Below are 72,089 nucleotides of genomic sequence, written 5' to 3'. Positions count from 1 at the left end.
ATTTTAATGGACAAGACATTTTTCATACTTCCACATTAAATTTATTTAAATTAAATCATCCAACTTTAGCAATGAAGCACTTGAAACTAATGTGTATGTAAATGCTCACTTGACACCCTATAATCAAACATTCTATTTCACGGAAAAAAACTTAGGGAACATGGGTGTAAGTTTATATAGACTGTTAATGGAAAAATCTTTGTTACAAAATCGGAAGTTAACCGAAGATTTCGAGTTTCATCATCTGAACAAATTGACAGACTTAATGGGGTGTAAATTAAAAAGTGTTGGTGGGCAAAAGTTAATTTAACATGTCACCCATGAAAAACTGATGGAACATTTGATAATATTTAGTGTATACATACGTAGTTTTGAGAAAACACTATGACGAACTTTGAATTTATTTAAGGACTTTACCACTTATCTATAATATAACTGTACTGCCAGAAGTATGAAGGACAAGTACCAGATATCAGGCTACAACCTGCTCTTACAGCTCAGACCGGACAACCAGGCTGGAGGTGTGGTTATCTACTTGGACTCTGCCCTGCAATATACCAGTGAGCTTATCCTACTTCGGACTGCAGAAGTATGGAGGACAAGTACCAGATATTAGGCTACAACCTGCTCATACAGCTCAGACCGGACAACCAGGCTGGAGGTGTGGTTATCTACTTGGACTCTGCCCTGCAATGTACCAGAGAGCTTATCCTACTTCGGACTGCAGAAGTATGGAGGACAAGTACCAGACATTAGGCTACAACCTGCTCATACAGCTCAGACCGTACAACCAGGCTGGAGGTGTGGTTATCTACTTGGACTCTGCCCTCCAATATACCAGTGAGCTTATCCTACTTCGGACTGCAGAAGTATGGAGGACAAGTACCAGACATTAGGCTACAACCTGCTCATACAGCTCAGACCGGAGAACCAGGCTGGAGGTGTGGTTATCTACTTGGACATCTTTAGCTTTAATTACAAAGGTAATATTCATAAAATAACTTTTTCGGCATTTATGGACAGTTCATAATTTACTTATAATGAATTTACATTGAAATTTGATAATATTTTAATGAGAAGTAATGGTGCATCAGTTATAATAGGTGACATGAATATTTGTTTGATGAAAAATAATGAGTCTACTAAGAAATATTTAAATTTAATATCGTCATGTGGGTTTGAAAGTTTAGTAGACACCTACTCAAGTATTCAATAATAGTGAATCTTGTACAGATCATGTTTTAGTAAGAAACTCGAAATCGATTATATTTAATTGTAGTGTAAATTGCATTAGATATCAGAGATCATTATGCTCTTGACCTTAAAATAATACAAATTAAAAAGGAAAACAAATAATCCAAAGTATTGTAAAGTGTTGGATAAGGAATTATTGATCAGGTAACTAAAATTAGCTGATTGGAGTCCAGTATATGATGAAGTGACTGGTAAATAGTACTGTTTTATAATTTTATTAAATTTACAATAAATGTTACAACAATTCGGGCTCACTGAAAAAAGTACCTAGTAAGAATAAGAGAAGGCAAGTTGGAGTTCAGACAATTTAGGTAGTTTATTAAATATGAAAAATAATCTATTTACAATTATTGCAAATAAATGCAAAACTTAGTTTCTAAAATGAATATAATAGATTAGTGAAAAATGGATCAAAACAAATTAATGGAGCAAAATTAAGTTATTATTTGTCATTAGTAGACAGATGTCATGGTGAATCAAAAAAACATATCGGAATGTTATTAATAAGATTATTAAAAGCAAAAAATAGCTCTAAGTAGTATTAAAATCGATGGTTATTTATTCCAGGTAACAGGCAATGAAACAATTATAGCTGATGGATTCAACAAGTACTTTACCACCGTAATTTCCTCATTAAGACAAGATGCTTTCGGTAATTATTTATTCCTAGAAGATATTTCTATATACGATGTTCACTTAAGGGAGTTCGAGTTCACTCAAAATGATATTATTAATGCTATCAAATCGATTAAGAATAAGGCTAGTTGCGGTACCGATGGTGTTAGCATTTATACCATTAAGGAAATACTGAAACGTTCACTCCTGTACTATACAGCATTTAAAAAGACGTTAGAGCAAGGAATATGTCCAACTGAGTTTAAAACTGCTTCTGTGGTCCCAGTCTATAAAGCAGGAGATGCATCAGAACGTGTCTCATATCGCTCTATTTCCAGGGCTGGATTTTACATATGGGCTGAATGGGCTATAGCCCAGGGTGACAGAATTCAGGGGGCGGCAAATTTTGGTAAAAAAGTAAAAAATGAAATTATTCCAAAAATTAAAAATATGTGAAAATATTACTTCTAATACATTTTTAAACGTAACAGTTTGTAAACTGGAATTGTTTTAAACAACCATTCGCTTAATATATTCCATTTATTTTCGTATTTTAATTATGTTTTAGTAATTTGCCAATTGATAAATGTCGTGATATCTTGTATTTTATGGCAAAACAATAACTGCAACTATAGCGTAACTTCAATATTGACAATTCAACCTATTTTATTTGAGTTTTTATTACAAGCTTAGCGTGGCCACCTCGGTACCAAGGTAAAACTACATGGTTGGTGTGGAGAGGGAGGGTGGCAAATTGTGGATAGCCCAGGGGCGCCAAATCTTCAAATCCACCTTTTACTATTTATGTGATTATTACGTTAGCAAAGATTTCTGAAACTGTTATTTAAGATGAACTTTTAAGTACTTTATGAGTACTAGATCACTATTTTCTGAAAATCAATTTGGGTTTTTGCCTCTAAAAGAAACAGACTTGTGTATAGAGAAGAATATAAATTGTATAACAGCCTCCATTGACAAGCAAAAAATACACATTAGCGGTATATTTGGAATTTCAGAGAGCTTTTTGGTGTCTTAGATTTGAATATTTGAATTTATAGGTAAATTTTTAAATACGTTATAGGGGGTCATGTCTAGAGTCTTTTAGTAGGGGTAGGAGACAAGTTGTGAAAGTTAATAATTGTTTAAGTGATATTTTAGAATTATATTTTGGGACTGCTCAGGGCGGGGTTTGGGGGCCAATTGTTTTTTTTATGTACATAAATTATTTGCTGAATATTGAATTAAACTCGTTTGCGTTTGCCTATGCTGACGACACCGCACTTGTGTGCTCTGCCTATAATAGGCAAACTTAGTCAGATCTAGAACTTTCAAGAAGTATCACACTGGTTAATTGAAAACAAATCTATATATATAAAAATGAATGTTTGTATGTTTGTCCTTTATGGAATCGTGAACTATTGGACCGATCATGATGAAAATTTGTACGTATATGTATTTTTCCACGGAGAAGGTTTATAAGCTATGCCCATCCCTTTCCCGATTCAGGATTCCGCCCCACTGGTTACAGAAATACCCATAAGAAATGCATTGCAGCAAACATATGTTAACGTCTTTTCAAATTTTTAATCAGCTGTTCTTTGTAAACATATATTACACTTATAGTTTTAAAGCATAGAGTAAGCTTAGAGAAACGACAAATTTTGTTTAAAACTGTTTTTGCAATCACTGTTAAACATAGACTTTACTATCCAGATAATACAATTCAAATTTGACGTAAAAATTCACCTTTAACTGCAATATTTATTTAATATAAACCATGCTCATGCTTGATCAGAAGAGTAATGCAGATATCATAATTACTATCTTACGTTGGCTACAAATATAAAGAATGTTATAAAATCAACCTTAGTTGTTTTTTTTGACAGAAGTATGGTTCTCAAAACTCCGTGTGTACATATTCTCTCGATCGAGACAACAAAGCAAGCTCAATCGTGGCATCGGAGATATAACTAATTTAATCTAAAATTTATTATAGTAAAAAAAAAAAATTTACTAAGTAATATAAGGACTTCGGTTCTTAAGATTTGCGTGCGAAGCCGTGGGTAACAGCTAGATAGAGGCAGGAATATGGTACATACCTTCATAATACGCCCAAGAGGCTCACGATGGAACGACTATCAATTATCTCAGCAATGTTTAGAATGTGATAGAAAAAGAATAAGTGAATATAGTGTACTGTTTTCAACGGGAAATTGCGTGCGAAGCCGCGGGCAACTTTTGCAAAAAATTATTGAAATGCGCAGCAAAGCGCGCCGGGCCCGCTAGTAATTTATAAATGTTAAAAAATCTAAATGTGTATTATTTGTTTACTATACCTACCTAAAGTATGTTATGAACTCCACACTATAGGGTTATCTTTATGTAAGAATAATAAATCGTAAACTAAAACCCTTTTAAAATTCTTTTATTTCAGACACGTGTTTCGGTATAAACCATCTTCAGTGTGAACATTAACCTCTAACTAAATAATAAACAAAACAAATAAATATACACCTGTAGACTATTTAAACAGATGTTAAATTTATATGACACAGTTGTAATTTTGATTAGTATTCTGTGTTTAATTTTTTTTCAAAATTTAAAATAAAACTAAAGAAATGAGAATCATAAAATATCTAGCTGTCAAAAATGGATATCAACCCCATATTGTAGACAAAATGATTCAGAAGAAAACAAGGAAAATCAATAAAACCAACACAATACGGCCTAATCCTAATAATAATGAAATTCAGAAATATATATGTGTACCTTTCAATAGTAAAATAAACAAAGCTGTTAGAAAAACCTTTCAAAATTACAAATTTTCCATCAGTTACCAAACAAGAAATAATACATTTAAACTAATTGAAAACAAAGTCAACCAAAAATATGACAAACAAGATTTATACAAACAATGTGGAGTATACAAAATTAACTGTAGTGAATGTGAAAGCTATTATATTGGACAAACTGGCAGAAATTTTAATAAAAGGTTTAAAGAACATATACAAGCTTTGAAAACAAATAACATGTCTACAATAAAATCAAATTTCGCTGAACATTTATTAGAAACTGGACATAACTACAAAAATATTGAAAAGAACATGGAAATTCTGTATATCGAAAGGAAAGGAGAAAAATTAAACACGAAAGAAGAATTACATATTTATCTAAATTATAACAAAGTTCCTCACAACATATCAAATAGCAATTTAAAAAATAAAACAAATCCTATCTACCTAAAGTATATTTACCATTTTTTTTTATTTGATCTTTGACAAGCATCAATGTTTGTACGGATGGTGATGTTCTAACACTGAAGTAGTTGAATTTGTTAAATATTTAGGTTTATATTTAGATCAACACCTTAAATGGGATCACCATAAGAAAGTAAAAAAAAACTACTACTACAAAGAAATTAAAGGTGAATTATGCACTTTCATATGAAGCAGTACGTTAAAAGTGAACAACTAATTGAAATATATACATCATGGTTTGAAATTATAATGAGATATGGAATAATCCATCACGAAGGAACATACCTCTCAACTACCAGGCGGATAATGGGTACTATAAAACGAAATGAAAGAGTGGGTTACATTTTCAACTAATTTAAATTAGGTTTATAAGTATTCAGCTATAATGCATATTTACAAATATATAAATCAATACCTGTTTAGGGAAATAATGAGAACAACTCGCTCTGCTTATCATATACAACTGGAAATTCCTTTTTACACCCAACAGCTGAACAGACATCAATTTAGTTATTCAGATAGAAAACGTTTCAATAACTTGATTTTAGCATATGGACATGAAATTATTTTCTAGAAAAAACACAAAGTCAAAATGAAAGAACTTGAACTTGTCATAAGCACATACGTTCGATTTGTCATATTATGAAATGAAATGAAATATGCCTTTATTTAAGAGGCGGAGTTAGGGCTATTTAGCTCTAACCTCAACCTCACATAATATACAGATATATATATATATATATATATATATATATATATATATATACATACATATTTACATTTAATGACTTAAAACTATAACAAATTCCATTTTAAATTTAAATTTAACCAAAATATATACTACTATGTAATAATTAAAAATCAAATTTATCAGCTGAATATGTAGAAAAATTTCAAACAAAGATAAATTAAAACTTAAATTAACAATTTACTTTTTAAATAATTTCTTGTTATTGCTACATTCATTCTCTCAAACACACAGCCTGACCACAAGCACGCCATGAGCACCGCCACCCGTCACCCGTACAGACCGCCCAGCAACAAGTCCCTGACCCCCGCCGCAAAACGAGCTCGACCTTCTATAATACGGATATCATCAGGAAAAGAGTTCCAGAGGCGACATGCCTGAACAGTGAACGACCTACTGAAGAAGTGCGATCGATGAACAGGAATTGAGAGTAACGTGGATCCCCTTCTCGTAGGTCGCTCACTTATATCGGAAATAAATTTGAAATTTTCGGACAGGTAAACAGGTGACTTGTTTCTGATAACTGAATGTGTAAACTGATACGTTACATTATAATAAATAGTAACAAGATAGGTTTTTGTGAAAAATATATTAGCTTTAGACTCTTTGTCTTTACAGGGTCGTTTTTACAATGGGTGCGGCGTAGGGCAGCTATGTGTGGTAAAATGAAAATAAAATTTTGATAGAAACAAATTTTAGATTTATTGAATAAAAACTAATACTAATGAAACATGATTTTGATGAAATGAAATTATGGCTATGCTTAAAATAACATCCTACAACACAAAATCCAATTAGCTTGAAAATAATTAATTAGAAAATACCCCTACTCCCTAGCAGTTAAAATTTAGAGTCTGATTAGTTAAAAATGTTGATCGAAAAGGTTTAAATACTCTTAAACATATTCACCAAATCCCATGATGGCGACACGGCGGTCCTCACAGATAATTGAAAAATTTAAATTTGGATCACATTGAAAAAAGACTGATTAATAATTGAAAAATTTTGAAAACTGTTTCACAACGTACTACATCATCAAGAGGTCGAGGAAGAAGACTCTCTCTTTCCCAAACTCCGCGTCAGTAGCGCAGAGAGGGAAAAGTGATACCCTTCAAAACGGAAATTTTTCCGTTTTTCTGGTCGAAAAATGATCCGCTTTTACTTCTGGCTAACAACCCACTCGAATTCGGTGCGCAGAGAACAAGTTTGCGTTCCCGCGGGGTCGCTACCCTCCAATGAGAGTAATCGTTACGTTAGCCAATCGTGGCACGCGTTTTGCCGTGTTTAGCTTTGTTCTTTGATGTTGATGAGGAACTATCGAGTTTTATTAAATATGGCCGCTTTACCATTCGAGATTTATGTTTGAGGTTACAAAACTGTCAGTGACGGGCTATGTCACCATGCACAACTAAGCTTCATAATGAATTGAAATTTGATTATTCTCAAATATGAGAATGATAACATTAACTAAGCAATTAAATTGTCGGTTTGGATTCCTATTCATTTAGATTTATTATTAATAGAAAAATATTATTTATTGTATTATATTATTCTCGAATTTATTATTAATTGTAAAAGTTGATTTAGGTTACAGGCTAGGCCTATACCCGTTACAGATACCCCCCAAATTTTGTTGTAAAATTGAAAATTTTCATTACAAAATTTTACTCATTAAAACTTTTACAGTGAATGATTTAAAATAACAAAGATATACATATTAAACAATCCGAACAACAAAACAAATAAATTGAAGAACAAAGAACAAACAACTGTCAATTAAATCTAATATTACAAATTTTTCTTCATGCTTCTTGACGAACAAATTTTTTACTTAAAGTTAAAATTTTGTGAAGTTCAAGTTTTGCTACTGTCTACAGGCTAAGTTATCACAGTTTACTCTCTTAGTTCATAGACTTACAGTCATGGTGAGTTATCACAGCTTCTATACCTATTGGCCCAGCGCTTTATCTGTCTGACTTCATTTAACATCACCTTTGGAAGTTGAATTTGATTAAAAGTTCTTGCCTTTCCATATTTACTTCATTTAACATCACCTTTGGAAGTTGAATTTGATTAAAAGTTCTTGCCTTTCCACATTTCTATTTCCTTCTGGGAGAACAGTTTTTATTTCATCACTTGTTTCCAAAGTGAATTGTATTATTGCAGTGAATTGATCCAAACGTTTTTGACTTTTCTCACATCCAATGCTTTTAAAATGTTCCATTTTAAACACTATTCTCATCTTCACTGACAAAAACTTCTTCAAACTTATGTGTCCTTAGACTTATTTTCAGACATAAAGAAAAGCACACCATGACTTCAAAGTGTCCATACTTGTGGTAGATTCATAAAAAACACACCATGACTTTAAAAGTGTCCAAGTCCAGTTGCTTTGGTGATTTAATTTGTTGTGATTTGCCTGTGATATTCGCGCACTCACTTTCACATCTTACACTAAACATTTCCTAATATTTAAAATTAAAGTTTTTCACAAATAGTACCTACATTATTTATTAAACATTCTTACAACTAAGTCAAAAACAATCAACATAACATAAATATGAACCATTATTTTTTCAAATAAATTATTACTACTATTGTTACTAGATAAAAATTCATTCTCAGCATTTTTCATCTTACAAATTCATTCATAATTAACTAACAATCTCTCCACACAGTTTATAAAATTAGTTTTCTCCTTTTTTTTTAGAAATTATACACAATAAATGGTAAAAATTTATTTAATTATTTATCCTTTGTAATAATCTTGCATAATTTAAATATTTTTGTTTTGTTTATTTTAATCGAGGTTATAATAATTATAACCTGTCTATTTTGTAGTTTATTTTTATTTACCCTCCTTGTTACCTATTTGTTGTACTATTTTACTTCAACGCACTATCTAATAGTTATCACCTTTCATTAATTAATTACCAATTTTTTAACTAATGAAATTCCTTTGCAACCCCCCAGTCATAATAATACAATTTTGTCCCTTTGTTTTGAGTTTTATTTTTTTTTATATTAGCTGAATTCTTTTCTTCTCACTCATTTATTTGTATTCATTTAATACAATATTCTCCTAACTTCCTCATACCATAAAATACCCATTTCGCACAGTAAAATCCCTTTTAAGTGTCATTGCACTTCATTATTATAAGTTGATTAAATGATTATTAAACCAAATATTTACTAGCCTAATATATTTCCTTTTTATTCATCCCCCTTCTGAATGAATTAATTTAGTACTGACTTTTGAATTTATTTTATTGGCTCAATTCTATTTTCATACATTATCCTGTAACTCCTATTTTCCATTCCACTTTTAAATTGTTCCCAACCTCTCAATTTCCACTCCTATTCTCTACTATTATTTATCCACTCCATTCACAATATATCCTTCACCTTTAGCCTTTGTTCAGTGTATTTTACACTACCCCTCTATCTATCATTATCATATTAACTATTAAACAGGCCTACTTGACCTACCTCTAACATTTTACTTTAAGAATAATTACTTTTATACCAGTATACCCCCCAGTTTGCTTTATTATTATTATCATCTCAGTATCCCCCATGTTACTTCATTATTATTATTATTTTATCCGTACAACAAAATAAACTAACTCATCAGAAAAACAATACATTATTTCAATAATGAATATTTTAATTAGTCTTTTTGTGCTTTTACTTTTCTCTTCTTCTTTCTTTTCTTTAGAATTTACTGTAGTTTCAATTTAAATAAACTGTGTTTCCTTACTTGAATGTCATTCTCCTATTCAAATCCAACCATATTTAATAATTTGTTATGAATCTTACACTTTTAACTATTTACAAACCCAGAAACAATAAACTGTGTGTGATTATGTACCTTGTACTGTAAGTTGACTTCAATCGTCTTAGATGAGTATGTTTTTTGTGTTAACCACCCAGAAACAATAAACTGTGTGTGATCGTGTACCTTGTACTGTAAGTTGACTTCAATCGTCTTAGATGAGTATGTTTTTTGTGTTAACCACCCAGAAACAATAAACTGTGTGTGATCGTGTACCTTGTACTGTTGTCTTGAAATCATATTTCAAGTATGTTTTTTGTGTTAACCACCCAGAAACCTAACTGTGTGTGATATGTGGTTTTTGACATTTATTTGTCCCATGGCCGTCAAATCGTACAAAATCCAGCCATGCCATTTTATTCTGTTTTCTAAGACTTTTTTTATCTTTCGAAGGGAAAAAGCTACAAAGGAATAATAAAAATCACGAAACCCATATTGTTTTAACCCTCCATCTTTGTTTGAACTAAACCAAATTTCGATAAAACTTTTTTAATTGTGTTACATTAAATGTTCCTATCACACCACCATCTTCGTTGACCACAACATATGCGTTTTCCAATTTTATTTGTGACACCCTATACGGGCCCTCATAAAGCAGAAAGAACTTCTTAATTTTCTTGTCAAGTTTGTCAGACAGATAATGTGTTTTTTACTAGAACTTCATCTCCTATACTAAATCTAATTGGTTTGACCTTATTATCAAATTTTCTTTTCCTTTTTTTCCCCTTTTGAAACTAGTCTATCTTTGACTAATCTTATTTTACCTGGATAGTCAGCTAACATTCTTTTCTCTTTGGGAAATTGAACCATATCCTGTAAAAAATTCCTATCTTTCCTACCAAACATTAGTTCAAACGGGATTTCTTCCGTGGTCTCATGCACGGAATGATTTAAACACTTTTCAATGAAATTTAGTACTAATGGCCATTTAGTATGTTTCTCATGGCAGTATATCCTGCATATTTTAGTAATTTCCTTATTAGCCCTTTCAACTGGATTTGAGGCTGGATGCCAAACAGAACTATGAATAGTTTTTAATGTTTAAGTCTCTAAGGGTATTATACCATAAATTACTAGTGAACTGCGTGCCATGATCGGACAAAACACTACCTATCTCACCTACCTCAGGTATGTATTCATTGATCAATTTATTTAGTAATACTCGGCTAGTAGCTCTTTTGACCGGATACAACTTCACAAATTTAGAAAACAAATCCAACACAACAAATATGTATTTTACACCTCCTCTTCCTACAGGCAATTCTCCTATCAAGTCAACTGAGATTATATCTTTCAATTTTTTAGGAATTATTGGTTGTAAAAATCCTATTGATTTAACAGTGGTGTGTTTGGCACATTGACACAATTGACAACATTTTAAACTGATTCTTTACTGAAAGTTCCATTTTAGGAAAAACACAATATTCCCTTAGTATTAAATAAATTTTTATGACCCCCCAAATGACCATATTTCAAATGTGTAAATTGAATTAATTCTGATTGAATTGCTTTTGGTATACAGACTTTAAAACTATCACCATCATTTAAATCTTTCTTAAAAAGTATTCCATTATGAATAACAAATTGATCTTTTATTTGTTGATCATTACCATCCAATTTAGTAAAAATAGGCCCAAATTTATCATCACTCCTTTGTTTTTCTTCTATATTTCTGAACATTGGTTTAATCTTCCTATCGCTAACTTCAATTTCAATTTTATTTTGCAAAACCATTACCGAATTCCTTTCAACTGGATTTTTATAATTTTCGTCCGTTACTCTTGAAAGAATGTCAGCGGGAATATTTTGCCTTCCGCTGATGTACTCAATAGTGAGATTGTATTCTTGTAATGCCAAACTCCACCTCAAAATTCTACCATGAGATAGCCTACAGGTCGTAAGGAAAGATAATGCCTTGTGGTCTGAACGAAAAATTACTTGAAAATGTCCAATAATATAAGATCGGAATTTTTTACAAGCAAAGACCACAGCCATAATTCTTTTTCTGTTATGCTATAATTTTTCTCTGTTGCTAAAAGAGTCCTACTTGCAAAACTTATCACTTCATGTTCCCCCTGATCATTTACTTGATAAAGAATGGCTGACACACTGATGTCTGATGCATCTGTACTTAAATAGAATGCCCTACTCCAATTTGGATGATGTAACATAACTGAGTCTAAAAATGTTTCTTTTATTTTCTCAAACAGATTTTGTTTTGTCTTATCCCAAAACCATTTACTTTTAGAACTCAAAATGTCACCAAACTGACCCGTCAAATCTGAATAGTTTTTCTGTAATTTTCTGTAATAATTACATAAACCTAAAAACGATTGCAGTTCTTTTAAGTTCTTTGGGGTTGGAAAATTCTTTATCTTTTCAACTTTAATCCTCATCCATCTTTATCCCATCTTTACTAAGAACAAAACCTAAAAACTTTACTTCCTGTTTCAAAAAATCTGATTTTTTAAGTTTAACAGTCACTCCACACTCATGCAGTCTTTTCAGTACTCTATCGATATGATCTAAATGTTCCAAAAAAGTTTTGGACGTAATTAGAATGTCATCAACGTAACAAGTTACGAAATTACTAAACTCATGGCCCAAAATTTTATTCATCGCTTTAGTAAAATGAGCCGTACTTACATTCAAACCAAATGGGTAATCGCTTAAATTGCAAATTTTTTCCGTTGAATGTGAAAGCTACAAATTTTCTAGATTCTTTGTCGAGTTTGATCTGGAAAAACCCTTGCGTTAAATCTAATGTTTGTAAAATATTTAACTCCCATAAATTTTTGGAAATATATCATCAGTTGTTTCTGTACTTTGTCTATCCGGAACAAGATACGAATTTAATTTCCTACTGTCTAAGCACAATCTTATACTCAAATCTTTCTTTACTACACAGACTAAGGGATTAGAAAAAGGACTATTTGTCTCTTCTATAATATCTAGTTGTTTCAGTCTTTCTAATTCTTCCTCTACAGATTTTCTTTTACTGAATGGAACCGGATAAGACTTGCCAATATATGGGACTTCACTTTTAACATTCAGTTTTGCTGTGTATCCTTTGACACACCCTGGTTGATCCGAAAAAACTTCTTTATTTCCAAAAAGTACTACTCTTAATAATTCTAGTTCCTCATCCTTAATACTCAAATTATCTGCCTCTAATTCACTTATTCTGTCTACTAACCTTTGTTCAATTGCTTCCGATTCAGATTCATGTTTGATCTTAGTAATTTTTTGTTCTAGGCCTACTTGATATGATTTGTGTTCAAAAAATGGATTTAAAATTCGATAAAGTATTGTCTATTTCATTTTCATCTTTATACAAGTTAATTCTCTTAACATGTATTATTCTTAACCCCCCCACAAATTCTTCACCATTTCTATACACAAATTTAGTCTCTAGATATTTCCCGTCATGTCTATAGCATAAAGTATTGGTATCAAAGTTTAGTACAGCCTTATGATTGCTGAAAAAGTCACAACCAAGTATCAACTCAATTTTTAGTCCTTGAACAATTAAAAATGTTATTGGGACAACTTGTTCACCAATATTTACCTCTAGTCTTATTTGAACATTTATTCTTTTGGACCTGACTCCTGTAACACCTACAATTGACAGATTACTAACAGGTAGCTCTGGAATATTGTACCCCACTTGATTTTTTATTTTCTTATAGAATTCATCTGACATTATACATGCTTGACTACCTGAATCTACTAAACACTTGTATTTTACCCCTCCAATACCAATATCAATTTCTGGTAAAGACTGAACCCTATCACGCATTACTCCATCATTGTAGTTGCTTTCATCTAAAAAATCATCCGCTATATTTTGATCCATAATGATTTGATTCTGGTTACTTTGCACAACCCCTTTCAACTCTTCATTAGTTTGATTGAAAAACTCATCAATGCTTTCTTTTAAAAGTTTCAACCCATCAATATTCAGATGAACCAAATCAGCAAATGTTTTTTCCCCCAAAGTTGATGTTTTGTTCAAAATATTTTTAAATTACACCCTAACTCATTGTGATCAACAAAGTGTGGTGTGACATGATTAATCTTGATTGTATCCCCATTGTCTAATGCCCGTATGAACCTGTTAAAATCTTTAACCTTTCCTCTGATACCAATGTCTTTGGCAACTTTCGGAATTGGAGGTAGAGTCAAAATGATTAATTTCTTATTACTATTTATTAGGTATTCAGCTAAATCTTTCATGTTAGTTTTCATTTGTTCAAGTGAATTATTTTTAGAATGTCATTTGTACCAATAAAAATCATTAGGTTTTCAGATAAACTTGATGAATGTATTTTTACCTGCTCATATAATTGTTTAATCGTTTTGACCCCCCACACAAAGTCCTATTGATGTTCTACCACCAGGGGTTTTAACTGTATCCATTTGCAAAATTTTGTTTGATAGTCTACAAAACTGACTATCGCCTATCAATTCAAAGTTGTTTATTTTTGGTCTTTCGTCAAAATTTAAGTTCCGAGTTATTTCCCCTGGAATTGTTGGTTGTCAATCTTGACCATTTACAATTTCCCTAGGCCCATCAAAGTTTTCTGAATTGTTCCTATAGTTGTGTCCCCCCCGGTAATTTGGTCCACCCCTGTAATTTCCCCTACCTCGAAATGTTCTGAAACCCTCGGGTCTGTTGTATCCCCTATTATTTTCCCGATTCCTTTCAAAATGATTCCCATTAGTGTGATTGGCCCTACCATTGTTGGTATGAGAAAATTGTGTGGTATTTACTGCCCTGTTCTCATGATTTGGCCTATACTGCTGTCCTTGGGTACTGTCATGAAAGTTTTGTGTTGGCCTTCCTGTGTATGTTTTTTTGTCTATTTCCATTTTCATGATTAGTGTTGTATGTATCCCTGAAACTTTCTTTTTTGAAAGGCTTTACATAACTGAGCTGATTTAATACTACTTCTAGTTCTTCCCTACCAGCAAGGGATTGTAGAATTGCCAGACTGGCACTTATGTGTGGCGGCAAATGTCGACAAATAAAGCCAACAAACGTAAGGTTATCCATCCGGTTGTCCAATTTCTTTGCTATGTCAAAATACCCAAGCACATAGTTTGTCAAATCGGTTTTACCTTCACAAAAATTCCCTTTACCCATCAATTTGTTTTCAAAATCTTTTTGTTTAGTAATGCCCCAGAATCTCTTTTTGAAATCATTTTTAAATTGTTCAAAACTCTCCCATTTGTCAATGTTTCTCCGAGCCCACTCAGATGCTTCCCCCTTCAAGTATTTTACAATATACAAAAGTTTTGTTTCCCAGTGTTCTTGATTACTATTAGTAAATTTTTCAGCCAATTTCAAAAAATTCATAGGGTGAGTCCTATCATTACCCTCATCAAACTCGATCAAATAGAGTTCCGCCATAATATTACAAGCCGGTTGTTGATTAAGACCGCTACCCTCCATTTTTATGCTTTTCACAGTGGTCTGAACTTTGTTCGACTCAACTAGTAGGTCTGATTCCTCTTTTAAATTTGATTTAGATTCTTCCCCGTTTAGGCCTACCTTAGTACTTTCACTCATCCCTACATAATCTTTTATGCTCAGTATCTCCGTTGCATGTGTATCGATTTTATTTACTATCTCATCAACCCGAGAACTAATCTGTGAAACCTCTTGATCGAATTTTTGATTGACTTTAGCAATTTTAGTTTCAACTTCTTCCCCCACAACCTTAATCTCTCCCTTCAATTCACTTTGAACGTTCTCAATTTTTTTTGTGTTTAATTTTTGTTTAATTTGTGTCATGCCCGTTTGAACGTCATCCATTTTGCTATAAATATCGGTTTTTAGGTCATCCATCTTGTTATAAATATCGGTTTTTACCTCATCCATCTTGTTATTTAACCCATCAAATTTGTCATTGAGTTGTGTCATCAAAAACAACAATTGCTGATATGCATCAGTTCTATCTAGGCCTACCATCGTTTCAACATTATTCGCATTAGCCAAAGAGAGCTGTCTGATCTAGGCCTATTAGCTAGTTCCGCGAGCGTCATCTCAGTACTACTGTCCGAATTGTCAATATTCTCTAAGTTCTGATCCATCATTTTTAAATTTTGATTTAGTCTATTTCAAATTAGAAAACCCCTACACAATTATTAAGCTACACCACTTTTAGCTGCCCCACGTTGCTGGGTGCCATTTGTAACTGATACGTTACATTATAATAAATAGTAACAAGATAGGTTTTGTGAAGATAGCTTTAGACTCTTTGTCTTTACAGGGTCGTTTTACAATGGGTGCGGCGTAGGGCAGCTATGTGTGGTAAAATGAAAATAAAATTTTGATAGAAACAAATTTTAGATTTATTGAATAAAAACTAATACTAATGAAACATGATTTTGATGAAATGAAATTATGGCTATGCTTAAAATAACATCCTACAACACAAAATCCAATTAGCTTGAAATAACTAATTAGAAAATACCCCTACTCCCTAGCAGTTAAAATTTAGAGTCTGATTAGTTAAAAATGTTGATCGAAAAGGTTTAAATACTCTTAAACATATTCACCAAATCCCATGATGGCGACACGGCGGTCCTCACAGATAATTGAAAAAATTTAAATTTGGATCACATTGAAAAAAGACTGATTAATAATTGAAAAAATTTTGAAAACTGTTTCACAACGTACTACAATCATCAAGAGGTCGAGGAAGAAGACTCTCTCTTTCCCAAACTCCGCGTCAGTAGCGCAGAGAGGGAAAAGTGATACCCTTCAAAAACGGAAATTTTCCGTTTTTCTGGTCGAAAAATGATCCGCTTTTACTTCTGGCTAACAACCCACTCGAATTCGGTGCGCAGAGAACGAGTTTGCGTTCCCGCGGGGTCGCTACCCTCCAATGAGAGTAATCGTTACGTTAGCCAATCGTGGCACGCGTTTTGCCGTGTTTAGCTTTGTTCTTTGATGTTGATGAGGAACTATCGAGTTTTATTAAATATGGCCGCTTTACCATTCGAGATTTATGTTTGAGGTTACAAAACTGTCAGTGACGGGCTATGTCACCATGCACAACTAAGCTTCATAATGAATTGAAATTTGATTATTCTCAAATATGAGAATGATAACATTAACTAAGCAATTAAATTGTCGGTTTGGATTCCTATTCATTTAGATTTATTATTAATAGAAAAATATTATTTATTGTATTATATTATTCTCGAATTTATTATTAATTGTAAAAGTTGATTTAGGTTACAGGCTAGGCCTATACCCGTTACAAATGTAGAGTTGAAAGAATGTGAAGTTGGCGAAGTTGTTGAAGTTTCAGAAGCGATAGCTGTTTGAAAAATGGAGTCACATGCTCATAACGTCTGAGATTGAAAATAAATCTGATACAATAGTTTTGAGCACGTTGAAGCCTGTCCGAAAGCTCAACAGTCATGTCACTGATCACAGCGTCACAGTAGTTGAAGTGTGGCAGTATGAGAGTTTTAACCAGCATAAACCTTGACACTGAATGGTAGATATAAAGCAAAACGCTTTAAACTGTGAATGCCAGCAAATACTCTATTACACGTTATCGTAACCTGGTCATTCCACTTAAGACTTGAGCTCATAGTAAGACCAAGATTTTTTAATTTGTTTTGAAAATTTAGTACGTGGTTATTCAAATCAAATCAATCAAATCAAAATCATTTATTTCTCATTAACATTAACATGTATCGAGAATTGTCAATATGTATAAAATAACTAAATACTAAAAATATTGCTATATCTGGTAAAACTACAAATTAAAAATATATTGAAAAACAGTACTAATGATAGTTTTACTTGTAAGGTTGGGTGGGGCACAAAAATTCAGAGAGTGAGTAAAAACAGTTTTTCACAAGAAAGTCTTTTAGTTTGTTTTTAAAAGATGCAAGTGAAGTGCTGGCTTTTAAATAATCTGGCAATCTGTTATAAATTGTAGGTCCTAAATATTCTATTGATTTGCGGAACATATTGTTACTATGGTGGGGTACTGTTAAACTATTTTTATTTCTGGTGGGATATATATGATTGTGGGTAGGAAAAATCGGTAATGTGTTTAAAAGTGTAAATTGATACGGAATAGATAAAAATGGAGGGGAGGGTTAGTATACGTTCTTGGTGAAACACTTGCCTACAGCTCTCCAGGCCCCTCAACCCAAACACTAAACGAATAGCCCTCTTTTGCAATTTGAATACTCTTTGTAACAGAGAAGATGAAGCAGTTCCCCATGACATTATGCCATATGACATCACAGAGGAAAAGTAACCATCATATACCATTTTCAGTGCACTACTTTTCAGAAAATTTGAAAGACATCTTAAGGAAAACAATATCGAGTTGAGCTTAGAGCAAAAGGGCCTCCACATGCTGACGCCAAGAAAAACCAGCATCCAGATGAACGCCCAAGAAACATACTGAATCAACCTCAATGATGTCAACCTCGTCTAAAGCAATAAAACCCTTAGAAACTGTCTGAGATCGAAAGTGAAGAATGGATGTTTTGTCAACATTGAGGAATAAATTGTTGCGAATGAACCAAGAGTTCATTTTTTCGATTGTAGTGTTTAATTGAAGATTTAACGCTATTGAAGAGTCTGCCCGAACAATGACCGTGGTGTCCATCAGCATATTGAGTGACGCGAGCCTCAGGGACACAAGAGCTTAAGTCGTTTACATATAAGGCAAAGAGAAGAGGTCCCAAGATAGAACCTTGAGGAACACCCATGGAGACCTCAACGAAATCTGACTGTGCCGTACCAAAGGAGTTGGTAACCTGGACACTCTGGTAACGATTTGAAAGGTAGGACCTGAACCACAGCAGGGGACAACCTCTGATGCCGTAGAGTTCAAGCTTATTAAGGAGTTTCAGATGGTTAACTGTATCAAACGCTCTCGTGAGGTCGCAAAAAACACCAGCTACGTGATTCTGATTGTTAAGATGAGTAAATACATATTTGGAAAATTGGGCAATAGCATCGGTGGTGGATTTAGAAGGAACAAATCCAAATTGGGTGTCACTCAGAATGGAATTTCTGATTAGAAAGTCTGTTAGTCTAACATGAATGAGACGTTCGAAGACTTTGCTGATGGTTGGTAAAATTGATTATGGGACGATACTGTTGAGGCGAAGACCTACTGCCTTTCTTGAAAAACCGGAATGACCTTAGAGAGCTTCATATCCGATGGAAACTTCCCCTGAAGAACTGAGTTGTTGAACAATTGAGTTAAAGGAGGGCTCAAGGGTGAAGCAACCCGTCTAATTACTGAAGGACTCATTCCAAAAACGTCAGGTGTTTGAACTGGTTTTCAAAGATGAAATAGTATTGAACATTTCATGGAGCGTTGTTGGGGCTATGAAGAAACTTGATGGACAGTGGTGTATTTTAGAAGAGCTGTTAGTGCAACTATTTATTCCGTTTATGGTTCTAGCCAGTGGGGCACTCATAAAAAAATTGTTAAACATTTCAGCGATATGACGTGGGTCAGAGACTGCAGCTCCATTATCTTGTAGCTCCTGAATATGTCTTTTCCTATCTGTTTGCTTTCCAGAGTTTTCAGACACTATGTTCCATACAGTTTTGGCAACATTCTTACTCTTATTCAGACGGCTTTCGATCTGAGATGTTTTCAGAGATGAAATTAGTAACTTGTAGTTTCTCTTATTGACCTTATACAATATCCTATGCTGTTCAGAAGGATAGTCACGCTGCAAAATATACAGGTCCTTGAGATGTTCTCTGGCCAAGAGAACTTCTCCTGTCAACCAACCAGGCCTTTGACGTTTTTTACGCTTCGATGTGACTAAAGGAAAGGCCTGGTTAAAGCAGGATGATACTTGACTGAGGAATAACGAGTATTGGTCATTTATGTCCTCGTATAAGAAAATATTATCCCAATCAACTGAATCTAAAAGTTCATAAAGAACATTAATATTTCTGTCTGAGAAAACTCGGTAAGGGGCAGAGTTACACCCCTTAGATGTAATTGACTGAATTACGGCTGTAACAAGCTGTGCTTCATGATCGGACAAACAGGAAGGGACCACCTCAGCTCTCACATGGTCAGGCTCGATATTAGTTAAAATATTATCGATGCATGAACCTCCTGTTGGTGATGGGCGGGTCACTGATGAAATCTGAGCTCTAATTGAAAAACTTTGAAAAATGTCGGAAAAATAGTAAAAACTGCCTGTCATATTGCCTATCAAAATGAACATTGAAATCCCCACAGACAGTGGTTAATTTCAGTGGGAACGCAAGGGAACGGCGTTCCCTTACCTCCCAAGAGTGCCGGAACGCAAGGGAACGCTTTTAAAACTACGAGTACAAGTTTTAGTTAAAAAAAATTGTAGGTAGGATCAATATTATGCTATGCTTTGTTTGCGAGTGACTCGTAAGCAGATAATAAGCGCCCGTACAAGCAGTTGTGAGCTGTGCTGTGATGAGTCTTGCACGGAATCAGGCAGGAGGAAGGTGACGGGCGAGTCATCCTAGTTCGCGCATGCGCGGCTGCGCCTCTCAATAACAAAGCAATACCCACCCCACCCACCCCTTCCTTTCCCCCTCCATTCCTTCACCGCGCCACCGCCTCAGTGATCACAAGTGTGTTGACTAGTTGACTTGACCTTGGTGGTGTGTTTCGCGTTACATGTCGCATCGCATCCCATCACGCTTAAGTTCGTTTTTGAGGTGCAGGTCGTTGATTGTGTTCGTGTTTATGCTTATTAGTGCTGGTGCAGCTAAATAGTTTCCTAATTGACTATAAACTACCAGAAAAATTGTTGATTTCTTTAAACCTAACCCTAATAAACAAAAAGGTTATGCGAATAATGAGAACTGCAGTTCGGAAGCATTGACTACAACTTCAATTGTTGATCAAGATAAAAAAGAAGACGCAATCGGGATCAATGAGGATAATTGCGATTACCATTCCCCTTCGACTTCCTCGTCGGTTAAAATAGTATCCAGGTTGGTGGGTTTGGGATCTGATGCAGACGAAGCTAAGGTTAGTAATGAAAATAATGATTTTGTTAATAGGGGGTGTGAACAGCCAGTTTGTTGGTCTGAAGAACAAATTGTTGTATTTAAAGCTAAAAATCCATGGTTAATTGTGAACAGAGAACTAGGTTGCAACGTTTGCCGTAGTGTGAGTACTCTAGGTGCAGAGAAAACGAAGGGCCTAAAGATTAGCGAAGAGTGGGTTTTAGGAACTGTTACCGCTTATGGAAACAATAAAAAAGACCAGCAATCCTCTCTTAGGAAAAAATATATTTTTACACCGTGGGTCTCGAGCTCATTCTTTAGCTGAAAAAATACTCATTGAAGCTAAGAAAGATACAATGAAAAAAGCTGTTGCTTCTATGCATAAAGAGCAGCAGATTGTAACTGAGCGCATTTTCCGCACGGCTTATAAGCAAGCTAAACTAAATAGGCCATTATTTTTTAGTTTGAAACTGAAATTGATCTTCAAATAATGAATGGCTTAGATATGGGGCGAATCCTACATTCAAATGTTGCTTGCTCCAATATAATTCATCATATTTCTGATGAAATGAAATCAGACTTGATAAATGGCCTAATCAAGTCAGACTCTAAATTTTCCCTGCTTTTGGATGAAGCCACTTCAGTTTCAAACAAAAATGCTTTGGTGGTTTATATCAGAACTGTTCTAAAGGGAATGCAAAACCCTATGACAGTGTTCTTAACACTTTTTGAGCTAAATAGCACAACATCAGCTGGTATATTACAAGAACTTTTAAATCAGTTACAAGCATTAGGTCTAAGCTTTGAATTCATGAAAGACCATATGATTGCTCTAACTTGTGATGGTGCTTCAGTGCTACTAGGCAAGAAATCTGGCCTTGCTATACAGCTTACTGAAACGTTCCACAACTTGTTCATTTGGCATTGTTTGAACCATCGTTTAGAGCTTGCCGTGCACGATTCCATAGAAGAAGTAGCTGGAATCAATCATTTTAAGATATTCATGGATAAAATTAGAAACATGTTTAGTTGTTCACCGAAAAACAGCAGGGAGTTGGCAGAAGTTGCTAAAGGACTAGAGGAGCAAATGTTGAAAATCGGCCGTGTTTTAGATACTCGTTGGGTAGCCTCCAGCTTAATGGCGGTGAAAGCAGTTTGGACAGATTTTAAAGCTTTGTACAATCATTTCATTGAAGCAACTGAAGACAAACAAAGGGACTCGAAGCAACGTTCAAATTACAAAGGGCTTTGTAGTACATTATCTTCTACAACTTTTGTACACAACCTGGCATTGATGTTCGATGCTCTAGAAGAGTTATCGGATTTGTCCTTACAGCTTCAAAAATCAAGCCTCAACCTTATCCAAGCCCACAGTGATGTAACACTGTTAATCAAAGTGTTTGAAAACCGAGTTGAAAACATGGGTAGACGTTCAGTGGAAGCTAAAATTGCTATTGACGATTTGATGTTTCAAGATGTTAAACTTTGTGTAAGATCCAAGATACCCAGTATTCCAGAAAAACAGTTCTATCGGAGCCTCGCTAACAACTTGACTTCAAGGTTGCTATCATCATCTTCAAATGCGGCTGAACACTACACCAAAATCATGAATGACATCAAAGTGATCCACCCCATGTATTGGCCAAAAGACTTATCCATCACCTACGGAGAATGTGAGATCCAGCGAATCTGAGATAGATTTAAGATTAGCAGCTCTCAGGATATAATTAGAGACTTCAGACACTTCAAGCAGGGACTGAAGCCTATGTTAAGTGGAGAGAAACCTACTATTCTAGAGCAACCGCCGTCGTTTAAGAAACTGATTTCCATCATAAATAGTATTGCAGTGTCTAGTGCTGAATGTGGACGTGGGTTTTCTGCAATGAATCTAATTATGTCTCCTCTTAGATCTTCACTCTACATTAGCACTGTTTGCGATTTATTGCGGATCAGGCTCCTAGGACCTCCTGTGGCTAGATACAATCCCGAGCGACACGTCAAAACCTGGCTGGCGAAGGGACACCATTCTGCACTTGACACCAAGTCAAAACAACGAGGGCAGAAAACTTACCATGAAGACAGCATTGCATTGTGGGAACATTTTTCCTAAATCTGTTTTTGAAATATCTTTTAGAATTTCAGAACATTAAGTTTTCATTAAAATAACTAGCCTATGCCTAACTTATAGTTGTGTTCTGAACTCAAGTTTCTGAGTTCTTTTTTGTACTTACAGTTAGTTTTGTGTATTGTTGTTTTGTTTCTTTTGTAGTTTTTCACTTTAAAATATTAACAAACAACTACAACTAAGTTTACCAACAGTCTTGGCATTGCCTTACAATATTATACTACAAATCCGTACATATTTGTTATAAATAACTAATAAGCAAATAAAATAATCAACCTTAACTTTTTAAAACTACACTAAATTTAAAAAAATGAAACCGTGTTACTCCACTCTGTGTGTCATTTATTTTGTGTGTAATTAAACGCTTCCTTTTCCTTTCCAAGAAGTTGGTTTATTTTGAATGTATTAATATTGTTTTGTACCCATAAGGTATGCAATTTTTTTGTAAAATATGCAAACTTGTAAAAAAGCTGTTATATTAACAAACATCCATTTACATATTAATATGTATTATTATTACTACTGTAATGTGTATAAATAAAACTGTGAATAAGGCTCAATTTGTTTTTATTTTACCATTCATTGAAAAATTAATATTGGCGAGCTTCATTGATTCAAACAAAATGGTCAATGAAATCAAACCAAATATTTCTGGGAAATTTAAAGTAGGCAACAAGGTGTTAATGGAGTAGAGTAGAGTAGAGAGTAAACTCAATAATTTAAATTCATGTTTTTATTTTTCTTACATCCTAATCAAGCACCTTAAAGAAAATAAACAGCATTAAAATATCACTTTGTATTTTATAAAAATGAATGTATTATTATGTCTGGGTGGCCTAAAAACAAAGGTTTACAGTTATAATTTTCAAAAGTTTTCCTGGGTGAGGGCCCCCCTCCTTCCTGGGGTGTATTCCATACCCACCGGTCTGAGCTTCCCGCTTTAAGAGTTCCCACACCTAAAATTTTAGAAATTAAGCACTGCCCACAGACAAATATCCTCAGATCAGGTTTATGTAGGATTCTAAGCGATTCCTCAAAACATTTCAAAAACAATGAAAAATCGCCCTGGGGGGATCTGTAAATAGTGATGATAGTGGTGTTTAATTCAACTATGTGAATGGTGACGGATTCAAAATTAAGTTCTGAGTTCAGGTGAGAGGTAACCTGCTTTTCCACAACGGTATACGAAAAAGAATCACTGACCAGAGCACATACTACTCCGCCCCTGATCCTATCAGACCTGCAGAAGCCACCTGCCACCCAATAGCCCTGAACACTCAGCGCAGCAAAGTTGTTTTTAGATAGCCAGTGCTCGGTTACACAAGCAATGTCGACATTCCTACTGTGTAGCAGAGCTTCTAAAGGACCAGTTTTGTTGGAAATTGATTGAATGTTTTGGTGCAGAATCTTGATAGGCGGAGTCTGTTGGACTGACTCTATAAAAAAGAGTTGCTAGTATCCGAGAATATTGGCGAGGCCGACGGAAAGAGCCATGGGGTCAATTTGCTCCTTGTCAGAACAAGAGATGGTTGTGATTGTGGTATTATAGGGAGTTGATGCAGAAGAAGACAGGTCAGACAGAGGATATGATGTGTCAGGTGAAGAGCTGGTAAAGGTACTGGGACTGGAGGCAGTTTGACAATTGTTTTGGTATGGTATAAAATTTGATCCGGGGTGGCCCCTCAACTGCTGCTCAGGAAACAGTGCATTCAGCCACTTAGATAGTTTAACACCAAAAAGACTCTTGCCTGCTTTACTTAGATGCTTGCCACTCTTTGCAAAGAGCCTCTTGGCCAGGAAGTGATTTAAAAGAACCAGAGGGGTTTTAGTTGTTACTGACAGAGAAATGTACATATTGTTGACACACTCTATCTCAAAGGCTTTTGCAGGATGCTGTTTCAGCAGTTGAGGTACTTCGGTAAGAACTATTTTACATGAAAAAGTATTAATTATATGTAACAACATTCCCTTAACCTTTAAACAGTGACCAAGGCTTGTATTGTTAGTGCCTCCAACAATTATAACAATGTCATTTTCATTAAAAGCTTTCCTACAACTGCTTAGCTTCGAAAGAACAAATGCCATAGGGGCGCCTGGGTAGCAATGTTCGAAAACCTCTGCATTTTTTAAAAGGGGCTGTAATGTTTCCTTAAGATCCCTGGAGTGACTATCGCCATAAATATGAATTTTACACTTTGGTGTCAGTCCGGGCTCATTAGACAAAACAGCTTTGTCCCATGGGGTATTACTGGTTGGTGATGCTTTGTTTAGTATTACTTTACTAGAGTTTCCATTAAGAGCTATTGTTTTATTGTATTTAGAGACATATGATTTGGCATTTTTTATCAACTCAAAACCACAACGAAAACTGTCTTTTTGTTGCTTACAATTTTTTCTTCAAACGAAATGTTTTGGTTACTGAGGACTTTGTCAAGGCTGTTACAAAAATCAAGAGCACAAGTACTGTTGACTCCTCGCAGGGAATCTAAGTGAACATACTTGCCCTCAACCCTGTTCAAAATAATCAGGCTCCAGTGAGTGCCCTCACTGTTACAGTGTGATTGTAAATTTTGCGTGGAACCATGCTTAGGAGGCAAAGTAGAGTTACTTATGGGGGCTAGCAAGAGTTTAAAATTAGAACCTGTAATAAAGGAGGGCTGAGACTGAGAGTAAAGAAACCTAATATCAAGGCACTCAGCCGGTGACAACACTAGTACCTCGTCAGAATTCAGGTCCCTGATACCATCCCAAACCTCCTCATCACTCAGCCAAGTGGTTCGTTTAACTCTAGAGTTCCCAGTCTTTGGCAAGTTTTTATTCCTCGAACTCATGCTTTGGGCACCGTTCAAGGTTGAGCCGGAGGAAGGCGGCGGGACAGGACACCGCAGCCCAACAGGCGCCACAGACGGTGGGTGGAAAGGTAAATCAGTCTGCGTCGCTGTAGAACTCAGAGTCACTGGCAGGGGATGCTGATGCTGGCAACCATCATCATGAACCACGCTGGACTGCGGATGGAAAGGTAACTCAGTCTGCGTCGCAGTAGAATTCAGAGTCACTGGCAGGGGATGCTGATGCTGGCAACCATCATCATGAACCACGCTGGATTGCGGATGGAAAGGTAACTCGGTCTGCGTCGCAATAGAATTCAGAGTTACTGGCAGGGGATGCAGGCAACCATCGTCATGACCCACACTGGATTGTGATGCCGTAAGACCAGCGATCATCTCCTGAGCCCTCTCCAACTCAAGAGTCAGACGCTGAATCTCGTCTACAAGGGAAGACTGTGCAGACCTCAAGACCTGCAGTTTATGTACCAGGTCGTCCTTAGATTCCAAAAACAAAGAATCTGTCTCCGTGAACGCATTTCTGGTGTCTTTCTTAATGATCAGCTGGGAGATTAGAGGCGAGAGGGGCAAATCAGAATCTCTCACAGAAGTGCGACAAGGAGACGGTTGTAAGAGTGACTGTGCGGATGGTGGCCGGGTGCGGGCCACTGTGACGGTCATCGTGGTGCAGAACTTCGTCTCGTCCGGCGTTGGTCTTCACAGCAGCATTACAAGTACGGGCAAGGCATCGCCACGTCACATCACCATTTTTTGTTGTATATGCTTCTCGGTATTTATATTTGCCGATAACCACACAGGGTTTCCCTTTATTAGTTTGTTCAATTGTAAGAGTCATTTTATTTATTGAGATGATATAATTAGGTAATAAAATCAATTTCTTGAAGTAAATAAAATCAGTCAGTAGTATATTTGCAAATGGTGTGAAATTTCCCGTGAATATTTAATAACAGAGTGAACTCAGGCAGGAACAGCAATATGCAGCCTGCATTAGTAAAAGGGCAAACTGCAAGGCAGGCGAGCAGCAGTGTAGCAGCGGAAAATTGAAGGCGCAACGGGGCGACACTCGCAGCGGGCAGGTAAGCCTCGGCACACTCTTGACAGCGGTTAGTGACACAGACAGGCAGCGTGTGGCAGCAGGGATATTTACTCGGCGGCGGCAGGCAGCGGCTGCTCGGTTGGTAGTTGCGCACAGTGGCTGCGCTCAGGCTGGAACTGCTCGTACTTGTGTCGGCTGATATTGCCACTGTACCGGTTAGGTTAGGTACGACGGTGCACATTTAGCTACTTACAGTATTGTCCAGTATGCACCGCATGCAAACGCCCCACCGAATCACAAATAAGCGTTTTAACATAACAACCGTAATATCACAATCGAACAAAAGGTAATTTGAATAAAAAAAACATTAGACCCACATTACGACCGTCAATCCTCCGCAGACCAGGTCTGCCAATCCTCAAGTTGGTTATTGAGTTCAAGTTTTGGTGCAACGTTGAAGTCCAAACGGTCGATCAATCTTGGGTTTCCCAATACCATTGCCTGCGTTTTGTCTTCATTTAATTTCAGCCCATGTTTATTTGCCCAACAAGCAATTGATTCAATGTCTTCATTGAGTAGAACCATAAATGTGCTCAATTCATCAGGCGAACAGTGTACGTAGATTTGTAGATCATCGGCATAAAGATGAAACTTAGAGTGCCTTATAATAGATGTGACGTCATTAATATAAATTGATAACAATAGGGGTCCAAGAACAGAGCCCTGTGGAACACCCCGTGTTACGGTTTTCCATTCAGATATTTTTCCCTTTCTTTGACACATTGCTGTCGCCCAGTAAGATACGATTTGACCCAGTTAACACACTCATCGGAGAAACTATACTTCTTCAATTTGATGAGGAGAAGGGGGTAATAAACACAGTCGAAGGCTTTGGAAAAGTCAAAAAGCAATAAAATGGTGATTAGTCTCTTGTCCATTGCCAATCTGATATCATCGGTGATTTTAATTATGGTGCAATATTACACTACTTAGCATATACGATTAACTTGGGTAATAATGGATGCTTGTTGTTATTGCAGGCATTTTATTCTATTTATTTATATTATAGTTACTTGTTACATAATTAATTGTAATTGTTACATAGTATTTATATTTGCTGTATAGCATTTGTATATTATTGTTTTTGTTATGTGGTATTTATTATTTGTATTTTATATTTATTGAATAATATTTATTTTATTTATTTAGTATGTTAGGTTATTTGGAGCGCGGTAATTTGCTTTTTTGCACTGCAGGCTGTGGCGGCACTGTTGGTCGAAGAGAAGGGAGAGTGGGCGTGGCTTATAGTGGCTGACGGGAGATTTGTATTCCTCCGCGTTCCAGTTGCCATCATGCAGTGGACACGAGAGGAGAGGTCGTTTTGTGTTGAAGCGTATTTTTCAAATGCCCACTCGATCATTGCAGTGCAGCGTGCTTTTCGTTTACGATTCGCTGTTCCCCACGCGGGCGTGTTCCTGGTCGGCAATCAATTGTAAATTGGGTAACTGCATTCAGAACAGCAGGGAATGTGTCATGTGTATGAAGGGGACCTCAGAGAAGGATTACAACACCGGAAAACATCAATAGAGTTAGAGCAGCAGTACTGCAATCTCCAAAACGCTCTGCTCGGAAGCAATCACTTGCTCTTGGCATTTCAAGACGTTCTCTCCACTGGATTCTTCATGATGAACTGACATTTCACCCGTATAAAGTGTGCGTGGTCCATCAATTGTCAGCACGGGACTATTTGACAAGGCGTACTTCTTGTGAAGACATGCTTGCAACCATACTGCGTGACGCAATTATTGTGTTCTTTTCTGATGAGGCACATTTTCACCTCAGTGGGTGTGTCAACAAGCAAAACATGTGCTACTGGAGTGAAACAAACCCCAGAGAAGCCCACCAGAGACCTCTGCATTCGGACCGCATCACTGTGTGGTGCGCCATATCACGAGTAGGCATCATTGGCCCTTACTTTTTTCAGGATAACCGTCGTGCCATAATTGTGAACTCCGAACGCTACTTGACTATGATACAGGATTTTTTTCAGCCGGCTCTTGAGGCAATACAATTAGAGGATACATGGTTCCAACAGGATGGTGCCACTGCACACACAGCGAGGGTTACCATGAATTGTTTGAGGCAAACGTTTCCTGGGCGGCTTATCTCTTTGAGGGGTGATGTGAATTGGCCGGCACGCTCACCAGACTTAGCCCCATGCGATTTTTTCCTTTGAGGTTACCTGAAGTCGAAGGTGTATATCAACCGTCCCAACACCTTGGAAGACCTAAGGAACAATATTGAGGCTGAAATTGGCAGAATACCAGTCGACATGCTTGTTAGAGTTAATTAAAACTTCAGAAAACGTATGCAGCAGTGTGTGGATGCCGTAGGTCGACATTTGCCAGATACATTATTTAAAACTATGTAATTTAAAAATTCCCTTACTGTTCAATATAATTAAAATAAAAAATGATTTTTTCTAAGGTTCATAATTTTTTTATTTCATTTCCAAATCAGCAAATTACCGCGCTCCACCCTGTACTTCACAAATTTATCTGTAAAGTCGTTATTTTGGATTAAAAAGTCGCTCACCACTAATAAACATATTGTCTTCAGGCTCCATGGACATGAATTGCAATACACGAATGAGCTGTACTTATTGCCTCTCCCTTAAGGAAGGCAATATTGTACGGATATAAAATTTAATGACATTTATATCTGTGGTATATTATATAGTGCAGGACTATATCTATTCTTACAGTGTATGTAATATGTTGGCAATGGATATCGTATGAATAAATCCTATTGGCCAAGGGATGACGCTCCCCCATCCTTGTCCTACCACCACCTCTAAATACCTCAGTCATGAACCGTAACCTCGATACTCCGGTCCAGTGTGTTATTCCCACGGCCGTTATTATATACTACAAGTAGTTTCATTCACCCAGTTCCCGTTGAGTAGTACAAGATAGTACAAAGTGGCGACGAGACAATCGGAGTGTTTAGTGGACGAGCTCCTCACGCCTGAGATTTAATGGGGTGATCAACCGAGGCGGAGAGAAAGAGTGGGGTTGGAGGGGCCCCTCCTGCCAACTACAGATAGCCCATGTATTAGAATAGTGGAATGGGCAGTCCGCGCGTTCTCGCTCTGTACTCATCTGAATTTAATTTAGTTCAGTACCTGACAAACCTATTAAAATGTATCACTGTATTTTCAAACCCCTCTCCGTAGTTTAGTACAGCATACATATATTTAAATTACATTTTCAAAGCTGGATGTTCCAGGATGCAGCACAATTTAATTGCAGGCAATCAATGTGACAAGCCTCTTAAAATGTACCACTGTGTTTTTAGCTTCTACTGTGTTTTAGGAAGAAGAGTGTAACAGAAGGCAACCAGGCAATACCAATATTACCAAACAGAGGAGTTATTTTTTCTACGAAAAAGAACAAAAAATACTCGCAGAGAGGCCTCACAGAGGAGGAAAAGTTAGAAATTTGCCTAGACTTAATTAAGCCTTCTGAGTAACAATGGCAGACTTCAATAAATTATATAAATTTGTGTAATTGTAATTGTATCATAAATCTTTATATTCGTAGCATTAGAGATCAGTAGGACTAAATTATTTTCATCATCCGTATTACATAAAATTTCTGTAATATAAGTGTAATATTTCTTACATAAATATAAGTGTTTAAAATTGTAAACCAAAAATATACTCATATATGATCTTAAACTGAATTTGTCAGTTACAGTAATATAATATAATTAGCAAAATTTTGTCTTTATTAATGATGTCACGTGCTATGTTAGGTATTTAAGTCAGGTAGTTGTCATTGATTTTGTCATATTTCTATAATTATGTTTTTGGTTGAATATTTACTCGCAAGTTTCTTTTTTAATCTTTTTTAATACCCTTAGTTTATTACAGCTATTACATAACTCTTATTACAGATTTTGTAATGTAATTATTAATTTATTTACTACCAATTAAGAACTCCTCATTATAATATGTTGCTTTTGCCCTATTAATTTGAATATATTCCAATAGCACAAAAAGATTATGACATTTTATTCGTTGTGCACCATCTCACATTTTGTAAAGTGTCTTTGGATTTATAAAGAAAGTTCAATATTAATATAATTAATTCAATATAATTTCTATGTTTTGCAGATATGTTCGTGTAAAGTGTCTTTGGAGTTATAAAGAAAGTTCTATATTAAATAATTAATTCGATATAATTTCTATGTTTTGTAGATATGTTCGGATATAAAACGACTCATTAATTCGTAAGATAATAGAAATCAGAACCGTTCCGAACTGAGGTCGCTATCAGCCGCATGTACAGGGTTTGTCAGGAATTTTCGGGATTTATCGGTACTGCTCGGCTCTGTCCCCACTCTTTCTCTCCGCCTCGGTTGATCACCCCATTAAATCTCAGGCGTGAGGAGCTCGTGTTTAGTGGTCAGTTCGGCAGTTATTGTTACAATTGCGATCTGCACCGTGTAGGCATCGGTCGGGTTAGCGACCGCATGCATCTCAATGGCGTCAGTAAACAAAGTGAGTGTTTCAGCCTAGGAGGAAGGGAAGTGAATGTACGAATTCGATATTAGTTCGTTATTCAGTGACATTGCACTAAGGAAAATGACGGGAATTATTGGTAGCGTGGGTGAGTTCGACTCCAATGAAGAAACGTGGGGACTCGTACATAGAGAGGTTTGAACTATTTTTAAGTTGTAATGATATCGATCATTCTAAGAAAGTGTGTACCTTGCTGACAGTGGTAGGAGTAAAAACGTTCAAGCTATTACGGGATTTGTGTACACCCGATAAGCCTTCTACAAAATCGTACGATGATTTAGTGAAGCTAATTAATGACCATTTATATCCGACTCCATCTTTTGTATGTGAAAGATATAAGTTCAGTTTACGTAACCAACATGACGGTGAAAGTATAGCTCAGTACATTGCTCAATTAAAAAACTTATCTAAATACTGTGAGTTCGGTGCTAGTCTAAATGACTATTTGAGAGATCGTCTTATTTGTGGAATCCGTTCAGAATCTACTAAACAAAGACTTTTGTCAGAAGCTAATTTGACCTTCGACAAGGCTGTTCAACTGACATCGCAGATTGAGATGGCAGAGAAAAGCGCGGCAACGTTGGCGTCAGGCAGCCATGACACGCCAGCCGTCTCCGTTCGCAGCGTCCATCGGCTAGCAACGTCATCGGCTAGGCGTCACTACAACGGACGTGAGTCAGCGCCGAGCGGGAGAGACAACGCTTCGCGCCACCACACCAACGCTTCGCGTCACCACGCCACGCCGAGTACCACACACGCACATCAGTCCAGCAGCACTAGTGTAGTGAAGTGTAACTGTTGTGGCGCCGTAGGCACTTCAGTAAGCAGTGTAAATATTACGGTTGTGTTTGCCATAAATGCGGGCAAAACAAATCATTTAAAGAAGGTATGCCGATCTCAGGCTAGGGGTAAGTTAGGCAACAATTATTCTCATTACAGCAATAAGGCTAATTTCAATAAGGGTAAACATAATTTTGTCGAAAGTGTACTAGACAATAATGACGATGAAACAGATGTAGTAGAGTGTATTGGTAATTTGTTTGAATTAGCCAAAGTCTCTAGTAGGGTTGATCCCTTAAAAACTAAAGTAACTGTTGAAAATAAAGTAGTATCTTTTGAAATTGATACAGGTGCTTCTGTAAGCGTAATCAGTGAATCCTTTTATCACGAGAATCTAAAGTTCCTTAACTTGTTACCTACTGATGTAAAGCTTAGTTCTTACACTAATGTACCCATACTTTCCAATAGGTAGGTTAGAAGTAAATGGTATGAAAGTCAAAATAAAGTCCTGAGTTTATTTGTAATTAAAAATGGTGCACATCCACTCATGGGAAGAGATTGGATCAAGGAGTTAGGGGTTGTAATTTCTTTCAAGAATAAAGAAGAGTTATTTGTAGCTAAAAATGACGATGATGTAAAATATAATAACTTAGTAAAGAAGTTAGTTTCAGAGTATCCAGAAGTGTTCTCTAAAGAGTTAGGTCAGTGCAATCGTGATCCTATCAGACTGGTGCTGAAGGAAAATAGTAAACCCAAATGTACTAGTCCTAGACCATTGCCTTTCACATTAAAAGCTAAGGTAGAGCAAGAGTTAGAGCGTCTAGTAAAACGCTGATGTTTTGATGCTTGTAAGTAGTTCAGAGTATGGATCTCCTATAGTTCCAGTACCAAAGAAAGATGGCAGCATTAGAATTTGTGGCGACTTTCGTTATTTAAATTCTCAGCTAGAGATAGATCGTTATCCAATACCTAGAGTAGAGGATCTTTTCGCAGAATTGCAAAAGGGTGAATTGTTCAGCAAAATCGATTTGAGTCAAGCATATATGCAATTGAGACTAGATGAGTTTTCACAGAAATTATGTACAATTTCAACTCACAAGGGTTTGTTTGCCTATAAAAGACTTCCTTATGGAATAGCTAGTGCAGTAGGAATTTTTGAAAAAGTAATAGAGCAAACTTTACAAGGCTTACAAGGTGTGAAGTGTTTAGACGATATCATCATTTCCGGTCCAAATGATGAGACTCATTTTAGTAGACTAAGAGAAGTTTGTGAACGACTTCGAAGGGTCGGTTTTACAGTAAAACAAGACAAGTGTAAATTCTTTGCTTCTGAAATAGAGTTCCTCGGATTTACAATTGACAAAACCGGACTGCACACCTCGGAAGCCAAAATAAAAGCTATTGTAGAGGCTCCAGAACCTAAGAATGTAACAGAAGTAAAATCCTTTGTAGGATTAGTCAACTACTATGGCAAGTTTGTACCAAATATATCAACAGTTCTACGACCATTGTACAATCTGTAAAGAAAAGATGTAGAATTTTCCTTTGATAAAGAATGTGTAAAATCCTTTAAGCAAATCAAAGAGCTATTGTGTACAGCTCCAGTGTTAGCACACTATGATCCGCAAGCTCCAGTAATACTAACGACCGATGCTAGTGCATACGGTATAGGTGCTGTATTAAGTATTGTAGATTATTGTGTATTATATTGTGTATATATTGTGTATTAAATCAAGCAGAACATAACTACTCTCAGATTGACAAAGAGGCATTGTCATGCGTCTTTGGTGTCAAACGTTTTCACCAGTATTTGTATGGACGACACTTTACGTTAAGGAGTGATCATAAACCATTAGTCAGTATTTTTGGACCTAAAAAGGGTTTGCCAGTGTTCGCAGCAAGTAGACTTCAACGTTACTCTTTGTACCTCAGTGGTTATGACTTTGAAATAAAATATGTTAAATCAGATGACAACAGCGCAAATGCTCTGAGTAGATTACCATTGACAGTGTCAAAATCAGAAGACAGTTCTGAATTGCTAGGGTTAGGGACCTATTTACATTTTGTAAAAGAGAGTTCTTTGCCAGTATCATGTGAACAAGTAAAACTTGAAACCCAGAAAGACCCAATACTAAGAAAAGTGTTAGGCTATGCTATGTATGGATGGCCAAGCCATATTCCTAAAGACAAAATAGAAATGTACCCGTTCTTTGTAAGGAGACAGGAAATAGCTGTTGAGCAGAGTATCTTGATGTGAGGTTACCAAGTAATAATTCCAAATAGATTACGTAATTATGTTTTAAACGAGCTCCATGCTTCTCATCTCGGTATAACAAAAATGAAAGCAGTAGCTAGAGCTTATCTGTGGTATCCAAATCTGGATAAAGATATTGAAAATCTTGCTAACAGTTGTTCATCCTGTCTTCTTGAAAGACCGAATCCAAGTAAAAGTGAGTTACACCATTGGCACTATCCTAGTACACCATTCGAGAGAATACACGCAGATCATTTCTATTATAAGAATAAATTGTATTTAATTGTCATAGATCAGATGCGTACACAAAATGGTTGGAAGTTTTTGAGACAAGTTCAACTTCCGCTAGTCAGACTATTAGTCATTTTCGTGAGTTGTTTTCAAGGTTCGGAATACCAGTCACTTTGCATAGTGACAACGGTCCACCGTACAGTTCAATTGAGTTTAACAATTTCCTCAAACACAATGGTATCAAACATACAACTAGTGCCCCGTTTTACCCTAGAAGTAACGGCCAAGCAGAAAACTCAGTGGCTTATGCCAAGTCTAAACTGAAATGTGCTTTCAGAGAAAATGTAAATATTCAAGTAGCTTTAAGTAGGATATTATTTGACTATAGAAATTCAATTCATATGACTACAAATGAATCACCAGCAATGCTAATGTTTGGTAGACCACTTAGAACCCGATTAGACATTTTAAGACCTAATTTATCTAAGGTTGTTGAAGAAAAACAAGGTAAACAAAAGTTCTATGCTAGAGGTAGTAAAACACGTATTTTACCAATTAACCAAACTGTGTTAGTAAGAGATTGCAGTAGATCTCAAGAGCGATGGGTAGAAGGATGTGTAGTAAAACAACTAGGTGCAAAAATGTATTTAGTGAGGTTAGCGTCTGGTATTGTTTACAAGCGTCATGTTGACCAGCTGATAGCAGTCGACACTGCTCCAGTAAAAAGATCAAACAGCTGAGGTAATAACAGCTGAGAGCCAGCAGACAGCGCGCTCTGACTGTGCAGACGACAATCCAGTAGGCAGTAACCGCACAGCTGATGCGCCGCGGCATTCTATTTCTGTCCGCCCCAGTACAGCTATGTCACCCAAAGGTTCTCATACTCACACTACCTACACCAGTCCTATTACTCAGCGTTCACCACTTGCTCGTTCCACTCATGTTCGCAGGTATCCTCAACGAGAGCGAAAGCCAATTACAAGGCTAGATTTGTAATAGTAGTTTAGAAGTGTATTACGGATAATGAATTTATAATGTGTTTTATTCCAATATTTTATTAATATAATTATTCCAATAGTTGATATAACAATATTCTTCTCATTTTGTATTAAAAAAATGGTATTACAGGTTATGTGCTTAAGAATTTATGTTCAATTTATGTAATTGTTTTTTAATGTAACAAAATTGTGTGTCTAATTAAGAAGGGGGGGATGTGATATCTGTGGTATATTATATAGTGCAGGACTATATCTATTCTTACAGTGTATGTAATATGTTGGCAATGGATATCGTATGAATAAATCCTATTGGCCAAGGGATGACGCTCCCCCTTCCTTGCCCTACCACCACCTGGGGTGAAGATCAGGAACGAGCTTTTCAACTGCTTAAGGAGGCAATTATCCAACCTCCTGTGCTGCGAATACCGGACTTTAGTAGGCCCTTCATCTTGCAGACTGACTCCTCATCCTGTGCTGTAGGAGCTGTGCTTTCTCTCAAGAATTCGACGGCGCTCGGCAACCTATAGCTTTTGCATCTAGGACTTTGACCCTTCAGGAAAAGAAATCTTCTATTTATGAGCTGGAGTGTCTGGCGGTCGTTTTCGGCATGGATAAGTTTCGGAGGTTCCTAGAGCATTCCGAATTTCTGCTGGAAACTGACAATCAGGCTCTTTCCTGGCTATTGGCCCATCCTCGACAACTCGGGAAGATTGGTCGCTGGGTTGTCAAAATTGCGGCCTTTAAATTCAGGGTGCAGCACATTCGCGGTACCCAAAACGTCGTCGCCGATGCTCTTTCTAGAATGTATCATCTACCCAGCGATCCTGTTGATTCTCAAGCACCGTTGTGTGGGACTGTGATGTTGGATTTCCCTGCTGCCTTTGAGAGTTTTGGCTCTCACCAACTTCAAGACCCCGAGTTGTCAAACATCATTGGTGAGCTCCAGGAGGGAGAAGCCCACTCTCCTTACTTCTTGTCCAAGGGTGTCCTCTGCTGTCGTGCCCGACGCGGAGGTGGTCCCAAGATTGTTCTGCCGAGTGCCCTCATACCGATGGTCTTTTCCTATTTTCATATTTCTCCCGTGGGCGGTCATTTAGGTATTCACAAGACCATCGCTAAAATCAGAGATAAGTTCATCTGGAAGAGTATGGACAGAGACATTGCTGGTAGAGTACGAGCTTGTCATCTTTGCTCGGTCAGTAAACCAGCACAAAAATACCAAATTAGGACTTCTTTCCTCCGAGGTGGCGGAGCGGCCTCTTGAAAAGGTGTTCATTGACTATGTGGGGCCCTTTCCCCGTAGCAAGTCAGGGAACACCTTCCTGCTTGTAGCTGTGGATGCTTTCTCTAAGTTTTGCTGGTTGATTCCTCTTAGGAGTGCCACGGCGTCGCTCACCGTCAAGGCACTCAAGTCCCGCCTTCTACAGAATTTTGGAGTGCCCGCCACCTTTGTCTCGGATAACGGCACACAATTCGTGTCGAGGGAGTTTCATCGCTTCTGTTTTGGGCATTGAATCAAACATGTTTACGACTTCTCCTTACTACCCCCAGCCTTCTCATGCTGAGCGGTTCAACCGCAATCTCAGAGCCGCCCTCATCGCTTATCACGCTGAGAAACAAACTACCTGGGATGAAAACCTGAGCTGGCTTCAGTTAGCCTTCAATTCTGCTCTTCACGAAAGTCATGATTCCACGCCTTTCCAGGTCATGTTTAGTCGTCCTCCTTCTGATCCCTTGTCTAATCTCTGGAGTCTGGATAGTCTTGTACCAGTACCTGGTACTCCCAATGTGAGTGACACTTGGGAAGCAGTCAGGGTTAAGCTCCTACAGTCTAGGGAAAGGGTGAGGATAAAATTCAATAAGGGACGTATTGCTAACCCCTTCCAGGTGGGGGATCTTGTCTTTTGTAAGGCCCATCCGGTCAGTTCGGCCGTGAATAAACGGGCAGCCAAACTTTGCTATCGGTGGACAGGTCCTCACCGGATTCTTCGTTTTCTCTCCCCAGTTACTGCTGAGTTGGTTGATCCCGTATCGGGGAGGTTGTGGCGGAAGGCCCACGTTTCTCTTCTGAAGGCCTTCCGTGGTGATACCTCTGGTCATGCTCTGGATACTGGTGCGGCTGCGGGGGTGTCCGGGGACTGATCACCCCTGGTTTTCCCTGTGGTGTCGTTTTACTCTCTTTCTGTTTTCTTCTTTCTCCAAGAGAGGCGCCTCTCAAAATTTTAGGAGGATCGTGTTTTGTCTGCCTCCTGCTCAGGACTTCGTTTCCTGTTAGGGTTCTCGACTTCCCGTTTCCTGTGCCAGAGCTTGTTGGTTCTTCTTTCAGTGGGGGAGAGGTTTTGTTTGGGGTTGCACCCTTTTTAGTGGGGGAGGTTGAGCCGGGGCTCAGTTTGGACAATTTATTTTTGTCTATTATTTTTCCCACCTCGGCCACTCTTGTCAGTCGGTGGGGGAGTCACTCCGTCAGAGTATTGATTTTCTGCCTGGTTGGACTGATTGGTTGAGGTCAGCTGGTTGACCTTGACTAGTTTACCGACCAGCTGTTCACCGGCACCGGCTACTGTTCGGAGCGGTCAGACACGTTCGGAGAAGCTACTGCGTTGCTGTCTGTTCACTGCTCGTACCGTTCCACATGGCTGGCTAATTCACCGACTTTCGGCAGGTTAATTGTCTTTTTCACTCTCTTTACTTAATTAGTTGGCGGTTTTTCTCTCCCACCCAGACATATATTATCGTAGATTAGTTATAAGTAGTTTATATATATTATTTTGTAACTTGTGTTCCTCGTGTACGTGTTCGTGTCGCAAAGTGTTCTTTCCTGTCTTTCGTACGTTCTAAATTTGTTAATTTTATTTACTATGCTAGTTAAGTTTTTATTTTTGCTCTAGTGCTTTCTAATCGATCCGTTCGGCGAACGGAAATTATTTATTCCGTGTACACACTTTGTCTTTATTTAGTGTAAGCGAGACGGTACAGACTTTGCAAATTTTTGTGACCTCGTGTTTTGTGTTGCGTGCAAAATTGGGTGGCAACATTCATGATTTTCATTTTATTGTTTAATTAATTAATTGCCTTATAGTAGCGTGAACGGATTATAATTTAATTATTGTTATTTGGGAAATGATGTACGGTTATTATTATTTGTAAATTATATAATTATTATTAGGCCTACCTTACAATTAATATTTAATAATAAAATGTAAATTATTATAATATTATAATAGAATGATTAAAATCCAGCGAATTATAGTTACAAGTAATTGTTATCACGCTTAATCATTTAGTATGGCTGTTCTAGCCTATAAGTAAATGTTTATATATTTGAAAATTTGTTTTGTTTGTAATATTTAATATTGTCACCAAGTAGTGTATCTTATAATACTTGGTGTCTTGAGGTATTTTTGGGAAATAGTCTTCTGATACTTAAAAGGTACTGTTAGTTACAGATTGTTATTTTTTTTTATTGTTAAATTTAAATATTTTATTATACTTTGTGGCAAACATAATTAAGTTTTTATTATTTCTCGGGTTGTAGTAAAGTTGTTCTGAATATCTACTGGTTATGTTGGGATTCTATAGGGTCCCCGTGAGTGCCGTCAACGGAATGGTGCGGCGAGTCTGCCCAATGGTAACATACTGAAACCAAAATGGAATGCCCGCGCCCTGCCAGCGCTACTGTACCGGCATCCAACCAGAGCGCCTGTATTCATCTTGAACAAGGTTGGATCAAAAATGTTTTTTTCTTCTTCTTCTTATAACACTTGAGAGGATTGGCTTGCATGGAGCGCTGCCAGATGTTAGATCTGGAGGAGGGCCAGTATATTAGCCAGTGTTTATTTAGTTTAGTTACATGAACTGAAGGGGAGGATTTCATCTTTAATTCGGATTCGTGGAGGCAACTAAGCCCCCGCCTCCTTCGAAAATTGGTTTTAAATATATATTTTTTTTAAATTTCGGCTACAAACTTGAAACAAAATTACTTTTCAAAAATAGTGGGCCTAGAAATTCTACAACCATAAAAAATTTACCTGTTAAAAATTTTATATTTACTACCGCCGTACCTGAAATTGTTATTTATATATCAAATTTCTATATTATATTATATTATTTATTTATTATGTTATTTATTTCTATTTATTATGTTATTGTCTATATTGGAATTTTATCTGTTGTTATTTAGTTCTTAAGTTACACGGTGCACCGTGGTGCTGAAGTAATTGTACTTTTGTGTAAAGATGTTTGCCACCTAATAATTATATCTTGTACTGGAAATTTTGTCTCGCTTTGTGTCTTTTCCCACTAGTGGCATGTGATTGTTTGTTTTTTTTTTGTTTTTGCTTTGCTCCGAGTTTGGGAGGGGCGCGCTTCCGGGACCTCCTGTCTATTTTCGCTCACTCGGAACACACCTCTAAATACCTCAGTCATGAACCGTAACCTCGATACTCCGGTCCAGTGTGTTATTCCCACGGCCGTTATTATATACTAAAAGTAGTTTCATTCACCCAGTTCCCGTTGAGTAGTACAAGATAGTACAATATCTATAATGTCACCAAAGATTGGTATAACTGATGGAAAGTCATTGTCATTGTTTAGTTTAACATTTTTATTTAAACTTTATTTATATTTTATACTCTTTTTAATTTATAATGTTTATTTGTTACGTTGCTCTAGCTCTTTTTATTTTGCTCTGCTTATTTTATTGTCATTTCTTTATAGTTTGTTTCTTATTAATGAAATTGTTATTATTATTTAAACGTTATTGCTATTTTTATTGTTTATTTATAAATAATTCATTTTATCGTTATAGGCATTTTTGCTTCCAAATTTATAAAATTATAAACTTATTATTATTATATTAATGTTACTGATATGTTTACTTAAACTGGTATTTTTCATAGTTGAATTGCCGATATAGACCTGCCTAGTACATAGTTGTAAAATTGTTATTACCTGGCATGGCAAAAATATTTTGTTGATTGTTGTTGTCAAATGTAACTTCTTTATTCATAATTTTTGTGTATACTGATTAAGCTAAAATAGTTATATGTTTGTGAAATAGAATTTTCTCAATGCTCTCTTTTTTCCTATTGGATTGAAAATTAATTGTGATGGAAGACCGAAATGGACTGCTGTTGGACTACAAAAAGTTTCAAATTGTAAATATGTTACTATAAACTACTTTACGCCCTGTGAGGTGCATTGGGATCTGTGACATTTATGTATTGAAATGTTGACTTGAATAAAGAGTTTTAATCTTGACCTTGAACACGATACAGATGAACAGTTTGAAAATTATTCATAATTTATTGAATCTTCTTTGAAATTCAGGATATCTTATTGGTCCCTTCTATACAGACTTTTGTACTGTCAACTACAATTTTTCGTTGCCCGTGCAATATCTGCAAACTTGTTAGCATGAATATTGAGACGCCTGCTGATTTTAAGATACCACCCGCTACACTACTGTGTGTTGCGCCTACAGATTTTTCGCTGTAAAAGTAATGAAATATTTATTGTCCCTGGAGAGAATTGCTAGTGTTCTTGGCACACATTGGCTACATCTGCAAACATGCTGAGTGACCCAATTGTTTTTGTTCATGCACTTTCTTATGGCAGTTTACTAATTGAACAGCTAAGAAAATTTTCAAGCAGTATCCTACATGTTGAATAGGATTAGTGCCCATGCTTCACAACTCCTATTCAATTTCAGAAATATACTTTCATTCTAAAATATTAGTTAAAATAATTCAATTAAATTAATAAAATTGTATGGCCACTCCTAGCAAACCCATATTTTGAATACAGTAATAAACTGTGTCTTTAATAGTGGTACCAAATATTCTTTTCAAGGCTCTTTTCAATCGAAATGTTGTATAGTAACATTATTTTGTAATCATATTAGTATGTAAGAACATGGCCATGATTGTATGTATTATTTAATGTATATCAATAACTGGAATAGTGTTAGCGTGAGAAGAGTAGACGTTAGATAAGTAATGGATATACAACATTATCGTTAACAAATTGTCACTGCTCACACAGCAATCTACAGATCATTAGCACTTTGATGATATGTACAGAGCGATAATCGCTTAAGAAATGGGTTGTTATTTAAGCCTGCGAGGCGCAGCAGTAGTCATCAGTCTCCGCAAACTGCACAGTGAGGAACGGTCACGGTGTTGGGATCAGTCTCCGCAGACTGCACAGCGAGGAACCGGTCGCGGTAGTAGGCAGAATAGTTAGATGTTGGAATTGTGAAACATAAGTACCACAAAGTATAGTGTTAATAGTTTATTCTCAGTAGTAATTTTTATACAGGTGTTTTCATTTTACATGTTGTGAACAGAGTTGTGCCAAGTGGTGACTATTTTCAATAAACTTATTTTTAACCCGATGTACCGAGTCAACTCTTGAGTTCCTACTCTTCAAGGTGAACATTGTTACGGGTTATCTTGCCACTCGGGTGCTATAATAAAACATAAACTTATAAGCTTTTGATATAATTACATTTCTTTGACTTATTTTCAAAATTCTGTCGTAGACTATATTAAAGGAATTTCAGAGTCGATGTGAACCAAGTTGGTTATAATGTTCCAAGGTTCCCAGCGGGTTCACTTCTGGCTGGTTTATACCTTCTAGTTGAACCCACACTGGGTGCAGAAAAAAAACCGATGTGTCACTTAAAACTGGGCAACCTTATGGGTGTGCAGGAGCGACACACCACTAACCGCAAATGTCGTGATTCTGGAGCGCCAGGGTAATTCGATGGTCTAATCTACTGCGAGGGTTGGTGGAGTTCTTTCCCTAAGAGTCAAAGGTTTTTGCTAGCCTAGACATAAGGGTGTGCCACTCCCTGCCTGTTTTGACTAGAGAGGCTGGTTCAGAGCTGGTTTTCCCTTTTTCTCAGGGAACATGACTTGAGATTAGTGCCCTAAATGTTTCCTCGTGAACCTAAACAAGAGGGCGGCCCCTATTCCCAACCTTAACCATCCAGAACATCCTGTCATTCCAGGAGCCACAAAAGTCCTTATAGGTCTAGGTCCACTTTCTAAGCTTCTTGTCCTAAGAGAACAAAAAATGTTCCAATGCGTATGCAATTTCTTTTTGAGAATTGTAGGTGCTGAATGATTTTTAAGTTGCATATTGAAGCTGTTTTCCATATCTGAAATCCATATGCACTAGCTTAAAAAAATATTTATAACAGTAATCTATTTTCTTACCATATTATCCTCCAAATAACCAAACCATTTTAGAAAATTTTGCGGTGAGGCTTGATATGTGACACGTCAATCTATATGCATTCATAAGTGCCTTCATTATCTTTTTGAGGGAGTTGTATATTAGATGTACAAGTGGGCAACTTCTCTGTTGGAGGGGAAAATGGATATGAACAAACTTAGGTCGATTCGCCATAATTGTAGAATGAATAAATTAATCAGTTAATGTGTTCCGTGTATCTTGTTATATGTGTGAACTTAGATGTAGATTAAGATGAAATTGATTTCTTATCAGCAAACGTCACAGTTACCTATTCAAAAGTTTTGAATGTCGCCTGTGTAAAATTTGTATATAAAAAGCCCAATAAAATACCACATAGAAAATTCTCATTTAAATTTTGAAATGACATTATGAAATTCTGGTAAACAATGTACGATTAATTTTTTTTATTTTAGAGAGAGAGAGAGAGAGAGAGAGAGAGAGAGAGAGAGAGAGAGAGAGAGAGAGAGAGAGAGAGAGAGAGAGAGAGAGAGAGAGAGAATTACTTGTATTAGTGAGCGTCCAAGTTAAAGCTAAATAAATAGACAACATCACAGGTTTCGCCCCTGGCTTCTTCCAACCCTGGTGTATGGTCCAGTGGGAGATTAACTCCTTTCTGCTTCTCCCTGGCTTCATAATAATGATGCGGATTGTCTTAGTGGTGATTTGGCGGGAAAACCGTAGAACATCCTGGTGTCGAGATGATGAGAAAGGATGCCAATAATGCAAAAGAAAATTAGCCAGGATACTAAAACCCAGTCCGTGTGAGATTATGGTTGTTACTTTACTACGGCTGCCAGTCCAGAATGATGGCCAAGTAGGGAAGGATAAAGATGCTGTAGCTTGGTTCCCTCGGCGGCAAGCGGTGACAACTGGAGGTTCTACTAAAATAATTGTAACACTGTTACGTGGGGCTTTTCGGGGTATCCTTCCTATATCCAACATTCATTATGTTTGGAAACAACAAATATCCAACGTTTTCGATGTCGGTAATTTGCACGTCACTTGCTCATATTTTGGCAGCACTCGTATGGCGGTGACTTATTGCGAGATTCTATAACCTACTACTATAACCTTTGGTATTTAACATTTTAGATGTCATCACTATAACTATAATATACAATGTCAGTGACGGACTAGAGATGAGGGATAAAGAGGATAGAACCCCCCCCCCAAAAAGTCCTAACAATATAAAAAAGAATCTGTTATAACAGCAGTCCAAGCTGTTTTTAATACACCCGTTAAATTGTTTACTTTGGATTACCTTGTACCGTAGTTATAATCATTCTGCTGAATCGCGGTAGGAAGTAGGCTCTATGTTAACTAGACGCGGTGCGTGGACATTATTTTGTTGGTTTTGACCTCTCCAGCTGTTAGAGATGTCAACGGTGATAGGTTCCCGAGCCGGTTGGTTTGAAGAGAGAGGGGTAGTCTTCAAATCGAGTGCAGAGCGTCTACACGTGCAGTTCAGAAGCCATAGTACTTCCTCTATTGCTATACTTTGGGATATAGAGTTAATTTTTACCCGGTGTGTTTTAAGTCAGGTTTTAAATTTTTTTTTTAGTGCGTAATAGTTTTTCATCCTCCATAGTCTTCAAAGTAGTAAGTCTCGTACCAGCGTTTAGTTTTAACATCTTTTGTTTTATACTGTTGTGTTAAATTTTCTAACTTTTGCCATATAACAGAGTCTAGTTAATTTAACTTTTGAAGTATTGTAAATTAGATTTTGATCCTAAAGTTTACATCAAGCATTGTGTAATTTTGATTTTGAATATTTTAAGAAGAGAACTTTTTATTTTATTTTGTTAATTTAAACCATTTTGGTGAAGTATACCTTTTTAGTTTCATTTTTAATTTTGATCAGACTCTAAATTAGACTTGACTGATTGAGAGAAATTTTGAAGAAACGCAAATCAAGATTTTGTAAAACTTTGTTAAATTTTGAGTGAAATTTAAAACTCGGAATAAATTAAGTATTTCCGAAAAGTTGCTCTGATTTATAGAAAATTATCTCCAGACTTTATAAATAATATGTACTATAATAACGGTACAACCTAATTAACTAAAATTTACATTTATGCAGTTTTATTCCTTAGCCATGGCCAAGTTACGCCACTGCGCAATGTTAAGACTAAGTAGAGTTCCTACTGATTACATGTAAAGTAATTATTTACTTTCTCAGATTAGTTGTCTAAAGTTGGTAATAACCTTGCAGATAATAAGGAATAACAATTTTATCAGCGGGAGCTTGTTATGCCAGTTCCGACAACAATCTCCGGTTAAGCTCATCATATTTTTCTGGCAGTAAGATTTTCTATTTTATTTCTTAAATTTAGGGTTAACTTACAATTATTAGAATTACGTTTGCAGGTATGCAAGGTAAACGTCTATGTGCTTCTGGCATGCAGTTCTTACATTCATTATGTGTTTTCCTTTTGTGGATTTCCTCCTATATCTCTAATTTTAAGAATCTCACGTTTCTCTGAGTTTCCTGGCCTTAGAATTTTTAACTATTCATTACCATTTATCTGGTTCTCTTATTATACACATATATTTTCAACTCTCAAAGCTCAGGTCCCTGAAAAAAACGGATTCCTAAGCATTTTGTTCATAGGGCCGTCAAGACTTTATTTTTAATACTATATTTAAACCTGCAACATGAATCTTTTTGTCCTTAACATTTATTAACGTTGAAATGCCAGGATCGTTGAGCCTTTTGAACAGTGGTCATAGTCCTGTCCTTTCTTAGTCTCTGGGTAGCTTGAACATTGAAGCATTGTAGTCTTCTACTTTTTCACTTTTATCGTGCATCTTAATTTCAATAAATAACCTTCCAAAGTACAAAACCTGGCCATGTAATTTTGTTTTTTTTTTTTTTTTTTTGGGCCGTAAGTATATAGTTTTTTTTTTATTTCAAGTCATCTGTAAATTTTATTTATAAAGATCATATTTTATCAAAACCTTTAGCTTTGATCCATGAAGGTTGTCACAAATATTTTTATAGGCTCTTCTTCAGTAGTACGAAACGATTTTAGATCATTCAGCTGCTCAGTAGCCAACATTTGTGTTAAATCTTTAAATGTGGATAATTGGTTTCTTTTTCTAATTTTGGATCCTGTGGAGGGTTTTGTACAGAAAGTGTCTTTAAACTTTGTCGTTATATTGCTCTACCATGAGTTGTTAACTCGAAGTCAGCTGTCAAGAGTTAGTAGAAATTACAACTTATTATTTATATTATCTATTTCAATATTAAACAATAATATTGTTGTTGTAAAATACTAATGTTAAAAGTGTAATATATCGTAAATACTTATATTGTATCACACATAAAAATACTAAATTAAACACTTTCTTTAAACTTTCCATGAGCCGGGAGCTCCATTAGGGCGGGAAGTTCTTAGATCCCGGGAGTTCCTACAGGCAGGAACATGTTGGGACTGGGAGCTTTCAAAGATGGCCATGTCCTCCAGCTTTTTTAAGTATTATTTGTCATTTCACATGTAAAATAATTGTAATGGCAGTCAGAAAGAATAACGTTTGATTGACATTTCGCGAATCATAAAATTTTAAGATTTTAAATTGAAAATGATTATAAATAAATTAAATCACGAAGAAGTATTCGAAATTATTGAGGTACGAACAATTTTGTTCATCTGGGTACACAGTCGTAATAGATATTAAGAATATATAAGATCCTATAGTGCAAACATAAGAAAAAGCTCAAAATTAGATAACATAAATTTCATAAGACGACCCATTACGTAGAAAAAATTAAAAGCTCATTTCTGTCAAACCAGTTAGGTCCATCGACTGTATTTAGATGAATGCACGAAATGTGTAATACTACGATGAAAGTCTTATAATAAGCCATATTCAAATATCACATGTGGTCCACATAATATCCACTAATATGTATTGTTAATGCACTCAAAATCAAGTATATTAGGTGTTAATTTATATTATAATTGGTGTACTGTTATTTATCCGAAGTGTGTATTTGATTCAGATTTCACTAAGTATTTCATTAGTTATGATATTTTCCTTGTCATACTGTAACTTTATGGGTCTATAATCTTAAGGAATTTTATATTTCCAGATACGCAATGGATAGTCTCAATCCTTATTGGCTGAATGATAATTATCTTGCCCAAGTCCTGCGGTCAGTGGAGGATGGAGCCAAGGAAGTGAAAGTGATCAAATACAGATGCCAGCGTGCTGTTCCACCAGGAGCTAACTATCTGAGTCATCTGTTCAGAGTCAGCGTGGAGTACAAGACTGATCGAGTTAAGACTGTATCTCTCATCATCAAAACCCACTGGAGTCTGGATTTGTACGGGAGGTAATGGAAAAAATGAGAGTAAACACACAGGAGCTTAAAGTGTACAATGAAATTCTTCCGAAGATGTATGCCTTACATAGCATGAGGATATCAGCAACACCGTTCCTTTGCCCTTTGAAGAGTTTTCTAGTCCTGGAAGATCTTCGGGAAAATGGATATAAGATGGCAGACAGGTTGCAACAGCTGGACTTTGTTCATTGCCATCGTTTCCTCGAGAGTCTAGCGAGATTTCATGCCTTGTCGGTGTTAGCACAGCAGAGACACCCCGAGCTGTTTGAGGAGTTCAGGCTGCACCCATTCTTCCCAAAAGATGACCCTGAGGGTTCAAAACTAACAATGCAGGAGCAAACAATAACTATAATGAACAGACATGTTGATACCGTCGAGAAACTGGAAGATTGTGAGCGCTTTGTTGGAATGATTCGTAAAATTTCCATTCGTTTCTGGGATAAAATGGTCGAGATCACGACACCTGGAGATGGACTATTAGTCCTGAACCACGGTGATACCTGGACCAACAATATCATGTTCAAGTACAACGACACTGGCGATGTTGTAGATGTCAAATTGGTTGATTTCCAACTGAGCCATTTGAACTCGTTTGCGTTGGACATTATTTTATTCTGGTTTAGCAGCGCCAACGAGGTCGTTCGAGATCACCACCGAGAAGAGCTTTTTGAAGTTTACCGACAAACTTTGAACACGACTCTGTCTGAGCTACAGTGTAGTGAGGCTCTTTCAAAAGAAGACTTTGATCTTGAGATGAAAGCCAAGGCTCCGTTTGCGATTCAGGTCATGCAAGGCCTGCTAGGAGTAGCAATGGCAGATCCGCAATGTGTACAGGATGTCACAACACCGGAGACTAACGACGCCCTTATGTACTGTTTTACACAGAATTTTAAGAGCAAATATTATCGAGAGGTATTGCCTAGAATTTTAGCACAGATTGAAGACTTTGGTGCATTTCAATAGACAAATATATTTTTGTAAATTAGGTCCTTACAGAAAATGTTTTCTTGTTCCGAAACCTACAGTGTTCAATATATACTTTGTAAAGTCATTTGGTATTTTCATTTTTATGATAAGTCAAATTGTTATTGAGGAATTTGAGTTTGAAGTTGAAGGCCATCTCTCGGCGGAGAAGTGGAAGACTATAATACGGGCCGCAGTCATGATACTGTACCGTCACAAGAGCTGTCCCACCGATCCACTTCTGTCTATGGAAATAAGCAAGAGCACAGCCTCATCACTGATAAGAAGTTAATGTTGTAGGTTTCCAATTGCAAGCGGAGATAATTAACGGCCATACTTGCCTGAACAAACTGTTCCATTTTAAGAGTAGTTTGTTTATTATAATAGGTTATATTAGGTTATTTTTTAGCTATAGTTTAAAGTGACATGCATACTTCGTAAACTTGTATGCATCAAAAGAGTTTGCAGTGCTTATAAGCAATCATCTGTGATAAAGACGTGGAGAGTATAGGGCGAGCCGGACGGATAGTGTGACGTAGCGATTAGTGGTGAGGGAGGGCACACTCCGGGCTGTATTTTAGTCTGCCCTTGCGTAGTTCACCCTTCCGAGAAGGTAAGGGAACGTTGCAGCTTAAACTAACCCATTGCTATATTCAGAAACAGTAAATGGATATGCCTCAACTTTATTTTTAGAGCTATCGCTGAGGTCATGTACATCATCTCTGAAAGTAAATATTTACATATTACTGGAAAAGTTTGTTGTTTTGTGTAATGAATACGCTCTCAAGAGGTTTGGACACAAACGTACTTTGTGTACTCTAGCATAGGCGTAGCCAACAGGAGAGATAGCCTCGTTGAAATTGCATCATTATTAAATGAGCCTGTAAAATCTGTTATAATGTTCTTTTCAAGAAGCACACTGACGGGATCTTGAGTACTATAAGAGATACATCAAAGATTAAATTGACAAAGTTATGACAATAACAAAACCAGGAAATGGTCAAAATTTTCAAACTGTCCATCATTTCCAACCCTCCAGTTTAGCTCGCCAACTGACCTTCGAGGGGCTGAGTCAAATGGGTCGAGTTCCTAAGCAGGAAAACAAAATGTATATTTTGTTCATGGCAAATCCTGATGACTTTCAGTGAAAATGAGAAGAAAGGTTGTCACCAATAAGTATCTTTTTCCTTTCAACCTTTTTGGCAAAAGTGTCTACCCAACCAGAAAAGCAGAATGCATCAAACCATCCAGTTTTTGTTAGATTATATGTAGAGCTGGTTGGCCCACCAACTCTCCAACTTTAACATATGAGCCTGTGAAAGGAAAAGTGGTGTAAGTCAGTTTTTTTTATTTTCAGTTCCTGATATGAACTCCTTAAGGGTCATTACATTTGATGGAATAGTGAAGCAAGTCAAAACTCTTGACTTGCTTAGAGATAGTCATAGTAATAAAGAAGCAAGTCAATTCTTTATACTGTTTATTGGTCTTTGAAAAAATTGTATTTAACAGAATATTAGTTTTGTTGTAAGGAATAGTGGTATAAGTCTGACTTGCTTCACTGTTCCACACTGTGTTAAACAGAACAGCTGATCCATTAGATGGAAGAGTGGTGTATGTCTGACTTATTCCACTGTTCCTTGTGATTCCTTCAGTTTGCTTATATAACTGGGCTTTGCAAGGTAACTATGCCTAGTACACATAGAATAAGAGATGGCTCTCGAGGAAACAAAGGCAAACCTGTGAAGAATCATCTTCAGTTGCCAAATGCTAATGTAGTAGTTTGTAAAAAGTTTATTTTACAAATTTTTCAGATTTCAGATGGACGGAATTTTAGAGCCTTGCAAAAAATTAGTCAAGGACAAGTACCTGGGTCTGATATGAGGGGAAAGCAACCATGTACTTACAAAATAGACGATGAACATTTAAAAATAGTGAGAGATCAAATTTCTTCTTTCCCTTCAAACGAATCACACTACACAAGGACCCAAAATCCAAATAAGAAATATCTCTCAGAGAACCTTAACATTAGACTGATGTACAACTTGTACAAAGAACACTGTGCTGCTAGCAATGCATAACCAGTGTCAGAAGCCATTTACCACCGTACTTTTAATTTCGAATTTAATCTTCATTTTCATCCTCCCCGGAAAGATACCTGCACAAAATGCAACACATTCAAAGTGAAATTTGAAATGTGTGAAAACAATGAGGAGAAGCAAACTCTTCAGACTGCTCATGAGTTGCATTTACGTAAAGCGGATCTTTCCAGGCAAAAGCTTAAAGAGGCAATGGAAGAATCCAAATCAATTTCAGATGTTAATATTACTATGCATTTACTTTTGATCTCCAAAAAGCATTACCTTTCCCTAGACTCATCTGTTCTGTAGCGTATCATAAACGCAATATGTATGTGTATAACCTAGGGTGTCACGAGCTATCCACAGTAAAAGGATACATGTATGTTTGGGACGAGGTGGTAACAGCCTCACGGGGTTTTCAGGAGATAAGTTCCTGCATAGTTGAGCATTTACGTCACAGAGTCCCCGAAAACTGTAACCATGTTGTCATGTTTAGTGACTGTTGCGGTGGGCAGAACCGCAATGTTAAAGTTGCTCTAGCTATGATGCACTTTGTACAGCAAGTAGATAATAACATTAAGATTATCGATCATAAGTTTATGACGAGTGGCCATTCTTATTTGCCCAACGATGGTGATTTTGAGGTTATAGAGAAAGCCTCCAAAGGAAAGGCGATGTATACCCCTCAAGATTGGTATATAGCGTTATTGCAAAACCCAAACACAAGAAACCTTACTTTGTGAAGAAAATGCAACAGAAAGACATGCTTTCAACTCAAACTCATGAGAAATCAATCACAAGAAGAAAGAAAAAATGCTGTGGGTAAACCCATATCTTGGCTCAAGATTCAATGGTTAAGGTATGTACAGGATGAACCCTTTAAAATCCTGTATAAAGAAACTCTTAATGATGATATGCCTTTTGATGCTTTGGATATTACACCTGCCAAGAGAGGACGACACATCGAAAATCTGGGCAATGTTTTAATGGAACCTCTTTATTCGAATCCTCGTGAAGTCACTGTTTCAAAGAAGAAAGACATGATCGATCTTCTTCCATACATACCACCAATCCACCATGGGTTTTTTATGAATCTAGTGGCTGCAAAGTCAGTGTGATGAGAACCCAGTTATCGACAGTGAATCAGAAACAGACTAATTTTTTTAAAAATTACAACAAATGTTTATCCTGATTTTAAATAATTTAATATTTTATTGTAATATTTTAAATATGTTTACTAGCTACTTTGAATAATATTGTTTTAATAATAAACTTACTATTTCATGGCAACAACGCTTTATTATTCATCACCATCCGTAACTGTTGAAGGAAAAGTGGTGTAAGTCATACTTAATACTATCATTTTATTAGTATAAAACTATAATAAGTAAAAAACTACAATTGAAACTGCCTAAAAGTTAAAATGGTTATCATAGAATAAAAATAAGATATAATTTTAAGATAATATTTACATTTGGATTTGTGCAACTGTTTTTAGTAAACCCTTTCATTGCTCAAAAAAATGGTAACTTGACTTAGGCCACTTTTTCTTTCACAGGCTCATATGTCTTTGGCTCTACACACGACATAAGGTGGTAGTATTTCACCAGAACCGGTGGCTGCAAACATGACGTATATAGGGTATTTGCTTGTGTTCAGGATGCATTCAGGGTATTTGCAGCCGTTTTTCGTTTCCCAGGATCATCAAACAAGTTGGTTTCATCATGGTTCATGATGTTTTGAAGTTCAACTTCCAAAAGGTCAATATAAACATTAATAGTTTAGTTTTTCCTGTCACCTGTAAAAGCTAGTTACATATGTAATACTTACATGTAACGTTTTTTGATTGTACAAAATTGCATGTAACTTTCAAGCTACAATTAACTTTTCACAACATCCATGGAATAATTAGTGCCAAGGTAAACTTAAAATTTGTTTGTTGCCTACATTTAAAAACTAAAAATATTGATCTTATACCATTGCAAAGTTTTGTTTGAAAATATGTTGCTATTCACACCAGTTATCGTTACTTTAATGATTGCTATGATTTTAATAATACTGTAATAGTAACTGTCAGAACCATACCTTTGCTTATGTAACAGCATATTAGAAGATATTTCAGCCAATGCTAAAATCTGCTGTATTTGAAATGTGGTGGTTTTGCGCTATCTGACGACGAACAAAATAAACAGTAATATTTTACAGGATCGTATTAAACACGTTAATTAAAGTATAGTCCGACAATGACAACAATAATTATTATTTTTAACTTAATTTACCTGATTAAGGGGAATACTACCTATATATAAGTTCTTTGTTTGAAATTTATTATTGACATTGATTGATTCTGGACATTTGCAATTTTAATGTGCTGTAAGGATTGGAGTGTTAGGATTACACATAACTAGAATATTCGAATAGAGTAGCCCACAATTTTTAGCAAAAGTTTAAGCATTGCATCACTTCTTATAAATACTTGCATGGATCTAAGTATACTGCTCAATATGTCTGTCACACTATCCTCATATGGATTATTCTCTGAGAACCAAATGGGTATGAAGAAAAATGAATTTTACAGGACATTTGCCATCCGTTCTGTGATAAAAACATCAATAGTAAACGTAGAGATCTGCAATCTGATGTTTTCCTCAGGTGGATGCCGAACCTAACACATAACTATAATCTGGTTTAAACAAAAAAATCATACCAACGCGTTGTAACACGCATAAATCATTTATCACGACAACTATGTTGTGTGTAAACTCCATGCCCTTATAAAATCGAAATACAACACTAATTATTAAAACTTAACTACAGAATACAGGTCTACACTCACGGACGAACCAAAAATGACAAAGGCCAACAGTATAAGGCGATCGTCACGGCAGAAAAAAATGGCGACAAAAAAGGGGATGAAACGGGAGTGGGCCTTTTTTATTATTGGTTCATTCTAGATGAATTTAATAAACCACACTGAGCCTTTCGCATTGGCTTGTTGTCTATTTAAGGTTTTAAGTTTCCTTGTTAGTTAATTTTTTGAATTGGTATCCAAAGCGGCCTTATGGTTGACTGATCGGTTGGTCTGCTAATTTAATGTATGAAAACTCAGTTTGTCTTTTAAAGAATTGAGGTTCACACTATATTATTTTTACTTCATCTCAATTCATTTGATGGTCTTCAAACCTAAAATGATGTGCAGTTGTTTACTTTTTGTTAGTCCTTTCTGGTGTTATCTTGTGTTCTTTTATCCTTACGTTTATAGGTACGTGATTGATGAGTTAGCCCAAGTTCACCTTCCTCTTAGTTCAACATCTGGAACCTGACGCCGTCACAGACTTCATAGCTGCATCTGGAGTCATGATCGTCTGAAGAAATCCCAAATGTTTCGGTGACGTACATCCCAAAAGATCCCAAAAGATCAAAATGACCTGTACATCGTTTAGACATTACAGACATCTGGACTCTAGACTATGCCTGTTGGAGTTCCAGTTCTCATGAGTCAAGTCTGCGACAGCGTCACATTCCAGACGCTGCACTAAGAGGAAGTGAACTGGAGCTAAACTCAATTGTACTATTACATAATTGTTTTAAAACATCTCTAAGTTATGCACTTTTGATTTTGCAACCATTTCCTAATTAGTATTACTTATTTACTTTTCAAGCTTGTATGCCACTTTTGAAGATTCAGACTTATTCATTTACCCTAAGCATGAAATATGTAAGCAAGATTTAAAATGTGGACCAACTATTGTTTCTATATCCTGTCATCAATACTTCTATTACAAGGTTAGAATAGCTAATTGAAAATGTTTATTTAAGAGCCAAAACGTGTCAAGAGTTGTTCCACCATTTCAAGAACCACCCAACATTTTAAAACGCTAGATTTGGCTTAATTTTTAACAAATCGTATATTTTACTTTTCTATCTTAGACTATTAAACATTGGCCGAAGGCAGACGTTATAATCAATTAACCATTCTAATTTTTACCATACAATGGTTGGAGTATACAATGGTTCATAACACTAAAATAAAGAACGAATATTTTACGTATATCAGTTTATTGAAGAAGCCGTGCCATACAGAAAGTTCAGGTAAAACTTAAAGATACATCTGCAAACTTACACTTTAATTTCTATTTTTATCAGTGGTGAAACATTTTGAAACTGTTATCATCGAATTGAGACAGTGAACTCATGCAATAATAATAATAATTAAACTTATTTAATAACCGAAATTAAAAGTTCGCGGTTGACAACACACAAGAGTATTTCGACTACTCACATCCAGAGCAATCATCAAAATCCAGTCAAACTCCTCGGGTGGTTTTAGTGGAACAAAGGTTCTGGAAGGTGTTCCCCGCCATGCCCCTTGGGTGGTTTTTCATATAGCAAATGAACCGGAAGGTGTTTCCTTTCAGCCCCTTGGGTGGTTCTAATGAAGCAAAGGTTCTGGAAGGTGTTCCTCGTCATGCCCCTTGGGTGGTTTTAATTGAGCAAAGGTTCTGGCAGGTGTTCTGAAATACTTGTGAGAGCCAAGATGAAACATCTACAATACCAGTAATTTAAAGTTTTAGAAAATAAACAAGGTAAACTAATAGTTTCTGAGTATTTTAATATACATTTTTTTAAACCTTATGAATACAGCAAGATGAATGATCTTGAAATATGTGGAAAATGCAATATACAGTGTTGTATAGAAGAAACAGCCAATATCATTGACGGAAATTATATATAAATATATTCACGAAATAGTAATGTACTATTCAATTTACAAGTAGTGTTCAGTAGTTAATAATTTAGTTCATTACAGCAGTTTCAAACCTCACTATAATCGATCACGAGATCTAATCTGAAGTGAGGATTATAAATTCCTTTAGGACGCTGTCAATATTAGCCAGAATACAAAAGCAATTGAAATACTGATCACGCAATGCAAAACAATTATAATCCAATTAAAAAAAATAATTAAGAGGTAAACGGAGCTACCGCACCTCTGTTCTCTAACACGCATAGAGAATAACTGTCTTTCCTCATAGGGAAAGGCTGTTATCAGTGGATCAATAACTAGCTCTCGATCCTAGTTCAAAATAACAAGATAAAAGCATTTTAAACAAACTAACCAAATTATTACAAAGAAATACATAACGCCAATATTCCATAAGGCATTAGCTAAATGGTGAAATACATTTTTTAAACAGTAACGTTATCAGTAAGTACGTTGTTTAAACGTAAAAGTCTTTTTATGAATATTAAATACAGCATATACAGACTTTAAATTAGTTAATTATCATTCAATAAATTTCATGTAATTCAAAGACAATTACAACAACGTTTACGATTTCTTTAGTAAACACAAAGTTACTAAAATTTCCCATAATTTGACAGAAGTGTTTTGAATGTAACAACTGTTTGGTAAAATTAATTATGGTACACAGTTTTTATAGATGAACATTAATCGTTTTATAAACTACCGACCATATGCGTTCACTTTGATAAGACAGCCTAATTTTAAAAATTTTAAAAGGGAACCGAGTTAGGACAGTTAGGAGAGCTGATCCGAGCCGCCTGAGGCGTCGGACTTTGGACCTGAGTTTTAGATTGCACAGATATAACTCCTTTACATGTAACTCCTGTACATGACCGTTGCATGTTTTATCAGTAGCATCGATCTTTTTCAGTATTGACTTTCCTCCTTTGTTCGGTTTCATAAGATCCTCGCAAAGGCCAGTGGCCCACGAGAACGGGCAGAATAAGGCTAAAAAGGGGGTTAGCATCTTCTCTTTAAAAAAAAGTATAGCTATATCCCTTACGAGTCAGCGAGAAGAGATACAGGTTCACTGTAAATACAAAAACAAGAATTCATAGTTTTGAAGCTTAGTTTGGTAGTGGTTGTTACGAAGTGCCAACAATAAAATACCATAATACTCATAATAGGGGGAGTGCGTGGCCCCTTATGGTTAGAAATATAATCAAAGAAATATTAGAACGCTTGCCATAAGGGCACTTTAGATCTCATCCGTTCCCAAAATCCCTGTTTAATATGAACAAAATTCAGTTTTGGTAACTAACAATCAAAAGAATCAGGTTAAATATATTTTTCTCGGAAATAATAGTCCAAAACAATGATATTATGAAGCTAGGTTAATAATGAACCATATCATTATCGAGTGCTCTATGCAAACATTTCTAAGAATGGTTACAGTTTCCTGTGACTCCTACTGAATTCTAGAAGTAACATATATGTGATTCACCTAGAAAGGACTCCATTGATTGGCTTAATGAGTTCAATTCAGCCATATAGTAGGGTTTTCGAAAAATAATGCCGTGATTTTGAACGGCCGTTGCTTAAAATACATTTAAGATAACTAACAGATTTAAACGTTCAGTTAAAGATGAAATTCCTAAGCTTTGTTTTTTGTGTATTGATATCATTTTGTAAACAATTATATTATATTTTACTGTTATAACTATGTAAGGAAAATTATACTTTTCAAGAGTATAATGCTTTATTTGTGACCTTCAAAAAGTATATAGTGCACCTAAAAATACAAAATTACGAATGGAAATGTTGAAAAACAGATTTCTAAAAAGTTTTTAGCTCCCGTCCATAACTTATTGTACTTCTTCTATTTCTTGTACTTTCTTCTAAGATAGATCACCATTTTCTTTCCATACCAGCAACAAGTTGACGTACGAGTAGAAGCCGTTCATGATCTGTCAACAGTGAAATACAGATGTAATGAGAGATATACCGTATGTCCTTATGACCGTATTCAGTCTAGCCTACTAGGCCTACAACAAATTATGAGTGCACTTGCATCGTAAGGGCTTTTTCGTCTGAAGGGCTATTCGCGCTAAAAATGCCTGGTAGGTGAGAAATATAAGAATAGCATTACCTAAGAATTTATGTTATCGGTTTAGTTTCTTCACCCTCAGCTGCTCTTTGTATTTGTATTGTTGTCTATATTCTTTTTCATAATCTGTAGAGTGATTTCCTGCTAAAAAGAAATCGATGGTTAGTCGATAATGGTCGATTACGATGGTAGCAAATAGTTCAAATACGAAATGATAAAGTTTGTCACATACAATACGGTTTTAACTTTATCCATTTAAATCGATGGTCAGTCGATAGTGGTCGATTACGATGGTAGCAAAATAGTTCAAATACGAAACGATAAAGTTTGTCACATACAATACGGTTTTAACTTTATCCATTTAAATCCAACCATGTAATTAAACAACGTATACCAACTAGATAAAAAACTGAGAATGACCTGGAGACACCGCCAATGCTTTGTTTTTACTGAGATATATGTTGTAACACATAAAGTTCATGTAATATTACTGCTACATTGACCGTTATTTATAAATAATTAAATTAAATATTGATATTATTTTTAAGTAACAGTATAAACAGAAGGGTTCAGATGACATGTTTTGATTCCTCTCAATAGTATTCCTATATGAATAATTCCTACACTAATATGAGTTTTTTTGTCTTCTGATCAGATAGATAATTTGGGGAGAAAAACCCGTGGAAAAACAAAAAAAAACTACCGATATGTCGAATTGTTTTAATCTAATATTATATTTTTCAATTCGGATAGAAAGGAGTAATATTACGAAGTATTCTATGGTAACAGGCGATTGTTTATATCACTAATAACGAAACTTCTTCCATTTATTTACAAAAAAATTAGATTTATTTATTAATTTAAACGAACCAAATACGATTATTTGTATTCGTACACATGTTTTGCTGAATTATATAACTTAATGAAGAGAAATAAAAAATAAAATCTACTTATTTTATAAAAAGTTGAAAAGCATGAATAGCATCCGAATTATGTACTTAATAGTCTCATTGCATTACTCCAATTACTTAGCTGATTAATTAGCTGATATAAATATATATATATATATATATATATATATATTTGCGATCATGCTTTCAATGAGGATACATCGTAGTCTAATGATATTCACACCTTAACGTATAATAGGTAATCAATGTTTCTTTATAGCTACCTATATTGTGTAACCATAGATATTCAACTATAACTATCGATATTCAACGTAACTATCAATAATAAACTATACCTATCGATATTCAAATGTAGCCTACTATTGATATTAAACCATAGCTATCGATATTCGACCATCACAATCGTTAATTTTATTCTACACCCATCCGACCAAGTATTCTATTTAATAAACCACATGCAATACTCAAAGTTTCAATTGTTAAAGTAAGGAATGATTTCACTACTCAAAATTCTCTATTTTCTGTAGGATTCCTAAAACGTTTATCGTATCCAAGAAGTGCCATTACTGATATTGCAGCAGCCGCTATTTTTAATTAATAAAAATGGATTGCGGCATGAAGGATCTCCAGAAACTTATTATAGCAGACATGCGGACATTCAGAGTGCCCTTCAACATTTAGGGTTCCTCCTTAGAAGAGGAAAGTATGTGCCAAATTTCAAGTCTCTGGAACCTTTCTACCAAGAGTTATGGCATACAAGGATTCACTACGGACAGGAAGACAGACGAGCTACTTTTTGAACTTCTAAACCATAAATCAGTTAGGGTTATCCACGGTCGAAGCGGAAGATGTGTATCCAATTCCATATCTCTAGGACCTTTCTATCTACAGTTATTGGCAGGCAAACAGACAAACACGGATTTGCACCTTTCATTTTAAATATCAATGCTATTTTCCTAGAATCAAGAAGAACCTATAGTTTCAAGTCTACAGAATCTTTCTACCACTAATTACCACATAAGTCGACGTACAAAATGGCCCAACCACAACAATATTAAATAAGACCCGTCGAGACCTTAATAAATATTTGGAAATAAAACAATATAATATCTGAATTAGTTACTTACGTGCTTGAAAGTCTCAAAGTTGAGTGCGAAGATCCCTCCAGCAGTCAGCTGAAGAGGTCGTGATGCAACGACCATCATGATTCTCAGATTGGTCTTAAAGCTGGTTGACTGGTTGTACCAATGGTAGTCGTACAGGCCCCGGCGGATGTTATCGGACTGTGGATAGACAACTTATCAGCAACCAGAACCAGGGGCTGAGGCCACATGGCGATAGACAACTTATCAGCATCAGAACCAGAGGCTGAGGCCTCATGGCGCTCGAAAGAAAACGCGAACATATAAATATGTTTTCAACTCCTAACAGTTCCTAATAAACAAGAAAGATCTGTGTTTATATCGTCATGGCGCAAAATACATTGCTTAGATTTAACCACTTTTTATTCCTCATATTACACGACAAAATTATAATGTTATAATAAAATTCAGATTGTTGACAATTAGAAAATTGCAGAATAAATACTTTTATAAACAAGCTGCGAACAATTTTATAACATTTTGACATGTGCAATATTAGCCTAACTACCTCAAGTTGATATTTTGGTGGCTTGATATAGAGACTTTTATTATACACTGTTGTGAAACCAACTAAATGAACAACAAAATTTAAATGCCTAACGTAGAAATAGACATGAGACACATCTTCTATATATTTGAGAAAAACTTCATCTGTGGACTTTAATTTTTGCTTTAAACTTCATTGTTACATTGAAAAATGTGAGTTTCACGATGGTGCATGGCCTGCCATTTAATTTGGCTGAGCGTCACTGTATCACTTAGTATGTTGACAAAATTAATCTCTTGTCTGCCACTGGATGTAAAAATGTATGTCTGGGATGAGCTATAGACATGAAATCTTGCATGCAAGCTCAGCGAACACTGACACGTGATATGGCGTACTCCTACATTGTTGAACTAGAGTACCAAGAGACCGGGGTAAAGTACGGGTACATTGCATCCAGAACTTTGAATTAAAAACGTTGGAATTATCAAAGTTTGACTGTATGTCTATAAACTTCCATGAAATACAATTTACTATATATAACACTTATTGCTTATGGATTGAAGAAAAAAAATTGATAATACAAGGAATATGATTGCTTTCTATTTTGCCACTTATATGTTTTCATAATAATCACACGTTAAAATTATCTATAATTTATACATAATTAAAAGTGTCTTCTACATTACTTGTACCTAAAACGTGCAAAAAAAATGAACAAACCCCAATTTTTAGAATATTAACAATAATTGGGGTTCTTATGAACCAACTTGTGTTATGTATAGAGCTATTTATTTATTTATTCAATTACATTGTTTTATACAGTTTGGCCTCGCCAAGTTACATAAAAAACTTGTCGGCGAGGTCCAGCGCTATATCCTTACTTCTACTGTTCCACTTCTACTGGTAATAATGTCTTTAATAAGTTGTATCGCTTAAATCGATTCACTAAATTAAAATACTAATGATGATTTATTTGCGGTTTAGGGCAGGCATCATGTTTCTTTTTATATTTGGAAATTGTATGAATACGGTTAGAATAGAACCTAATATAACAATAACTATAAAATAATATATAACGATTACATAACAAAAACAATAACAATAAATTACAATAACATGGTTTGATATTTGAAAATTACTCTTCTAATAATAATAACAATGTATTCTTCTAGGAGTTCAGTGTTGTGTAATACGTGCATACATGTCTGATTTTGTTCCTCTTTGTCTGTGTCCAGTTGTGTGCAGTAGTGCCATCTGGTCGAAACAGTTTCTGCTAATTGTGTGTAGTTAGGTTATGTTTATGTTATGTTTGCTCACTGAGTAAAGTGGGTTTAGTGGCTTTTTCGTGGTCAGTGGATAAAGTAGTGTGAATAAACACAGTCTAGTACAGTGAGAGTGAATCTGTGTAATGAAAATAGTTTTGAGTGTTGTGCAGTTTAGTGGAATGTCAGTGCAGGCTACTGGAGATTAGACCAGGCTAGGCCTATTCCTAAGACATCTACAAAAATGGCAAGTTTTGTTTTTATAGTTGATATAGAGGTCTAGTTGTACTTAACCAAATGTAGGCTGCGATTTAAACTTCTTTAGATTTGGTAAATTTTCTATTTCACTAGGCAGTTAATTAAATAGATTGGGTACTATATATTCTGGTAGCCTGCGCCCATAGTCCGTCCGTGGGGTGTGTATTTTGTACTTAGCCAAATGTCTAGTATTATAGCTTCTGTCCAGGGTTCCTTTAAATTGTTTCTTTTCGTAATATATCTGTAAAATTTTAAATATATACAATTGTTTTGGTGTTAGTTGTCCCTTTAGACTATAGTGCTGGTCCAATTGATTGTCAGTTATGTCTAATTCATATCCGTAGAGTGCCCTTTTTTCCCCCTTGGGGCGGCCTACTGCCATGCACTTAAGCCTCTAGAGTGCCCTTAAACATCTTTTTTTGTAAATTTAGTATTTGGTTTAAATGGCTATTCGCTGTTGTTCCCCAGGTAGTTATTCCATATGTGATTATTGATTGGAATAGTTCCTTATAAACTACTACCTTTGTTGGTTCAGTAAGTTTATTTTGCAGTTTATGCATTATGGCAATACAGGGGCCGAGTTTTCTCTGTAATAAAGTTAAATGAGGTTTCCATGACAATAGGCTATGTCAACAGATATGCCCAGATATCTCACAGTTTCAACCAATTCAATGCTCTCACATTGGCATTGCTTATGACCATGCAAGCAATCACAATCATGGTATTTAATATTTACTACTCTATCAATTTTCATATTCTTTTGGCAAATATGCATTAAGCATGTCTTTTGGTTTTTTATTATCAAGCCATTGTCATGAGTCCATTTGTTTAACATGTTAAAATTATTCTGTAGTATTTCTTCTGCAATTCTTATATCTTTATGCTGTGACAGGAGTAGTATGTCATCTGCAAAAGCAAAAATGTGATAATCCTCAATCTTTATTAAAATTTCATCTAGATAAATTATAAAAAGAGCTGGACCGATTTGGCTTCCTTGCGGTACTCCGTACTTTATATTTCTCTCATCGCTTAGTGTGTTCAATACTTTTACCACAAATTTCCTGTCTTTTAAATAGCTCTTAAACCATTCTAAATAAGGACCCCTCACCCCCATTTTGAATAGGGCTGCAGCAATCTTATTATGCTCTACAGTATTAAAAGGTTTTGAAAAATCAATAAACAAAGCCAATCCATGCAGTTTAGTGTCCATAATTTTATTTCCTATATCTGCAAACCCTTTTAATGCCATTTCAGTGTTGTAATTCTTTCTAAATCCAAATGTTTTATAACTTAATATTTTATTCTCATCTAAGTATTTATTTAAGCTTTCTAATACATATTTTCTAATATTTTCTCTACAGATGATAATATGGCTATCGGATGATAATTTTGAAAATCCTTTTTACTGTTATTTTTGTATACTGGTCTAACAATAGATGTTTTCAAGCTATGAATATAAAGACAAAATCTTGAGAGCCATACATGTGTTTTGATACAACAATTCCTTTGCTTTGAAGCAGTGGACGGGGAGTATGATATTTGTATCTGTGAACGGCCTGGGTGTATGTTGGAATATCTGAGAAGTATTGTTATGGACATCTTTCTTGCACTTCAGAAATAACAAGAATCCTTACCAATCCAGAATATCCTATCACTCCGGAAGAAGCGCAAAAGTCCTTATTCCTATACGTGCAATTTGTAAGCTTCTTGTCCTAAGAGAAAAAAACTAACCTCTAAAATGTTTTAAAAGAGTTTTGAACACTCTTTATATATGACATATGCATGTTTCTAGAGTGTATGTTTCTAGAAGTAAAGCCACGTACTTCGTCAGTGATCATTTGGCCACATTTGCAGACACACGCCACCATCATCAGGGATCCAAACACTCTCTATATATAACATATGCATGTTTCTAGAATGTATGTTTCTAGAAGTAAAGCCACGTACTTCGTCAGTGATCATTTGGCCACATTTGCAGGACACACGCCACCATCATCAGGGATCCAAACACTCTTTATATATAACATATGCATGTTTCTAGAATGTATGTTTCTAGAAGTAAAGCCACGTACTTCGTCAGTGATCATTTGGCCACATTTGCAGACACACGCCACCATCATCAGGGATCCAAACACACCGTTGAACAAGTAGACTACATCCCGAAATGGCAAACTGGTCAGCTGAAAAATATATACAGCAGTACTAATTAGAGATTGAAACAAAGAAATATCCTCATCCTATGTTCTAAAAATATTATAATTAAGAAAGTGACTTTTTGTTTGGTTTTTTTCACGTTTAAACTATTTAAACGATTCTAAAGAAATTTCTCATGAACAAAAAATTCTTAAGGTCCATTCTTAGGCCTATTCTTATTTCGAAAACTCTCCGGGCTACGACTCACTTAAGTAGCAAAACTCCCATTTTGTTCTCTAAAGTTGCGAAATATTAATAATCAAAAAAGCTTATTAAACCTTTTTGTAAATATTGTTTTATGACAGTACAAATACATGTTTAGTCAATTTAACTCCTAATTTAAAATTGTTTACATTATTTATAGTATGAAAGCATAGAGTAAGCTTGATAGTAACACTGTTATTTCAACATTTTCTGCAACGACTGTTGAGTACAGAGTAAAAAAACTATCCAGATAATAAAATTAAGATAGCACAAGTTCGTCAGTGTTGTAATTCGGATATAAAATACAAAGATACCATCTAACATTTACTATACTATAAAGACTGTTATATCAGCCACGTTTTAACAGTCAATATTCAAAAAGATGTCAGTTACAGTAGTTTCAAATCACTGGCCGAGTATTCACTTTTTCAATTAGATGCTCCATTTTCACTTCTCAAACATTAACATAACCTTCCATTTGTAAACATAAAACACAAGCTCAGCTACACAACAGAGTACAATTTGAAGCAAAATTTAGCGATTCGGATAATTGCACAATTGAAGTTCAGAGAATCTTGATATGAAGCAAATTTTGAATAGGCCAGGTCTGAGCATTTAAGAGATAATGTTATTTTGCATGTCTAAATGTGACTTAGCAGGGGCGAGACATACTGTATATGGTTGAAAGTTTGCTGTTGAGACTAAGGCAAATTCAATAATAAATGCCAACGCTTTGAAAACTAATTTGAAAAGCTTTGTTGAGTCCCAATAGTACGGACGAGTTTATTCCATACGACTGGCTGACCGCAAAATCAGAAAACTCACAAACAGCACTGGAACTGGGAATCTTGCTATACGTCATGTAATGTCTCCGGCAATGAAGAAATTTCAATTTTGAATTTGAACTTTAAGAGCTGAGTAGCTCATGGTCGGCCGACTCGATTGCGCGACTTAAAACGTATACTAAATATCGCTCGATGAGCCTGATGTGCACAGGCGGCCGCCTGATTGGAGGACGAGAGAGAGGGGCGTCTTTTCCAAGAACATTGGACTTTCCCTTAGAGCCCATCCTTCAGTATTCTCGTGACCAAGAGGCAATAACAGGAATATTAAATGATTTATTCAGTTGTCTCGTGGTTGCACTCAAATAAAAGGTGTTCCGACAGTTCAGTTCTTTTAAATCAGTCACAGACTGACAGCGCGTAGGTGAGGTCAATGTTTTGTGGATGGGTAGTACAGCCTCGGACCATCTTTATAGTAGGTGTGGCGTGTATTTGTGGCCTTCCTGTGTGAACGGTCACTTTGATAAGCAAGGAAGCTATATTTTTAAACGTATATACATAAAGCCACCGCGCTAGCCACCCGCAGCATTGAATGGCCTTAAATTTAAAGACTGGCTTAGAGTTAGCAGTCTGCACACCTGCCTATCAACAAAAAATCTCGAGAAAGAAGTAACCTACAGACATAAAATGTTGCAAAGCTTTATTTCCATATAAGAAACATCCAGTTTGGTGATCATGAATGTGACTCCATGGGATTTGTCTGAGCGTCAGTGAACATTATACAGACTGAGTACAATCAAGGATTTTTACAATGTGAAATAGTAAAACTTGTAACTATTAGACTTGAAATTTCGCATACAACCTCAGTGGAACCTGTTGAAAAAAACATAAAAAATGAATACTAAATTGTATACCTGTGTTATCATAGGTAAAATTAGCGCAGAGATCATACCAGCCATCTGAATAAGGAACAGCAAGGAGAGCGAAAAGCACTCGTTAATTTTCTTGATGTTCCTAAAAAGAAGAAAGAATGAATTAATGAAAATACTAATTTAATGAGGTGAAATTTAGGGTAATACGAATGGAATAACCTAAAAATTCAAAATATAAATAAATACATTTTTTCATAACTAAAATAAATTAAAATATGGTCAAAAGGTTCTTAATATGCAAAGCAGTCCAAATATCCAATTCAGCTATAAGAATTAAAGTGGATGGATAAATAAAAAATGCATTTAAGAAATTCTTTACATTTCAGAAATACCTACACTATTGTCTGAAAGAATATGACAAGTCATAATATTTCAGGAGTATATACAGTTTGCATTATATAAGCACAGAACTTGCTTTTTATTAACAATGATATAACATTAAGTAGAAAAATATCAAGTAAGAAATCTAATTCAGCCACGCTGGTTTTGGTGGATGTCGAAATGGAATGGACCAAAAGGGATAAACATACTGTATAAAACAATATGTTTTTCCTAATAGGATATTTTTCCTGATTGGCACAGTAAAAAACAAACGTTAAATACGTATATAAAAGTAAATCATATACTACATAATATATACTTTTAGGTATGTAGCAATGTGGCGATTTTGTCGTTATCGTTTTACATTTTTTATTCTTTCGATTCTCTCACGTTTTGACCTCTATCGAAACAAGCTTGGCTGAAATCGATTTCTTACTATGGAAAATGTTTCTATCGTTATTAAGAAAAACCATGTTTGTATGTTATGTAGCGAAAATAGGCTGTCGGCTCCTACATTATGTTGGTAAACATAGAAAACTGTTAAAAATTCTTTTTCTTTGTGACAGATGCCAAACAAAAATAGTAAATTACAATATTATTCGAGTCACGGCACCGATTATTTCAAATTAACCCCGTCATTGTATTTAGTATTTTAAGCCATTAGTCAATATCGTAGACATTCATGTTAAGGTACAGCTGTATTAAAAATCTTAAGAAACATTAAAAAATAGATTTACCAAAACAATATTACACATTTACGGGATTTAAAGCAAGACAGTATTTGTTTCCACATCTAAAAACAATCTTTTTGCTTTATATCGGAAAGTATATACTGAATACTTTGCTGATAGGCTACATAATAATTGTCACCATCTGTAAAAATGAATTCAAAAAGCTACGAGGTAATCCGAGATAAGCTTCAGAAAGTACTTACGACGTTAGATTTGTTTACGTCAATTTAGTAACTAAGACTTAAACCGTGTTGTTATTGGGAAATATACAACATTGTCATGATTCTATACCAGCATCCATTTATATTTCATTGAATTTGGTTAAATACTTTGATAGGTATCATTTGTTAAGAAAGCTGAAATTTTGCTCATAATCCCACTCTACTTGGAAACTATTTTTCAGTTCTCGAAGTGATTATGTTTGGTAATTGTTAGTGGATCTTTAGCAAAGTATATCACTCAAGGGATGTATAAATTTAATTTCTGTATTTTTGTCTGTCTGGCCACACGATATCTCTAGATCGAACGAACTGTAGATTTGAAATTTTGCATAAACCTGCACTTTTGTATAGGCAACACCAATGTCGATGATGGTGCACGTCCATCAACAAGTTTATATTGGTTTTGTGATCTTTGTAGACAGACTGAGTAAAATTTTATAACATATAACATACAGCCTAATAAAATGAGCTATATACTTTTGTATAGGCAACATCAATGTCGATGATGGTGCACGTCCATCAACAAGTTTATATTGGTTTTGTGATCTTTGTAGACAGACTGAGTAAAATGTTATAACATTGTAACATATAACATACAGCCTAATAAAATGAGCTATATACTTTTGTATAGGCAACACCAATGTCGATGATGGTGCACGTCCATCAACAAGTTTATATTGGTTTTGTGATCTTTGTAGACAGACTGAGTAAAATGTTATAACATTGTAACATATAACATACAGCCTAATAAAATGAGCTATATACTTTTGTATAGGCAACACCAATTTCGATGATGGTGCACGTCCATCAACAAGTTTATATTGGTTTTGTGATCTTTGTAGACAGACTGAGTAAAATTTTATAACATTGTAACATATAACATACAGCCTAATAAAATGAGCTATATACTTTTCATTATTTTCTTTTTTTATATATTGGAAAACCATAATTGAATTATCAATTCGAGTTTAATTCTACTAAAACACTTACCGTATTATTGTGACGTGCCTCTCGACGAGTTCTTTAAGCAAGTATTTCCTGCACTCCATACTGATCACTCCCTTGATCCTCTTCTGGTTGCGATCTGACACCTCTCGCATTGACAACCAGGAAAACTCCAGCAGTTTGTGATCGGCTCGGAGATCAATGATCTCGTCCATACGCCTGATATCCGCTGCTAGCAGCTTCATCGTGAGTTTGGCTTTCAAGGCTGCGAAAGCCATGGTCATGTACCACGTCAGGTGCATTCCCGAACCGATACACGGCGTAGCACTCACGATGTACGCTGCAGCGTACACCGCGTAAGAGTCCGTGTGGAAGGGGATGCGTCCGTAAGGCAGAGGCCAGTCTTGTACCTTTGCTACTTCCATCAGGAGTGTCAGCTTCAACAAGGGATACAGTGCCATGGTCAGGCACCCGAAGATCACGTACAGGTTGACCATGAAGAATGACCCGAGCCTGTCCACCCATTTTGTGTACTCCTTTACTGCTCCGACGATCAGAGGATTCTCCTCACACACATCGATGGGATGAAACAGGTCCTCGAGCACCCGTCCAAGATGGTCCCTACTTCGGTACATAGCAAAGGAGCTCAAGGTCAAAAGGGTAAACGCAACTATGTTGGTCATTTCCTCCAGAACGTGAGTCTTGGGCACATCGTGCTTGTGAAACCTGTAAATCGTGCAGGACAGGCAGATCAGGCAACATAGTGAAAACCAAACTATGAACATGTTGAACTTGCGGGATTTGGAGTCGTAGCCTCCAAGCGCCTTGAACAGTGTTTGGAGGCGTTTCAGAAACGGTGACGTACTCTCCATCCTCTGCAACAAGAGAGTAGTGGTACATGACCTGTCTACAAAGGAACCAATTAACAAGTGTATAATGGTATTTCTTTCATTTCAGAATTATTTAAATGTGTAAATTCTACTTCAGTGAATATCTTACATTATAACGAGAGTCGTGCTTTACATCTATTTAAGTTTCTATTGTGATGGCAAGTTAATAAAACAAAGAGGTAAAGGCACAGAAATAAAAAAAATCTTCTTCAGTGAAAATCTTACATTATAACAAGGGTCGTGCTTTACGTCTATTTAAGTTTCTATTAAGGGGATTCCCTACTGAAACTAGTGATTTTCATTAAAACATGTTTAATGATTATAATATGTATATATTTGGGTTCCTTTGGTCCTAGAATAATGATTGCCACTGTTATATTTTAAAAATATACATATATTTACCTCCTTTTTGGAATTTTTGAGTTCTTTTTTTAGAAAAATACATGAGATTTTGAATGTCTTATAACTTTGTAACTAATGAATCAATATTATTGTTTATTATCTCATTTTTAAGAACATGGCAAGTACTAAGTTTTTGTGCATGCTCAAGTTTATTTCTCAAATATTTTTTAAATTTATGGCTTGACAAAAACATTTAAAAAAATTTTTATTAATAGTATTTTTTATTATACTTTTGTTTAACATATAATAATATCCATGCACAAAAAGTTTTTACAACATTATAAATAATATGTAGTAAAAGTTTCACTGCTTTAGCTTTAATAGCTAAAAAGTTGTAAGAACTTTTGTGTGAAAAATATAAAATTTTAAATCTGTGAGAATTAGCGTTTTAAGTTTACACAAGCTACTTAGTAGCTATAGATGAAAGTAACTTACCATACTGGTATTTGTGATCGGTGAATGGTATATTTATATATTGAAGACATATGTAGGCCTAATAAACCACTAACAAGAAAGAAAAGGCTATATTTGCTATATTATTACTAAGAAAAGGATTGCTGGAGTCTGGTTCTGGCACTGGCTGACTAGACCAAAAGTAGGTGTGCGTGCTCCTCTTCAAATTTTTTCACAGTGATGAAAAGTTATATTATAGTAAAATGTTATGTTTTTATGGTTTCTTATAAGCCATGGAATTGAAATAAATATAAAAGTTAATTTCAATTTTTTTGGAAAAATTGGTCATTTTTCAGTAGGGAATCCCCTTAAGTAAAGTGATGTCAACTTTATAAAACCAGGAGGTAAAGGCACTGAATTGCTGAATTCTACTTAAATGAAAATCTTACATTATAACAAGGATCGTGCTTTACATCCATTTAAGTTTCTATTAAGTAAAGTGACGGCAAGTTAATAACACGAGGAGGCTTCCACACTACAAAGTGTCATATGATTTATGAATTATTTCAATCTTGACAGCAATATGCAAATATAACAAATTGAATACTAATTTTATTTTATGGATTTTAAATCATGCTTTTGTTTAGGAAATCCAATCGCAAAGTACCATAGTATAAATGTATACACTATTGAAAGATCGCAAAATTAATAAAAATCCAGTATTTGTGAATTTTATAAATATTTTTTATGTAATACTTTTAATACGAAATTGTAAAATTTTCATGTCTGAAATTTGTATTGCATCCGACATTATAATTGGATCTTAAGGTATATTATCATGTATGTGTATGTAAGGTATATTATCATGTATGTATGTAAGGTATATTATCATGTATGTGTATGTAAGGTATATTATCATGTATGTGTATGTAAGGTATATTATCATGTATGTGTATGTAAGGTATATTATCATGTATGCGTATGTAAGGTATATTATCATGTATGTGTATGTAAGATATATTATCATGTATGTGTATGTAAGGTATATTATCATGTATGTGTATGTAAGGTATATTATCGTGTATGTGTATGTAACGTATATTATCATGTATGCGTATGTAACGTATATTATCATGTATGTGTATGTAAGGTATATTATCATGTATGCGTATGTAAGGTATATTATCATGTATGTGTATGTATGGTATATTATCATGTATGTGTATGTAAGGTATATTATCATGTATGCGTATGTAAGGTATATTATCATGTATGCGTATGTAAGGTATATTATCATGTATGTGTATGTAAGGTATATTATAATGTATGTGTATGTAAGGTATATTATCATGTATGCGTATGTAACGTATATTATCATGTATGTGTATGTAAGGTATATTATCGTGTATGCGTATGTAAGGTATATTATCATGTATTTGTATGTAAGGTATATTATAATGTATGTGTATGTAAGGTATATTATCATGTATGTGTATGTAAGGTATATTATCATGTATGTGTATGTAAGGTATATTATCATGTATGCGTATGTAACGTATATTATCATGTATGTGTATGTAACGTATATTATCATGTATGTGTATGTAAGGTATATTATCATGTATGTGTATGTAAGGTATATTATCATGTATGCGTATGTAACGTATATTATCATGTATGTGTATGTAAGGTATATTATCATGTATGCGTATGTAACGTATATTATCATGTATGCGTATGTAACGTATATTATCATGTATGTGTATGTAAGGTATTATCATGTATGCGTATGTAAGGTATATTATCATGTATGCGTATGTAACGTATATTATCATGTATGTGTATGTAAGGTATATTATCATGTATGTGTATGTAAGGTATATTATCATGTATGCGTATGTAAGGTATATTATCATGTATGCGTATGTAACGTATATTATCATGTATGTGTATGTAAGGTATATTATCATGTATGTGTATGTAACGTATATTATCATCTTAAGGTAGTGATCTCATGCACAAAGCTGTACAGATGAGGTGAGTGCGATAAGATCATTTAAAATTTGACCTCCATTAATGAGTATAAAAAGAAAATAAAAAACCGTAGATAATCAAAAGTTATTAAAAACCTTTTGTAATAGCCAGTTTTTAAACTTTTAAGTATATGTTATATACAAAGAATAAACATGTCTAAATGATTTTACCAAATATGAACCCTCATAGGTCATAATCACTCTCTTGTTATGGCATATAACGCGGCCTTCGAAAATGATGTCCCAAAAAAGCCAAAAAAGTTGAAACCTTGAGTACAAAATGGCGGGCGTTTAAACTTCTAGAATTCACATTATTTATGTACGGGAACGGATGGGAATAATTAGGTTTTAGAATACTCATAACATAAATGTGTTTGTATCTCGAAGAGTGTAAATTAATAAATATTTGAGCTGTCACAAAATCGACCTACCTTCCACGGAGCTGTAGGACTATTTGAATTGGCATTAACAATCATAAAAAAGTATTGCTATAAAAATTATATAAAGAAGTAAATTGTTAATGTTTTCGACACAAAATACACCAAACACACACCGACTGAACCGGAAGGCTTTCTTTGATAGATTTTTCCAAAATATTAAAATTATTTTTCAAATGATTTTAAATGGGGTTTCGGAAGATTTAGAACTCGATGAAAATCACGTAATTGTATCTAAACCGTAAATAATGAAATCAGTCTTAATATTATAGTGTATATTAACCTCAGTTAGTTTTGATACGATCAATTTTTTTAATTAGCAGTACAAAAGTAGACTATAAAATGAGAAGTCTTACCCAGTTGAGCTGTTTCCAGCGCATACACTAGCTGACTGAGTTTGGACCGCCACCATAGATAGACACCTGAGTGTTGCTAATTGCGGTACTACTTTATTGAACACTGTGCCGTTGATT

General features: G+C 35.4%; 1 protein-coding gene across 1 annotated transcript; it reads left to right on the top strand.

Moving 5' to 3' along the window:
- The first annotated feature begins 45,078 nt into the window (after positions 1 to 45,078).
- Positions 45,079 to 48,228, top strand: LOC124371340. Its single transcript, XM_046829669.1, has 2 exons — positions 45,079 to 45,133; positions 46,926 to 48,228. Exon 2 carries the CDS (start codon positions 47,172 to 47,174, stop codon positions 48,138 to 48,140), a length of 969 nt encoding a protein of 322 aa, XP_046685625.1. The 5' UTR covers positions 45,079 to 45,133; positions 46,926 to 47,171; the 3' UTR covers positions 48,141 to 48,228.
- Positions 48,229 to 72,089: the final 23,861 nt, after the last annotated feature.

The sequence above is a fragment of the Homalodisca vitripennis genome, unplaced genomic scaffold, assembly GCF_021130785.1.
Source record: "Homalodisca vitripennis isolate AUS2020 unplaced genomic scaffold, UT_GWSS_2.1 ScUCBcl_1261;HRSCAF=4660, whole genome shotgun sequence".
Lineage (NCBI taxonomy): Eukaryota > Metazoa > Arthropoda > Insecta > Hemiptera > Cicadellidae > Homalodisca > Homalodisca vitripennis.
Note: the sequence above shows the minus strand (reverse complement) of the source record. Positions and strands in the feature narration are given on the sequence as shown.

Excerpts from the sequence above, each read along its gene's own strand:
- LOC124371340 (XM_046829669.1), top strand. The coding sequence starts at position 47,172 with ATGGAAAAAATGAGAGTAAACACACAGGAGCTTAAAGTGTACAATGAA.